The 62,028-nt window shown below is 38.6% G+C and overlaps 5 protein-coding genes across 5 annotated transcripts; 3 read left to right on the forward strand and 2 right to left on the reverse strand.

Annotated features, from left to right (window-relative positions):
• The first annotated feature begins 12,379 nt into the window (after positions 1-12,379).
• LOC111395519 (probable receptor-like protein kinase At2g42960) lies at positions 12,380-16,913 on the forward strand. Its single transcript, XM_023021541.1, has 8 exons — positions 12,380-12,896; positions 13,386-14,113; positions 14,208-14,312; positions 14,473-14,595; positions 14,854-15,024; positions 15,118-15,247; positions 15,334-15,543; positions 16,454-16,913. Exons 2-8 carry the CDS (start codon positions 13,461-13,463, stop codon positions 16,589-16,591), a joined length of 1,530 nt encoding a protein of 509 aa, XP_022877309.1. The 5' UTR covers positions 12,380-12,896; positions 13,386-13,460; the 3' UTR covers positions 16,592-16,913.
• Positions 16,914-38,091: 21,178 nt separating this feature from the next.
• On the forward strand, positions 38,092-40,015 carry LOC111396447 (exopolygalacturonase-like). The gene is made up of 4 exons (XM_023022880.1): positions 38,092-38,250; positions 38,346-38,654; positions 39,049-39,564; positions 39,655-40,015. The coding sequence occupies exons 1-4, from the start codon at positions 38,107-38,109 to the stop codon at positions 39,889-39,891; spliced, it is 1,206 nt and encodes a 401-aa protein (XP_022878648.1). The 5' UTR covers positions 38,092-38,106; the 3' UTR covers positions 39,892-40,015.
• A 162-nt stretch (positions 40,016-40,177) lies between these two features.
• On the reverse strand, positions 40,178-41,367 carry LOC111395011 (non-specific lipid-transfer protein 1-like). Its single transcript, XM_023021037.1, has 3 exons — positions 41,278-41,367; positions 40,448-40,797; positions 40,178-40,302 (listed from the first exon to the last, which is right to left on the reverse strand). The coding sequence occupies exons 1-3, from the start codon at positions 41,365-41,367 to the stop codon at positions 40,293-40,295; spliced, it is 450 nt and encodes a 149-aa protein (XP_022876805.1). The 3' UTR covers positions 40,178-40,292.
• Positions 41,368-41,510: 143 nt separating this feature from the next.
• On the reverse strand, positions 41,511-43,363 carry LOC111395520 (pentatricopeptide repeat-containing protein At2g42920, chloroplastic). The gene has a single exon (XM_023021542.1). It carries the CDS (start codon positions 43,189-43,191, stop codon positions 41,614-41,616), a length of 1,578 nt encoding a protein of 525 aa, XP_022877310.1. The 5' UTR covers positions 43,192-43,363; the 3' UTR covers positions 41,511-41,613.
• A 4,735-nt stretch (positions 43,364-48,098) lies between these two features.
• On the forward strand, positions 48,099-50,407 carry LOC111395521 (glucan endo-1,3-beta-glucosidase 12-like). The gene is made up of 4 exons (XM_023021543.1): positions 48,099-48,367; positions 48,851-49,321; positions 49,607-49,637; positions 49,733-50,407. Exons 1-4 carry the CDS (start codon positions 48,301-48,303, stop codon positions 49,914-49,916), a joined length of 753 nt encoding a protein of 250 aa, XP_022877311.1. The 5' UTR covers positions 48,099-48,300; the 3' UTR covers positions 49,917-50,407.
• The last annotated feature ends 11,621 nt before the right edge of the window (positions 50,408-62,028 follow it).

Raw genomic sequence — 62,028 nt, forward strand, 5'->3', positions numbered from 1 at the left:
CTAAGTTGCTATGGGGTTCGCATCAAAAGTGTTTTAGCCAAAGAAAAAAAAAGTTAGAACCCAACTTAAATGTTGTGACACGTTGGAGCTTCAAAATATTTCCGAGTTGATGTATTTTTCCTTGTCCTTGCTTGTGCAAGTGGAACTGACCCTCTTGCCACTTGTCATTCTTTGCCATAGCAGCCTTCTTTCTGGCATTTCTAGGCATTAACCTCTTGCAAATCTTCAACCATCATTTCAAGTGCCAGAATTTCTTTTTGGATTTGCATAGAAAATGAAGGACCAATCCTTGTGTATTAGCATAGCTGGAGATGGTTGCTCTTTGTTTCTTAGATTCCTCTTTGCTCTCCTAGGCACAAGCTTTGCCTATGAATTTAATATAACAAACAACTTCAGCATTCGCAATCTGTTCAAGCATTTATGAATTGAATAAGAACAAAAAAATTTGGATGCCCTTGAGTTTTCATTCTCATTATGGCCTAACCTATCTTGTATTATAGGATCATCTACACTTGCAAACAAATCTTGAAAATATCGAAACATACCTCATTGGATGCATTGGCCTATCATGATACCTTTTGTTGTGGTCGCTTAATCTATGAACACTAAAAGTCATGAGCAATGTATCCTTCTTTGTTAGGTTGTGACTCAAATTCCATGTGATTTGGAAGTTTGATTCTAGAGGAAGTTTAGATAATTTTGGTTTGAAAGTCCGAATAGATAAGCGATCAAATTTCATCATGGATTAGGAGTTTGATTGGGAAAAGGATTTTGGGACTGATAAAGAAGTGTTTTCGAAATACAAGAACGAAATTGGGGCGCCGCAGCATTGAAAGCTACAAGAAGAGGCACCAGATGTGTAGCGTCGTAGCGCCATTGGATGGGAGAGGAGGTCTCTTAATTGATTTCTACTGTGTTTTTTATGCTCAACTTCATCCATAACTCCAAGATTTGGCTCCTTTATATATTCTACATGGTGTTGGCTCTTCATAGACTCAACATAATAATTAAAATATTGTTATTTATTTTATAAACTTGAGAGAATCATTTAAATTTAGATTGAGAGTATCAAATGTTGTAAACACAACTTTAGTTTCTTGGTATATGAAATTCTCCCCTTCTTCGTGACAAATCTCGTGTTGTTGTGTGATCCAATATTATTCATATTGCTTTTTCTTATTCTTTAATTATTTGACCTGGATTCTCAACCATTGGTATCAGAGCGATTTTGATATCTTTTTTTGTTTTTAACAATTGGTATTAGAGCTAAGGTTTTTTTGCTATTTTCTTGAGAGGTCCAAATTGGTTATTAAAGTGAGGTTTGAACAAGATCGATTGTTTCGATAATGGCAACTATGAATTTTGATATTCTTGCTTTAGATTTTCTTGGTAGCAGATCAAGATGCAAGCAATTCTTGCTCAATTGGACTTGGATGATTCTTTGATAGATAGATAGAATGCCCGCAACAATGAGTGTGGAGGATAAGCAATGCAAGGATCGAAAAACCCTATCTATAAAGTCCCAAATTTTATATTCTTAAGTTGGTTGATGTACCTCATTTAAAAAATGAGTTATGGAGGCTCGACCTATTTAAAATAATAAAAACTCAAGCCATAAATTATTTAAAAGCCCAATATTTAAGACATTAAATTTAAATAAATTTGACTATAAAGATTTAATGAATAATTAGGTTGCCACAATGGTCATCTGTATGGTATTTTACATAAATAACTCAGGTTCGTATCATTATGTAGATGTTTTTATAAAACATTTTTTATACTAATTTCAAATTCCAAGATTTGGGTCGTTACACTATCACAAATAGATCTTTATATTTCTAATCAAAATTTTTAGGATGTAATAAAGGAGAAAAGTGTTGTTGGTTGTGGCTGAAATTGGAGCAGCTTTGTATGACAAAGAGTTTGACTAGTAAGTTACACTTGGAGCAACGCTTGTATTCTCATCGCTTGACAGAAAGTGGATCTTTGGAAGATCATACATTATTATTCAAGAAAATCATCGCTAATTTGGAGATTATAGAGGTTAAATACGATAAAGAAGATTTAATGTTGATATTGTTATGTTCGTTTCCACTTTTATATGTGACTTTTAGATATATTATCCTCTATAGTCAAGATACACTCGCTATTGATGAGGTATAGGTGCACTTTATTCTAAGAAGAAGATGAAGCATCTAGTCGTTGAATTTGAAACTTAGGCAGGGTCTTGTAATTTTTAAGAGGAAGATAGGTGGTCATTGAAGGGACATAGTCAAGGATAGCAATGGTAATAAAGTTTGTTGGTATTGCAAAAACAAGGGCCACATAAAGAATAATTGATATGAGTGGCAGAACAGGAATAAGTTTGCTACAAATTAGAATCGACAAAAAGAAGTTTGGGTGATGCCAGTCTTACAAGAGAAGACTGCAGTGATGGAGATCTTTTGGCACTGAAGGTAACTCCAAACTCGATGACAATTGGATTCTCGATACTACTTGCACTTTCCATATGTGTTCTAACTATGATTGGTTTTCTTCATATGAAGTAGTCACAAGGGATTTTCGAGGTAATGGAAAATAAAGAGCGTTGTAAAACAGCTGGTATTGGTAAGGTCAGAATCAAGATGTTTAATGGAACGATCTTGACACTTGGTTTAGTGAGACATTTTCTAGGTTTAAACAAAAATATTAACTCTTTGAGTACTCTTGATTCAAAAAGTTACAAGTAAACCTGTAGAAATGAAGTTCTGAAAGTTAGCAAGGGTACAAGAATTGCGTTAAAAGGATGGAGAAAGTTTTGGTTATATATTTTGGAAAGTTCAATGATCACGGTGGAAACAGCTACAACTTATGGCTTGATAAGTAGTGACTCAGTTAGAGTTAGTTCTAATCGGGTTGCTCATGGTGATTCGAACAACGATATTGAAGAACTTCCCAATAGCTAAGGTAGAGCTAGTTGTGATTTGTAGATCATGTTGCTCGTGATGATTTGAGCAGGTTTGACAACTCATGTAAAGTTGGGAGTGCTCGTGATGATTCGAGCAGTTTTGGTGACTTGCTTGGAGCTGTAAGTGAATAGGATGATTCAAGCAAGGTTGGCACGTAAAGTAGTTTTGTTGGTAAATATGACTTGAATTTAATTCACAGTTGCTGAGTATGCTCGGCTAGGTAAACGTATGCCTAGAAAGGACATAGTAAAAGAGTTGGAGAATAACTTGAAGAATAAAGACTTAATTTGTTGCTATGGGATTTGTGTCAATGTGGAGATTGTTAGGTTGTGATTCAAAGTTCATGTGATTGGGAAGTTTGATTCATGAAGAAAGTTTAGATAATTTTTGTTTGGAAGTCCAGAGAGATAAAAGATCAAATTTCATCATAGATTGAGAGTTTGATTTGGATTAGGACTTTGAGATTGATGAAGGAGTGTTTTAGAAACACAAGGACGTGCCAAGGTAAAGGCGGTGTCACGGCTCCTAAAACCGTAAGATAGAGATGTCAATTTTGTTTGTCAACATAGGTGACTCTGGAAAAGCAAGAGCTAGCTCGACTCTAGGCTCAATGGGACAAAGCCGATGCTCGGACCGAGCTGCCTGTACAGTTGGCCAAAAATTGCCCGTAACATATGAAACACATTGTGTGCAAGTTGTAGCCTATTTACATGAGTAGCAACGCAACTACCCATGACATTGATGTGACTTCTATAATTTTTTTACATTTTTAAAAGAATTTCCAAATTTCAAAACTTAAAAAAATTGAGTCGGCTTGACTCAAGCATGTCGAGCATTTTTTTTGTCGGGTTTGGCTCATCTTGGCTTGAGCTAAAAAAGTTCGAGACATTTTTTACTCGAACTGTGAGATTCAACTCGCGAGCCAACTCGACTCATTTATATCCCAACCATAAGAACATAGTAAGGTCGGGTGCCCAAGCCGGCCCCTGGGCGTCGCAACACCATCTAGACAAGAGATGAGGTCTCTTGGTTGATTTTTACATCGCGTTTTTGTGCTCTACTTCATCTATAACTTTAATATTTGGCTCCTATATATACTCCGCGTGGAGTCGGCTCTTCATAAACTAACATAACAATTAGATCATTGTTGTATACATTGGAAACTTGAGAGAATTATCTAGATTTAGATTGAGAGTGTCAAATCTTGTAAACATAATTTTAGTTTCTAGGTATATGAAATTCTTCTCTTCTTCCACATAAATCTTGTATTGTGTGTGATCCGATATTCATCATATTGCTCTTCTTCTTGTTCTTTAATTATTTGGCCCGGATTCTCAACATTCTTCTTCTTGATTCTTGAAGTGGAGCTTGATTAAGTGATTACATCTTCTTCTGTCGTCTCCTTCTCTTCTATTTGCTCTCCCCTTTTGGAACCAAACCAAGCTAGGGGGTTTAATAGGAGGGCATCAACTAGAGGTCACAACTGTGTCCTATTGACAGAATTGATAATATTCTCGTAGCAAATGAGATATGACATCACTATATATGTATACTTATCGTTCAAAATGAGTGGATAAAGTTGAACCCTTTATCTTGAAAATTGTAACGTTTTTTATTTGGATTTGCCTAGATTTGAGAAACAAGAACAATTCTTCTTTTTAGAACATATCGAATGGGACCTTGTAGATTACTTATCCATCTCTTTTATGATTAAGATTCTATATGATTATTGAACGAGCGACCTAAATTTTGAGCAGGTAATGCACCCTTAGTTGCTAGCTCAAATTTTTTGAGGTACCAATGGATAAGATCTGGTTTGGAAGATAGATCCAAGTACTTTGGAAATTGGGATGGAAAAATTTTGGATCATATACTCGCAAGATGGAATTTGTTAATCATTTAGTTGAGATGATCGTCACTTCAAGAGATTTATGATAATTGAACCTAAGCTCAATGGTCCAACAATTGGATCGTTGGACTCAACGTTACGATGTGTGCAAAATGAAAAATGGAACTCGGAGACTATGCATATTGGAGGGGCAATTTTTGTCGGCTCTAATATTTTAATAGTCAAACAGGGGTTGACTAATTGTATGATTGTCAAAGGACATTATTATCGAATTCCTTTTTCTTCTTAATAGTCAATTGACACAAGAGTGCAAGTTCGATTCTTTAGTGGAATGAACAAAGATTAATAGATAATTCGTTAGTTTTGAAAAATTTGGAGATGTATATTGAAACTCGAGTCGTGTAAGTGTGATTTGATCCCTCTCTAAGCTCTAATACAGATTATGAATTTACATAACGAAAAGAAGCATTAGTGTAATTGACCCTTTATATTGTTTTTCTTGTTGTGACCTATAAACACGTCACTTGGGGACACATTTTAAGGATATATGGTTTTTACTAAAAATGGAAAGGATGTTAGGTTTCTTGGAAAATATTCCCGAATTTAGAATTTTTCCAAAACTAGTAAGAAATCAAAGAGAAGTTTTGCACCAAGGAGGACACTTCGGCTAAAAGGGAGGAAGGAGGATTACTAAAAAAAAAAAAAAAAGGTTAAACCCTAACTTTAAGGGTCCCCCACCACCCCTACCCTGAAGCATCGTGAGGGAGGTAAATCGCAGGTTATGCCTCCAAGGGTACAGGGTGGAAGGCTACATGTACACTTGCACTTACCCAAGAGCCAAATCCATATTTCAGGATTCGAACCCTTGACGCAACAGCTTCAAGCAAAGTTGGATTACTCCACCCTCCCCTTTTATCACTTGGAGATGTGCCTCCAAGAGTACAGGAAGGAGGATTACTAGCTTGGTGAGGAGGTCACTAAAGTTTGCTACGAGAGTTATTGTTATTATTATTATTATTATTATTATTATAGGAGATTCAAGAATAAAATTCTATTAACTTTAGGGAGTTCAAACATATAATCTTTAAATGGTATTTAGTCTCAGACATTTTTTTTATCTTTTACTTTTTTATTTTAAGCCTAAAACCAACAACAATAACATTTTAACTTGAACTTTTGCAATTTGTATACTGATGCTTTTGTAGCTATTTGCCTCATGGTACTTGACTTTTCACTTATTTTTTCCGTTCAAGATCTCAACCACCGGTCAAGTAATTTATTTTTTCAGTGAAAAATGTATTTGAATGCGGTTGTAATCGAACTCAATTATTTTGTTATTCTCTTGATTCAACTTCAAAAGTGATTTCTATAACTTAGCTTACAATTCCATTAGATATTGATACTAAATTATTTATTAATGTCGAAGAATATGATAATTAAATATTATCAAATAACACGTACTTCTTGATTTAGTCTGAAACACAAAAGTCGAAATATTATTGGTACATTTGGCATTCGGTTCACGTTAATGTTATGATTTGTTTCATGCTTTAATTGTTGGGTTTTGTTTCTCACTACTAAGAACATGTTAATGGCAATCAATTAAGAATAACGAGCGTCTAAAAATTACTTTGATGAAACGATAAACCAAATATAAATTATACTCGAATCCATTATTTTACTCAAAACATAGTCGAGTTTTGGTTCTTTTACTCTTTTGGTGGTTAAATGAGAGATAACAAATACGTTTATTTCATTTTCTTTCTGAAAGAAACATTTCCATGTAATTTTCTATACTCCGTGTGATTAATCCTTGAATCTTGATAATATAATTTAAAATAATTATACTTCCTTTCTTGTGGTAAAAAGTTATAAATAATTCTTAAAGGCCTTGTGCAAGCATCCCTAAAAAGAAGCATCCGATTGGAGCATTGAGAAGACACAAAGAAACCAACAAATTGTGGAATTCCGAAAAATTGTCACGACTCTACACTGAAATTTGAGCAACTAGGAGTGTGATAACTATTAATAAATTGTCAAGTTGAACATTTATAATTATCACACGTAAAAAATTCTCTTAAATAATTGTCATGTACTTTTTATTATTAACTGTAAATATTATACCCTAAGTCCAATCAATTTTAGATATAAATATTTTAAATATATAATTGATGCAATTTTATGGCAGATCTATATTTAATTATTATTCAATTAAATTAAATAATAGAGTTTGTAAATTCAAATCTTGATAATTTGTTAATCACAAAAAGTTGTGATTGTGAGATACAAATTATATATGATTGAATCTTAAATAGTTCGTGGTCATAAGTAATAATGAGATACGGATATCGTTATTACGGATGAAGCATCACGTGTGGCATTTCTTACTTGTGAAGTAAGTAGCTGATCTCACAAGTTAAAGTGTGATGACACTTAAATTAAAACTTGGATGTTTTGTTATAGGACAAAATATTGGAGACCCGTCGAGAGATTTCACATGGATAACTATTTGAGTGTCAGCAGTTAATCTCTAATATTCAATGGTGGGATTGGTCATTTGACTTGATGTCGTCATAGTACCTTATATGAGGACGGTCATGATTTGATGGTATTGGATATTGCTCTACCAAGGGCTGCTAATATAACATCGTTCAGGTATATCAAGAATCGAGTGAAGGTTGTGAATGACCAATAGAGAATTTGTTACTTTTAGATAGTAAGAAATTATTATTCATATTTTATTTAATTAAGTCGATAATGAAATCCCTGGCCAAGGGATGCTCATAAGTAAAAAGGAGTTTTCGACTTACATTGATTTAATAATGGAATGAAAGATATGATTGATAATTGAGATTGACACTTATACATATCTCGTAATTGATCGGATTATATTGACAAAGAGATTATAGTCTTACGGTAAATGAATGAGTTTGATTTTGTCATATTATATGACATTTTCTGTCACATGTATTTTCCTAACACATTGCTAGATGTCAAAATGGGATGACGAGTGTGAATTAATGATAAATTAAAAGGGTGTTTTAATTTATCAATTTTTATTAAATCAAAATAATATTTCACGTCGTTACGTGTCGTGATCGAGAATTTGATGGGTTGTACACAAAAGGAGAATTGGAAGATTGTGATTTGTCAATTAATTAATTTAACAAGTGTTTGATAAATTAATTAATTAAGTTGCTTATTTATAAGCCTGAATTAATTAATTAATTAATTCACGGATCGAATTTAATTAAATGAGTTAATTAAGTATTGGACGGGGTTATGTCGAGCCCGTTTGAGCTTATATAAATAAGTTATTAAGGTTTACAATTTGGTAGAGGATTCATTATTCTTGTTATCACAAGAAAAACTTTAATCCTACAATTTTTTTCTCTATGTGGATCATCGTTGGAGGTTGGACGATTGGACAGCTACAGGTGGCAAATCAAAATCGTTGGAGCAAAGAAAAAGCAAAGGGGTTTGCAGATCTAGAAAAATGTATGATTTTTATCACAATTTCTATCTAAACACAAAGATAAATATTAATGGAAATCAAAATTGTAAGTAGATTCCCACCATTAACATTATATCTTCTATGGAAATACAAATGAAAATTTCTTTGAATTGATTCGGATGTGAAAAAAGTAAGTTATGGTCCGTGATGGTAGCGTCAATCTAAATCATTTACGATTGCACGATCAGCTTTATAAACGATTACGAGCTAAGTATTTTTTATACATCATTAAAAAGGTTACACGAACATAAAAATATTCAAAATAACTTACCTTTTTCGCTTATAAATCAGCTTACTTCAAAGTTGATAATTTAATCTCAAGAGTTTTGCTATTTTTTTATTAAGCCCTTGTTTGAGCCCCATTTTTCCAAAATTGCATATTTTCAAATCTTATTTTTAACCACATATTTTTTCATAAAATAATTATAAACATATTTCAAAATTTTTTCTTACATTTTAACAACACATTCTTAAAAAAAAATCATTATTTCATAATACATTTTACCAAAAAATGGGAATCAAACAGGGGCTAAATTTTTTGACCTTTGGATCAACTCCTGAGTCCTTAATCTTTTACGTTTTCCAACTCGATTGGACCGATCTTAAAATCATAAGATATTTTATTATTACTTAAGTTTTCTTATAACGAATGACTTACTAACTCCTTATAACTCGTTGGACGTGACTTTTGAAAAGTTCAAATTTGCTTCTGAATTTAGAAAATAATTCTAAATATGTTTATATAATTTTTTAAAATTGCTTTGTCTGTCTAGAATTTCTTTTGAAGAAAGAGGATATAAGGTATCTTCCTCATCAAGCTTTTTAACGAAAAGCAAAAAAGTATAGCCTGCCAAACATGCCATTAAATTATGTTTAAATGTTTTATTATGAACCTTTTATTTAGCTCATGTTCTCAAAGTCAACAATAAATTTTAATAACGTATTTCATGAGACTTACAACTTTTCAATTACACATTACACCGACTTTGATCAAAATCTACTAAAAATCTTATTTTAATTCTGACTAAGGGCTTAATATTTTGCAATTTATCGTATTTTAGTAAATAAATTTCTTCTGACATTTGGCCCATGTGTGATGGCCATTATTTTGAAAAAATGAAGTTTTAAATATTGATTTTTTTTTTTTTAGAGAATTTGTGATTAAAATGTAAGAAATTTTTTTGAATTTACGTGCGAAATATTTTATAATATAAGTCCATGTTTAAGCCACATTCTAAAAAAAAATTCATTATTCATGTCAAATCAATTAGAAATGTGTGGTTAAAAATAAAGAAAAATTTTAAGTTTGCATGTAATATTATTTTATTTAAGAATGTATGGTTGAAATAATATCAAATCACTGTTGAATAATATATTTTTTTTGAAAATAATGTGGCTCAAACAAGCCCTAAATATATAGTTAAAAAATAAATATGAGAATTAAAAAAAAATTATTTTACAGGGAGAGAAAGAAAGGCTTAAACCTTGAGGGGTAGTTCAGCGATCAGACTTTGAATTTGCTCCCGAATGGTCACCAGTTTAGGTCCCCTCAAGGCTGTTGAGGCTAGTATCCAATTGTAAATTTCAGGGTCCCGTGGAATTAGTCAAGATGTTTGTAAGTTGGCTCAGACACTCATTGTTAAAAAAAGAATAAAAATAAAAATAAAAATAATTGGGGCTTAAAACCAGATAAAAGCAAAGAGCCCTTCCACATGCCACATATGTGGTGCACCTGTAAGTTTTTGACTGATATAACTCCATAGTAACACTCATAATCCACAAGAGATGTTGACAAGCAAAATGAAATCAACGGCTCTGATTATTCTTTGAGGTCAAAATTCTGTAGATTAGATTACAAATTGTGGGCCCTCACAAGTGGGCCATATTGCTTAGATTTAATTGCCTAATTAATCCTGGCAAAGCACGTAAAGATTTGAAAGGGATTTGTTGGGTCATACTTTTATGAAAAGTTTATGCTTCAAATGAAAGACTTTGTTCCGCCCTTTATTTTTAATAATGACAATTAAGAAAGGCACATTTATTTACAATCATGAATTTACTAAATTGCCCTTGATAACCGTTGGAGAAAAAAATTTAAATTAATTGGCTTTAGTCAAAAAGTCATCAATTGAATCTGCACAAATTTTTTCTGGGAAATACGACAGATCTTGTTTGGAAAATTGAGACTTGTCGACTTAAATATAATACAAGTATAGGAATAGGCATTTTTATTTGTAACCATTCCAAATGAATTGGAATTGGCATAATTTTATTCGATTTTATTCAGTTATTGTTATGAAGATTGAAAACCTAACGATTATGTTCGATTATCATTTATAGTTACATAATCGAATTTTAATTTGCTTAAAATATTATTTACTTAGAATCTTCTGAGTTAAATTAACATTGACCTAATTTATGCGAACTTATATTAATCAATAGATATTCAATAAACAACAACTTTGCTGCTAGAAATAGAAGTACGAAAGTAAAACAAAAAAAAATTTACAATCTTTTATAAAGTAGATATAATAAAAGTTGATAACTGTACATATGAAAATTTTTATAAAGTAGATATAATAAAAAGAATGGAAGACACTTGAGAAAATTGAAAATTGATTCTTTGTAGCAAAGATGACTCAAATTTGAAAATAAGGCCATTTAAGAAGTTCATAGAATTTTGTTTCAAAAAATAAGTTCATAAATTTAGATGCATGGATCACCAATAGACCATTTATTTTCCTAATCAATCAAATTCACTGATTTTTGAAATCATTAATGGCATAGATACTTGCTTTTGACTATTTAAAAGCATATTCAAGGGACTTTCAAACATGCTTTAAGAGAATCTTTAAATTGACATTTTAATTTAGATCCATAAAAAAATAAGAAAATAATTTAGAGAAAAGTTAGTTAAAATAAAATATAGAGAAAAATAATAAATATTTTTTGGGAGTAGTAAAATTAATTGTTAAATATAAAAAGCCTGTTGAAGTGCTTCAAAATTTTTACCGTCTATATTTGTAGATGCTCTCTAAATGATAGAATATGCTCATTAAAAAAAAAAAATAGTCTCTTGAAAATGCTTTTACCTAATTTGTGCACTGATGAATTATGAAATAACCTACTTTATTTATGAGTGTCTAATTAATGCAAAATCTAAGTACAAAAATATTCTCATAATTCTTAATAAACAACATATAAAAATTATAGGCGTATATAGAAATCAAAAGTCCTACCAAATAAAACGGATCAAATTCATAAATAGAATGCACAAATTATTTTCAGCTGTACTATTGACATGGAGATCTAAATGAGCACAATTTGATTCATGTACCAGCATTTATTGAGTCTTCCTTTCCTTTTTTGTTTGTTTGTTTGTGAAAGTCCAGCATTTAGAGATTATTTGATTGAAAAGAAATAAAATTTAATTATGAAATAGGAAAATGGTATATTTCCATATATTTATGATAGTGAGAAAATTACTTGTGGAACAATTTTTATTTACCTTCAACTATAAATTGTAAATATAGAATTTATTATGTAGCGATCAACTCAAAACTAACAATATTGTGTCATTTTTGAACCTTTTTTTCCTGATAATTTACACTGTTGATTTCTTTATCGATAAATTTCAAAATGCGTAACGGTTTTTCCACCGTAAATGCAGGAAAAGATGTAGGTATTTGGTAAGAATACGACATTATTATGAAAATCCATAATTTCACCATCATATTACATAAATTTCTCATCAAAATTTTCGATTACGTTAATACAATAACAAAAATTTTATCAACATGATATCATATTTTGCAATACACGCAATCTTAAAGCAAAACAAACATATTGCTTTGTAATGCACATTCAATGCCAACCACATTGTGTGTCAAACAATGCCTATCTTGAAGGCTCTATTATCAAAATTCATACATTTGCTTTCACAAATACAAATTCTCTATTTTGGATTCCCTCTTGAGACCTATCCCCATAAATATTTTGGGTTTTTCAATTTCTCCATAAATATTTTTTCTCAGACAGCTATAAATTGTGTATCTGTACATCTCATATTTGCCTTCACTCAACTTCTCTCTCTCTAAATTGCAAGCCAAGTCTTCTTTCCTGCTTTTTTGAGGTCCCTCTTTCACATTCACAGAACCCCACAAAAACAATTAACCCACCAAAGCTTTTATGAAGAGAAAAAAAAAAACAGCCTTTCAAAAAAAAATAATAATAATAGTAAAGTGTATTTGTTCTTGTGAAGATTAGATTTTTGTCTGGTTTTGTTGAGTAAATTCTTTAAATATTGGCACTATAATTATTATTAATTTCTTGAGTTCTTTTGGCCCACTGCAGGCCACACCTTCTACTTGTAAACTACTCCTCCTGAGCTGCTTCACTTTTTGTTAGCTATTTTATATTTTATTTTATTTTTTTTCCTGGCTGTTGTGGGATTCTTGTATCTCTTCTCCGCATTGGGACCATATCTATGCTCATTTGGGCTCCGATTACACAGAAGACCCTTTCTTTGCTTTATTGATTACCAAGAAAGAAGATCGAGGGTGTTAAGTTCAGATCATTTGCAAAGGTAAAAGCGTTCTTTTGGATTTTGAATCTAGTTCTTTATCTTTCTTTTGCTTGGATCATAAGTCTTGCATTTCTTGATTTTGTTTCATTTTTCCCTAAAATTTATTTTAGGGATTGGATTTAATGATGTAAATTAATGGGTATGTATTTTTCTATTTGATTTATGATTAAATGCTGTAATACATGTGATGGTTCTTGCATTTCCTGAAATAGGATTTTGCTGATTCGTTAAATGTGTAGAAAAATAGGCGTATGTGGTCACAGATTTTCTCTAAACTATTAACTGAATGTGTTTTAATGTTTTGTTTTAGTACCCTGTGAATTTTTGTCTGTTGAGCGAAGTTTGCTTCAAAATAGTGAAATTTAGTTTTTCTTGGGCAAAATCTATTCGATACAATGGAGAACTCATAATAAGAGTTGGTGAAACTCTTACGGATAGCTTGCCATTTGAATTTTTTAATGGTCATACTCATATGTGTTTGGAATCCAGGAGTATATGGATTGAGCTTGAGTCGGGATCGTAAGGAACAAAGCATAATTGTTTCTACAGTACAATTTAGGGGAGATGTCTTCCGGAAATTTAAATACTGAATTATCGAAGAAGTATGGGAATGTGAAACTATGGGTTTTGATCTGTATATGTATGGGTGCATTTATAGTTTTGATTCTTGGTATCTTATCAATGTGGGTCATTTTTTGGAGAAAATCTCGGAAAACTTTCAACATGTACTCCTTTTGCCAAATCCCTAACGTTTCAAAGGACATCCGAGTTGACAGCATTGGGGAACAAAGTATGCATGATCACCCTGAAAGTTTAATTTTGACTGTCAACGATAAATCAAGTGATAAGAATTCAGAGAAGATGTTAGTTCATTTGGGTAGGAGCAAATCAAGCGATGTTGATAATAGTAGCCAGTGCAGTTCAATGTATCATCATGAAAGGGCGGGTAGTTCTCACTCAGGAGAAGAAGGTAGTTCTGTGGCTGCCCAAAAACAATCTTCAATGTCATATGGGCTCGTGATGGCATCTCCTTTAATTGGTTTGCCTGAAACATCTCATCTTGGGTGGGGTCATTGGTTCACACTTAGAGATCTCGAAATTGCAACAAATCGGTTCTCGGCAGATAACATTCTAGGGGAAGGTGGTTATGGGGTTGTGTACCAGGGCAGACTGGTTAATGGAACAGATGTAGCAGTTAAGAAGCTTCTTAATAATCTGTGAGTACTCTTCCAACTTTACTCAAATGTTTCTTTACCATCTATAGAGCTTGTATGACTGATGTTCATGATCGAATTACGAATTGCCTTGCAGTGGCCAAGCAGAGAAAGAATTTAGTGTTGAAGTAGAGGCCATTGGTCATGTTAGACATAAGAATCTTGTGCGGCTTCTTGGCTATTGCATAGAAGGAGTTCACAGGTTAGTTCAGCATAGATTTGAAGCTGCTTTTCAGGTTCCTATGGTGACTTCTTGTAGTTGAATGCTCCATTTGTTTTTCTTAATTTTCTTGAGCCAGGTTTCTACTTGCATTTCTGTTAGCTGAGATTTTATATATATATATTTTTTTTTTCGTTCAAAGGATGTTGGTATATGAGTATGTCAACAACGGCAACCTGGAGCAGTGGCTTCATGGGGCTATGAGACAGCATGGCACCCTTACATGGGAAGCCCGTATGAAAGTTCTGCTTGGAACAGCGAAAGCGTAAGTACATCCTTTATTACAAAGTATTTGAACATGCATTTGTCTTTCACATCAGCCATTTGATTTAATGCAATCATTTACCAAGGCTTTTAACATTCCGCACCAGCCAAGTCAAGTTTACCATTTTGTATGGTGTACAGCTTTTATTCCGTATATTGAACTAAACTGAAAGTGAACAATTTGACAAAATGTTCAACCACTATTAAGAATTTAACTTCTGTCCTTGGCTTCAATCATTGTCTCATGTTGGGTTTGCAGGCTTGCTTATTTGCACGAAGCTATTGAACCAAAAGTTGTTCACCGAGACATCAAATCAAGTAATATCTTAATTGATGATGAGTTCAATGCTAAAGTTTCTGATTTTGGATTGGCGAAGCTCTTGGGATCTGGGGAGAGCCATATAACAACAAGAGTGATGGGAACATTTGGGTACGGGTTCTTGTCTGAGTCCAATTCTTACTATTCGCTCTGGTTGTTTATCTGATGCTACAGTGATAACAGGCGTCTTCTTTAAAATTTCAGTTATGTGGCTCCCGAATATGCAAATACTGGCTTGTTGAATGAAAAGAGTGACGTTTACAGTTTTGGTGTTCTGCTGCTTGAAGCTGTTACTGGTAGAGATCCGGTGGACTATGGACGTCCAGCTGTTGAGGTAGAAAATCCTCAGTATATAGGGTATATGCTACTGAAGTGAGTGTTTTGCAATTATAGTAATGATCCATACTTTTCTTATGGCAGGTAAATCTTGTTGAGTGGCTCAAAATGATGGTAGGGAACAGAAGAGCAGAGGAAGTTGTGGACCCTAACCTTGAAGTTAGGCCAACGACGCGCGCTTTAAAATGTGCACTTCTGGTTGCACTTAGGTGCGTTGATCCTGATTCGCAGAAACGACCCAAAATGAGTCAGGTTGTTCGAATGCTCGAAGCTGATGAATTCCCCTACCGCGAGGTTGAATTTCCTTTCTATGAAATTCTATTGAGTTGCTAAGTTGCTTTTCCTAAATTAGTTTTTGAATGCCTATCTTTTTTATTACTGCTTTCTGACAATTTAAAACGTTTTAGCAAAACCTCCTCCTAAAGCACACGAAAAGACTAAGAGCAAGTTTGGTAAAGATTTTTCAAGTTCATAATCTTGTCAAACATCATTTTATTCCACACATTTCTAAGGGCCCACAATTTTTATCCACCAATTCCCTAGGACCCACGACTTATAATTTACTAGAAGCTTTCCCAAACACAATATCATGCCACTGCAAGTAAACGCGCAAAGGATTTAATATGCTTGGTTCACCAGTGAATTTCACAATGTAGTAGTGGTAGTCATTTAACGAGAATGATTACAATGTAATTCTCAACTCTACCAATTAGAAACCTTATCCCAAAATCCAAGCATTTTGTCTTAATATTTCATTTAGTCTTGATATTTTTGTATCTACAAAGGAAAATTTCCTGCTTTATTATGTCTCAGTGCTTGTGAATCACCTTGGATGGAACGCTCAAGCTACTAAAAAACATACAGTAAATTTGTTTATGAATATTCCTGTCTATATGTAGTTGAATCGAATGATAATCTACTTCAGTCCGTAGATCAAGGCTGCTATTTTCTGGTCTTTCAAAGATTCTCTCTTGTTGTGCATATGCAAATGTGAAATGCATCAGTTTTGAAAAACAACGGTGTATAATGGACTAGTAGGACACGTAGAGCAAAATGAACCTAGTGTAACTATAGAAGATATGATTTCATAGATCTTTTTTGTCATCTGTAAATTTTATTTAACTCAGGACTTCATCGAACAATTTGAGGTAATAACTAGACTACAAGATTTACGCCCCGAACTTTGAATTTTTCATTGCTGCAGGATCGGAGGACGAGAAAAAGCAGAACAACTAGCATGGAAATCGAATCAATGGAGGGGGGCTGCGGTTCTTCAGCTGACCAAGAAAGCAGCGGGGTAGGACAATCAGAGAGCCATACATCTGAACAAAAGCTTGGATAAGACTGACAGACTAATCCCCCTTGGGTGAATAATTGCTTCTCACCCTTCTAGTGCTATTCAAATTTTCAAAATTTGTTTCCCTATATGAAAGTCGAGTAATTGAGAAAAAAGGGATATAGTCAGTTCTAAATTCTTGAATCATCGGCAGCTCTTTCAGTGTGTTTGCTGTCGTCTAGTTGTAGTAGGATGAGGGACGGTGCTATAGATATAAACTAGGTGAGGAACCAGAGAATGTTTGTCTGCATGTACAGATTTGATTTGTGGATTAATAGCTCGTCTTGAAAACTTATTATGATCATAATTTTTGCTATCTTTTTCGGAAGTCTCACTCTTATGATCATCATTCCATAATACTTGTTGGTTTGTTATGTTTCTTTCATTTTTTGTGACATATCTTGCAACCCCTGACCTGTCTGGACCCCACCCTACCCCTTCTCTTTCTCCCACTTGTTGATAAAGTGGGCAAGCATGAACCAGGGCCGGGGGTGTATTTGTGAAGACAAGGACCTGTGTGCGGAATACATCTCCTGGCAGCTCCTCGAGGCGCGCAGGCAATTTCGGTAAACATGGGATTGAGACACAGAGAACCTAGTAGTCCCCACAGTGTTTAAATTTAGTGTCATTCACCTCTTACTAGTACAATTTTTTTTTGTCGAGTTTTGCAAGGATTCAACGGTCATATGATCATCAATTCTGACAGTAGGATAGGATAAGATTCTTAATTAACTAAAGTACATGAAAAAATGTTAATTTAACATGATATCTGAAGAGATATAGGTCTTGCATTCAATTCTCTCATCGCCTCCTTGCACGCACAACGTGAGAGAAAACTATGACACGTCCCCATATTTTTCGTCCATTTTTTCAAAGATACTCAACTTGGACTTGGGGTGTAGAGTTGGTCGAGCTACTTGATTTCTGCCCAACTGAGTCTTCATTTTGCACGTCTCTTGCTTGGGTAAAAAGTACAGTTGTGCTAGAATAGCTAGTCAAAGATAACAAGATACCTTACAATTTTTTTAGTAGATCTAATTTGATTAAATTTGCAATGATAAAAACATATCGCGAGAAAAAAAATTATTGAAGTGATCGCTAATTTAGGTAAAAATGGTTTTTTTGAAAAAAAGAACTGTCATTTACTATTTTTCATGAAGGTTAAGGATTAAATCCGAGTACTTTGATATGATGTTGAGTCACAATTTCTAAATTTTTAAACTATTAGATGCGGAAACAAAATGACTTACACAAATTATGTTTCGACCGGTTAGGCTTAGAATTTAATCCAGAGTAATCACGTTTTTCTTTGGTCAATATATAGTTAATATATATAATATTCAATAAAAATTAAATAGTTTGTAAAACATCTTTTCAATTAACTTCTTATTACTTGAACTGTGAAGCTTAGGTTAATCTTACTTGAAAATGTAAATAAACAAATATATTGTCTCACTAAAATCATAAAATTTCAAATGAGAGAGTTTAACACTCAGACGAACGGACAAAGGGTGACGACCGCTTCCACAACATTCAAATTTTTTCTAAAGCTATACATATTTGCACCTCAAAATTTTTCGCCCTCAAATGTGAAAAGTCTAGCTCCATCATTGGTTTTACACAATATTGTAGCAAATATATGTCATGTGTGATTAAAAATTAAGTTTAATTATTAATAAATGATTTATAATATAGCCAACAATAAAGTTATTTGTACAACCCTGATTGACAATCATTGTTGATAACCTTGGTGTTATCAAAATTCGAGCCATTGCTTTAAAAAATAGTTTTTAAAACGGATGAATGTCATGCTGCCACTCTTTTGCTTTAAAACGAGAAGTATTAAATAGACATTAAACTAGAGCTAGGAGATAGATCCGCATACTGAATACCCACACTCAAGGAACAGGCCAAGACTTCAAATGTGTGGATTTGCTGATCTATGAGTGATTAAGGTGGTCATCTGGGGAGTTGGGATGGAAAAAAAATGAATTACTTTTGTTTCATAAACTTAATTGGTTACTTTCAATTACGTAAATCAATAGTTTAAACAACACTTACGTAAGACATTTCCCATTTTGAGGAATTTGATTTGACTATTCATTTACATAGGCAAAACTAGCCGGGAACGTAGTACTAAAGAAATATCATTTAGCATAAGCAGTGAGCAACTACTAGGGATGATGCTTGGCTGCGGTAATAAGGTAGCCAGCGCCTCTCAAAACACTTTTCTAGTTAGTGCTTTAATCCATGTTTCTAGTGGGCCAAGTGGGAGCAATCAACAATCTATTCATTAGTTTGAGTTTTTGGAATTCCAAGAGAACGCAATGCTTACTCTCTTCAATCTCCAGTTCAAAAGCCTACCATCCTACCAACGAGCTTGAAATCTCGATGTTGATTTGCAATCTGACTAGCATCGTTATTGTTACAATGAAAAGGCGTTGCAATGGTGAGATGAACTACAAGATCAGATAGAAGCCTGTGTAATCAAACCACTTTACTAGTAGCTACAAGCATAGCCTAGTATTTTGCCTTTGCTTAGATCATAACTAAACTAGTTTATTCTCCTTCGCCTATCGACTAGTTGGCTTGTTGCAACTTTTGCATTTCTTGTTGAGATCCCAAGTATGCCTCCATTCAGTAGAGAAGGAGAACCTACTGAATGAGTCTCCAATCAATCATAGATAGGTGAGAAACTTATAGGATTTGCCTATTTCATGTAGTGTCCATTGTCAAATTGGACGTGATTTTACGAAGCGTCTAAGCATGGTTCACTTACGTTGTTTAATCTATGAAGTTGTCAACGAATGTTACACAAATAGCATGATTCATATAGCCAAATGGAGGATTGATACTTATTAAGCTTTTGATACATATAAATGGATCCACTCTATCACATGTGATGATGAGTTGATATAATAAATTCATTCTTTTTCGAACATCTTAAATTTTTAGACAATTTGATTTCATATATAAATGTGCCACATATGGCTATTGGAGAGGAGACTATAAGCATAAAATATGTGCTTATAGGAATTCAATCGTATGTGTATCAAAGTATGGTGATGGACGTTGAGATATTCGTCAGTAATAATTTCACTCAACGAAAATTTGTGTAGAACCAATCCTTTCAACATATCATCAACTATGAAAAACTTCAATGTGGAATACCCCAGCCATCACCCATCTCTTCTTTTTCTTTTCATTTTTTTTCTTCTTCTTCCTTCATTTTTTATTTGGTGAGTGATGATTATTTGAATTTAGATGCCATCACCTATGGCCTATCAGTTGGTGATGGTCTATTTGTTGATGATAGTCACTGTTACGCCCCCTATCTGAACCACTTCGAAAAATCTTCCACTTTGTTAGACGAGGTGTCCAACACCCATCCGAAGTGGATCCGAAGTGACTCCATCACTCTACGAGGCACGAACAATCATACTGAACCAACCGAAGCATTCCTTGCTCCGACCCCCCTCCCGAAGTACAATGCACTCCGATGACCTCTGTCAGAGGATCCACCGCCAATTTCAGAAAGAGATCTGTGTCAAGATCCTCTCGTCTCCCAAAGTTTAATTGATTTGACGTCTCCATGAGCCTAGTTGATGTGACTTATTAACTTTATGTCAACTCAACTCGGGAAAAGTTATTACCCGCCCACTCTATAGACGTGGCTGATTAACGCCTATGAGCAGACGCCTCACACCGTCAGATGCATGCACGTATCCCACATCTAATGATTCTCCTCAACTATAAATACCCAAGGTTTGACAAGAGGCAAGGGTAATGAAACTCTTACAACTTATCTCTTCAAAACAAGTAAATATATATTCTCATCCCCACCCTTTTTGCACAACCTTGGCACTGTTCCGATCACCAGGAGCTAACTTGACCGTCGGAGTGTATACGACCACCGCCACCCCCGCTGGTTCCCGCCGTGTGCATCTGATCGTGCGTTGACTGTGCACAGGGAGGATTACGTGGAGCAGCTATCGATTGGCCACGTGGAGGGTCCAATTAACGAGGTCAACAAATTGGCGCCGTATGTGGGAAATCACTTCCCATCCAAAGGTCTACATTTTCCACCGGAAAAGCCACCGAAAAACCCTTAACTTACCATGAAAAGGGGACGTTCTTGAAAAAAAAAGTCGAATTACAACCCAGATCCTCATCACCCTTGAAAAAGGAGTAGATAAGATGAGTTCCAGCAATGAGGATGTGAACCCCAGGATGGACGCCTCTAAAGAAGAGGTGCTTCGAAACAATGTCACTCACCAAAGGCCCCATCACCGGCGTCGCTGAGGTGAAAGAACGGCTACGCTCACTGAAGAAATGGCCCAAATAGTTGCGGGCATGAGAGAGATCGCAGCTCAGAATACGGCGATGCATGAATTTTTCATGCGAGCCCAAGGTCACCAGGGCGCCCAACTGCCCCAAGAATCTTACCCAGCTCACGAAGTCTCTGTGTCTCATTCCTGAGGCCATATGAGCCAGCACAGAATAACCCCCCTCGAGAGAGAAGTGGGTACGGAAGTCACATCCTATGTGCAAGGGAGTCAGCCAGCAGAACCGCAATTGGGGGATAACTTCCCACCAGAACATAAAGCACAGAGGTCGGTCAGTATCTTTGACCGGATAGGGCAGGACCCTAGTAATAGGGTTTGCTTAGTGGAAAGATTAGTTCGACAAGGGGAAGAACAAGAACAAGCGCCCCTTCCTCCTAGAAATAGGAAGGAGAGAAGAAATTTAGTTGATTGGGGTAGCAGAAGAAAAGCACTTGCACCCCCCAGAACACGCAAGATGAACAGGACTCTGAAGGGCCATGTCGATCTTACAAGATTGATGATGATGATAATCTCCCTTTCTCAAGGGAGATCCGAGACTCCCTGATGCCTGCAAACTTCTTACCACCTAAAATCTCCAAGTACGAAAGAAAAGGGGACCTGGAGAAGCATCTCACAAAGTACATGACACAAATGAGTCTCAGAGGAGCCTCGCCTGCATTGAAATGCAGAGCCTTCCACCTAACCCTGGCAGGAGCCGCCGAAGTGTGGTACAGCAGGCTGCCTCCTTTGAGCATTAGGAGTTGGCCAGAGCTAGAAAAGGCCTTTTTGAATCAATACCTCTCGCGTAGAGAGGGAGAGGCCCCAGTGCAAGGCCTGCAAAATATGAGACAAGCTCCTAGAGAAACGTTGAAAATCTACCTCGCCAAGTTTACGGATGAGATCACCTACTGGTAGCAGGTCACTGACAGAGAAGCCCTTTCAGCCTTGAAAGACGGCCTCAACATGAACACTTTGTTCTGGAGGGATATACGCAGCAAGAATCCTACTACTTATGACGAACTGGTGGAAATGATAAGAGTTGAGATCGTCAGTGAAGAGATGATTGATCACCGAAATTGCGCCGCATTGGGACTCCCTCCGCCTTAGAGGCAGGTAGGTCGAGGACCCGTAGTACACCTTGTCACTCAGCAATGGACCCAGGCAGGGCATACAATAGCTCCCACGTCCGGGCAGGCACTAGCTTCTGTCACGCTAAACGCAGTGCCAGTATTGGCATACGAGAATGCCCCTACTGAGGCGGGACCATCTAGGAATACTGATAGTAGTCAAAAGAAGAAGAAGAAGCAGTCAAACAGGCCCTTAGAAGGGGCAAGATTCTGCAACTTCCACCAACTCTATGGACATGACACCAGCAAATGTAGAGACACTCAGCGACGCTCAGATCGGAATAACCCACAACCCTCCAGGAGGGATGGACATCCCCGTAGATCCGCCTCCCTGAACAGGGGTGAAAGGAGACAGAGAGATGAATCACCCTGACGAAGAGAATCGAGAGACAGAGGAGAGTTCAAACAGAGAAATGAGGCCCCATTTTTTGGAGGCTAAATCATAAGGGAAATCGACACGATCATCGGGGGACCTCACATCGGCGGCAACACTAGGAATGCCCAAAGGAACTACACAAGGGAAGCAAAGGATTCATCGATGCTCACGTACATCGTCGACCAGTCCCAAGAAGCCAACAGGATGGCCCTAATTACCTTCTCCCAAGAAAATACACAAGGAGTTCACCATCCCTATTGTGACGCACTGGTAGTAAGAGCCGTAGTAGCTAGAAACGGACTCAAACGCATGCTTGTCGACAATGGCAGCTCGGTGAACATACTGTTTGGCTCTACCTTCGACAAAATGTAGATTGAACACTGACCGACCCCCATGACCAACCCACTATTTGGATTTACTGGATATAGTATCATCCCATGAGGACGGATTATTTTGCCCGTCGAGATAGGTTCAGCTCCTCTAGTGGCCCAACATTTCATGGATTTTTTGGTAGTAAACCACAAGTCAACCTACCACGGAGTATTGGGCAGACCCGCCTTGAAAGATCTTTCGGCTGTCACCTCCATACGTTACTTGTGTATGAAGTTCCCAACTAAGCATGGAATTGCTAAGGTTCGAGGCGACCAGATGGGCTTCAGAGCATGTTATCTAAACTTTCTGCGAAAATCAGAGCCCCGCATTGTTAATGTAATCATAACGGAAGTTGCAAGAGAACCAGACCTGGATGTGGAAATGCTCGACGCCCCTGAAATAGGGCATACCTCCAAACAGAAGGAAGACGTTGACATGAAAGAGGCCCTTGAAGAAGGGCACCCTTTTGATGAATTAGACCCCCGAATAACTAGCTCATAAGCGAACGCAACCCCAATGGAAGAACTTGAAAATTTCTCCGTCAACCCAGAGGACTCCAGTCAGGTCCTGCAGATAGGAAAGTCATTGTCCCCCGATGCGAAAGAACAAATGATTAGCTTCCTGAAAAGGAATATGGATGTCTTCGCTTGGAAGCATGAAGACATGGTAGGGATAGATCCAAGGATCAGTTACCATCGCCTAAAAATCAATGCATCATGTGCCCCACATCGACAGAAAAGACGGGCCCTCAACCCGGAGAGGTACGAGGTGCTTAAAGATGAGGCCAACAAGCTTAGCCGAAGTGGCTTCATCAGAGAAGTCATCTATCCGAAGTGGATATCTAACCCGATTCTGGTGAGGAAGCCTAGCGAGAAATGGAGGGTGTGCGTAGACTTCACGAACTTACACAAAGCATGCCCTAAGGATAGCTTCCCACTGTCGAGGATAGACCAACTTGTGGATTCCACTGCCGGACATAAACTCTTGAACTTCATGGATGCGTACTCAGGATACAACCAGATACCCATGTTTCGACCTGATAAGGAGGCCACGTCGTTCATCACAGACAGAGGACTGTACTGTTACAAAGTCATGCTCTTCGGATTAAAAATTGTTGGAGCTACATATTAGAGGCTGGTAAACATGATGTTGTCGAACTCATTGGCAAAATCATGGAAGTCTACGTGGATGACATGCTAGTCAAAAGCCTCCAGGCTAGTGAACACGTAAGTCACCTTGACCAGACATTTCAAACTCTTAGGAAATACAAAATGAAATCGAACCCTCTCAAATGCACCTTCGGCATGGCTTCGGGTCAGTTTTTGGGGTATATTGTTAACCAAAGGAGAATTGAAGCAAATCCGTTAAAGATCAGGGCCTTACTGGAAATGAAGTCACCTCAGAAGCCGAAGGAGGTCAGAGCCTCAATGGTCGGATAGCTGCACTCAGTCGCTTCATCTCCAGAGCCACTGATAAGAGCCTATCCTTCTTCAAAGTGTTGAAGTAAGGGAAGAAGTTTCAATGGACTAATGAGTGCGAAGAAGCCTTTCAAGCGTTGAAGAAGCACTTAGGAGAGACGCCTCTGTTATCCAAACCTAAACCACAGGAATTACTACTGCTATACTTGGCGGTCTTACGCGAGGCGGTTAGCGCAGTCATAGTTAGAGAAGAAGACAACCGTTAATTGCTGGTATACTATGTCAGCAAAGCACTATTCCCAACAGGATCCCGCTACCCGGACATGGAAAAATTGGCACTCGCCCTTATCACGACATCAATGAAACTGAGGCCATACTTCCAAGCCCACTCAATCGAAGTTCTCACCAACTTCCCATTAAAGTAGGTACTGCAGAGAACGGAACCTTCGGGCCGCCTGCTAAAATGCGCAATTGAGCTTAGTGAGTTCGACCTACTGTTCCGACCCAGACATGCCATCAAGGGACAAGCCCTTGCAGATTTTGTGGCTGAACTTGCCATAGCGCCAGAAATGGAGGTGGCAATGGAACCAGCCGAGCCCCCAACATGGCACTTGCTCATGGATGAATCCTCAGGAGAAATAGGCTCCGGAGCTAGGATCGTCTTGGAAAGCCCGAAAGGCCACGAGCTAAATTGCACAGTAATATTCGTCTTTAGAGCCTTGAACAACGCTGTCGAATATGAGGCCCTTCTAGCAGGCCTTAGGCTCCAAAAGAAATGCAGGTCAGAAGGCACCTAGTAAACAGCGACTCTCAACTTGTGGTGAGTCAGGTCAATGGGAACTTTGCTGCCAAAGACAGTAGCATGGTTGCATATTTAAAATTGGTCCTAGACCTAATCCCACATTTTGAGAGGTTTGAATTGATCCAAGTCCCACCCCTCGAGAACACTCATGTAGATGCCCTGTTAAAATTGGCCAGCAGCAAAGACTCAGAGCTGCTAAAGATAGTCCCCATTGAATGCTTGTCGAAGCCCTCCATCTCCGGAGGTGAAGAGTTGTTATGGATAGAAAGTACCCCAGTATGGATGCAACCCATCATGGCCTATCTTAAGGATCAATCATTACCAACTTCAAGAAGCGAGGCGAGGAAGTTAAGAAGGAGAGCCACACACTTCGTCCTACATGAGGATGTCATCTACAAAAGAGGCTTTGCCTCACCATTTCTCTGATGTGTAGGAGGGAAAGAAGCTACGTATATACTCAGGGAGATTCACGAGGGAATCTATGAAAATCACTCCGGAAGAATGGCTCTGGCACATAAAGTGCTCCAACAAGGCTACTTCTGGCCAACCCCGAAAAAGGAATGCTTGCCAATTTGTTCAGAAATGTGATAAGTGCCAACGCTTCTCAAATATTCAAAGACAGCATTCTCAAACCTCTCCGTAGTCACCAGTCCTTGGCCATTTGCCAAATGGAGCATCCACTTTATTGGTCCACTCCCAAAAGGAAGAGGAAGCATGATTTTTGCCATTGTCGCCATTGACTACTTCACCAAGTGGGTCGAGGCTGAACCTCTTGCCAAGATCACCGAGGTGAATACTACAAAGTTCAGTTGGAAAAATATCATTTGTAGGTTCGACATTCCCCACTCCTTGGTGTCTGACAACGGGAGACAGTTCGACAACAAGAAGATGCGAGACTTATGCAAGGAACTGGGGATAAAAAAGGATTTCTCGATGCCTCATCACCTCCAAGCAAATGGGCAAGTTGAGGCAGTGAACAAAACCATCAAGCATACCCTGAAAATGAAGCTTGACGCCTCGAAGGGGGGCGTGGATCGATGAGCTTCCCCACGTCTTTTGGGCCATCTGCATAACTAGCCGAACCAGTATAGGAGAGACACCCTTCTCGATGACCTATAGAGTCAAAGCCATGAGCCCTGTCGAGGTAGGGGTCCTGATGTGATTCGGCTTGGGCACCAAACAACCAAGGATTTGATGTATGTTGGAGGGAAACTAAGGACAAGATTCAAGCCTTGTTCGGGCCAACAAACCCGTATAAATGCATGGTCGAGTTATGGATTTCGATAAGGTAGAGTCAACGAGCCAAAGTCCAGGATTTGTATTGAGGTTGAAGGCCGAAAACCAATTGAATCAAGTTGTTGGAAGAAAATCGAGTTTGGAGCAAAAACTAAGTAACCATGCGGCTGCATGGTTAAAACCACTGTGCGGCCGCATGAGAGGGTGCAGGTATTTCATGGGTAGCAGTCCATATGCCATGTGACCGCAGCCAAATACATGCCGCGGTCGCATATGTGTTTTTCGGCTAGGAAATTTCCTTTTCGCGCGAGAAGATTTGTTTTGAGTCAATTTCTTATTTTTGGTAACTTTAATATTATTAGGACTCTAATTTCATGTTTTACAATATTTTAGGAGCTTATTCCTTTTTAAAGTAGGTATTATATGCTTTAGCATAAATAGGAGTTTTATTATTCATTGGAAGAAGACTTTTCGCAGATTGAAATTGAGAGGCAAGTTTGCTTTCTTGTTTGTTCTTCATGACCAATTTATCGAACTTATCGGGATGATTTCTTGTGGCGTTCACCAATCAAAGTAAGATTCTTAAATTGTGTAATCACGGGGTCAAAGTATTCATGTAATTGCTTTGGTTTCTTGAATCATTTAATTTTCGAATTGATCTTCAACTTATTCGGATTTTTGATTTATTAATTTTGTGATTAAAAGGTCTACATGTCATAGTGGCTGTGTGGGTTGTTTAATCCATTATTTTGAGTCAAATTCCACAAACCTTTGTTGTTTGGAACTTTCCTGGGTTCGATTCAATATTTTGTGGGTTCAATTGCAACCTTGCTGATTGGGTTTGCATCATTTGGTATTAGAGCTTGGGCTCCAACAAATTAAGGTTATATCCTTTGAATTTTGTTTGAGTCTTTATGTTTAATTTTCCGCGTTTTTGTTGTTGAGTTTGGAGTAAAAAAATTACTGTTTCGAGTTACTGTTCACTTTTTAAATTTATTTTTTTTTACTGTTCATCCGTATTTTAAAAAAATAAAAATTATTTATCCCTAAATTATCTTGAGTCTTTAAGGTCAAAAAAATCTCACTTGGTTTGAATTCTGCAATAATAACTCCTTGTTGAGTATTGATTGTTCTTGAAACACTTTGGAGGAAGTTTGAGTGGTAAAAGGCAGAGTTGTGAGCTTATTAGAGGGTAAAAGCCTAAAATTTGTGTGATTCCGAGTGAAATTTGTGAGGCAGAAAATAAATTGAGAGTTAAAATGTCGGAGAAATTGTTGAGGCGATTTGATGTGATGATTGAGAAGATTGATAGGATTGAATCAAAATAAAAAAAGTTGCATAGGGATCAATGTGATGAGGTGCAAAATGTGAGGAGACTGGAGCATAGAATTAAAATGTGTGATGCCTATGGATATGGTTTTGGTATTGATGAGATACAGGGATTAAGGAATAAATATGATCGATCCGAAGAGAAGGATAGAAATTATTTTGGAGGTGTTGGTAGGAATGTGGAAAATGGCAAAATATCACTTCCACAATTTAAGGGTAGGGACGATCTCGAGGCATACTTGGCATGGGAAGAACGGGTAGAATTAGTGTTTGATTGCCATGACTACTCCGATGAGAGAAAATTAAAGTTAGTTATGTACACTTTTGTGGGTTATGCAACTACTTAGTACGATCAGTTGACAAAATCTAGGCGGAAGAATGGAGATAGGCGTATTGAAACTTAGGATGAATTGTGAACTATAATGAGGAAGTGATATGCGCCTAATTATTTTTATAAACCGGATCAGTGTGAGCGAGAATTTAGGGAGAATCCTAGTAGATATTATGGAGATGGGTATCTAATGGAAAAGGACGAGACAAATTTTCCACAAAAAGAGAGCTCTAGAGAAAATAGTGAGGTGGTCAGTTGTGAGGAAAAAGTAGATGAGCCACAAGAAAATAAAAAGGAGATCGAGAGTAAAAATGAGAATAAAGAAGTGGTTAAGTTAGAAGTGGAAAATGGAGTAGGGTCTTCGGAGGTAAATGAAGTGATGGAAGCGAGCTTGGATGAAAATGAAAGAGGAGTTGAGGAGGCTTTACCAGAAACTAATAATTCCCTCTCTATTTTGGACATTCCATTTTTGCAGGTTATCGGAGATTTAGTCCATGACGACGAGCCAATTGAGATTCCTTACAACCCAGGCATTGATAATCAATTGGTGGATAACGCTCAACAACAACATCTTGGTTTGGAATTCTCTTCAAAACTGAACATTGAATTTGTGATCCCTGAGGAAGTGACGGAGTATCAAAGGCCATGGAAGCAATTTATTTGCAAGGAGCTGAAATACCAAAGTGATATGCCATTAAAAATGCATCCCATTAGAATGACAATGCTACAATTGCCTAGGCTAAGTATGAGTAACGCAAGAAAAAGGATTGGGGATTTATCAGCTGAATTTATTTTTGGAACATCACAAGCTTGCAAAAAGAAACCATCCAAGCGTAAGCACTTCAATCTTTGTGAAGGAGATTGGATTTTTATATGCAAGAGGAGGATTCTGATTCAAAAGAGGTCTAAGTATCATCCAAGAGGTGGTGGACCATTTCACGTGATTGCAATGATCGGAAGCAAAGGCTACAATTTGGTTGATCAATGTTTGGATTCGAGGTCGAATCCTTTCGAAGAGAGAGGGGATGATATGATCCGGGTTGCGCTTCGAATTATGAAATATTTGACGAATGTTGACGAGGAAACGAGACCAATCTTTGAGCGTAATTGAAATTAATAAATCTGGCCAAATTTATTTGTTTGAATTAAAGGAAGCAAGCTGCAGAATTTAATTAACCATGGTCACATGCATGCAACGGGGAGCTGAAGATATATATAAATATAACCACAGAAAGGAAATAGCTTTGGAGGGGATCAGTTTATGTGCTAGGACTAGGAGACAAAATCAGGCTAGATCAGTTTTTATGTCAACCGAGGGGAGTGGCAATTAACCTTAGCAAGCTGGAACATTATTGGACAGCAAAAGGAGCCAGCCGGATTTTCGTGCGGTCACACCGTGCGATCACACCAATTGAAGTAGGAAATTCCAGGCCGTTGATGAAACTTCCATGTGGCTACAGTCACTACTACCATGCAGCTGCACCACAGAAAATCGGACAGAAAGTTTCCAGCTTTGAGCAAGTCTCCTAATTTTGGCTAAATTATATTCTTGCTTGGCTCCTGTGATTTTCTAATAGTAGTTTACTATTTAAAATAGTTTTATTTTATTTTATTCCTTTTAAATTATATTTTAGGAGTTTAATTCCAATTTTAATTAGTCTTTAGGGTTTCACTATAAATAGGGATTTTATTTCATATTGTAATTTTTAAGTTTGATTATGAATTAATGAGAGATTTTCCTCTTCGAAGTGTTGCTTCAAAACTTTGTCTATGATGGGCAATTTTATCGAACTTATCAGGATTTTAAACATCTTGTGGCGTTCAAAATATCGGGTTGAATAATTGAATTGTGTAATCAAGGGGTCTTTCACGTCAACGTTACCGTTGGATTTTTGTTTCATCTTTTATTGGTTCAAATCCACAATCCGGGTGTGATTCCTTCAATCGTGTGATTAAGAGGTCGTTCACAGCGTCGTTCTTGTTGGGTTACTTGGTTCACCATTTTGGGGTTAGGTCCATAAACCTTGGTCATTTTGGCGTTCTTGGGATCCGATTCAATATCCTGTGGGTTCGATTGCAATCTTGCTGATCCATCGTATCATCAGATACACTTCAATGAGATCGGTAACGATGAAGCTAGAATGAGCGAACTCCACCTCCTCGAAGAAAGGAAGGATAACTCCCAAGTGAAACTGGCCAAGTATCAAAGGAAGATGACCCACTATTACAACTCTGAAGTCAAAAATCGAACTCTTTGGTTGGGGGACCTCGTCCTTAGAAGGGTCTTCCAATCGTCAAAGCCACCTAGGGCCGAAGTGTTTGGACCAAATTGGAAGGGTCCTTATTGCATCTACAAGGAGTCTCGACCTAGTACTTTTGCAATTGAAGATATGACAGGGAGGGTATTGCCTCATCATTGGAACATCGAACACTTGAGAAAGTATTATCAATGATGAACGTATGTTCCGATCTGATCTCGATGCTGTCTAATATGTGTTTCCGATCTCATTTATAACTTCACTATCTTACTAAGTGCTAAAATTGCCTTAGTGATGGATGATGAAACCTTTAAGTAATAATACTTCAGTTCTTTATGAGTAATCAGTTAATGAGTTGTTGCCTCGGTTATTTAATATGTTATTGATCCGATCTCTTTTATTCAACTGGTTATCGGTAAGTGGTACTTATTGTTTGCTTAAGGGCTTGTTATTCATATACTCAAGTATAAACAGCTCAACACAATGAAAAGTCAGAAGCAACAATACTTATACAAAAATTTTCATTTCAATCATTTGAAATTAAATTACAAAAGAGACTGAAGCCATTAAAGGAATGCCCTATTTTACTGGGGCATCATCAGCACCAGCCTCCACCTCGCCCCTCTCCGGGACCTCCTGAGCCTCCTCGGCAAACTTGTTAGGCCGGCCTCCAGTAGGCCCATCGAACTCTGCGTCCAAAGAGGATATGTCCAGAGTAGGGTGGACCTCTTTTAGCTGACCCAACAATCCTTGAGCACTTCAAGAGGCCCATTAATTGGCAAAGTCGTTGTACAGGGGGTGTTCCTCGAAGTGGTCAATAAAGTTCTGCACCACCACCTCTCCTGCTGACTTCATCTCCCCCTTCAGGGAGGCAATCTCCTCAGCCTGGGCCTCCTCCCTCTGCGTCAGCTCAGCTTTTTCTTTATTGGAGGCCTCCAGAGCCTCCGTGGCGAGCCGATGGTGCTCATTGGCATGATCCACCCTTCTAGTCATTACAGCAACCTGGCACTCCACTTCATAGAGCTCTTTCTTCAGCCGCTCAATGTCCTCCTTAGCAGCCGCCAGCTGGGCCTCGGCTTCTTTTCTTGCTTTCTCCTCCTTCGAGGCCTTGGCTCGGGCCTCCTGCACCGCATCCCCATAATACATCGCCTTCTCAAGGCACTTGGCGAGGTCATCCCTCTTGGCATTGAGGTCTTTCACCAAACCCTCAAGTTGGATGCTTGTGCTTAGAGCCCGGGCCACACAGGCACTGTTGGGAGCAATGAGGTCTTTAGCGGTGCAGGCGATAGTGTGGTCTCTCCATTCCTCCGTCCAGTACTTCTTGTGGACCATCGCCACTACCGCCGTCTCCGGAGGAAGAGCCTCCAACACCTCTTTCACTGGCTCCTCTGGATTTGTGCCCAAGAAGTCCTTCTTCGTCGAAGGACGGGCTCTCTTCCTCTTCGGCTGTCCCCGCACTTGGAAAATTGGAACGGCAGCAACTGGAGCTATAGCCGGGGCAGGAGAGGCCTCGGAGGGCGCAGTTGTCTTCTTTGGTATGGCTACCCCAGTAGGTATGGTGGTCTGCTTTAGGACCAGGGACGACCTCGCCACTGTTAGGCGCTTCGAAGGGCCAACGGACTTCTTGCCCTTCCGCAGCAAGTTGGCCTTCGGATATTCCACCACCTCCTCCTCTGTCAGAGGCTGGAGCCTCTTGCTGACATCTGCCAGATCCTCCATTTGTTTCTTGTATGTAGAGAAGGAGGTCTTCAAGGCTCTCGCTTCGGCCATCATCTTCTTGATGGTCTTGAAGTCAGGCCTCAGAGGCATCTTCTTGTTAAAGTTATCTGCAAAGCAAAATGCATCTTCTTGTTAAAGTGTAGAGGGTCTGAAAAATTATTAGAGTATTCACTTCGGGAATTTTACCTTGAGAAGCCATCAGATCATGCGTCACGAAGTGAATGTTCTTCCTAATCAGCTGGTGTTATGACCTTTTCTTCATAGGCAGCTGATAGATGATGCAGATGATATCAAAGTCGTCGGTGGATATCTCACACTGAGGAAGAGTACCTTCAAAAGCAAACAAATATCAGTTAGGATCTGAACCGAAGAAGAATAAACATAAATGCAAAGTAGCCAATACTCACCAAGCGTAGAATACTTCGTGGGGACCGTAAGAGGCGCTAGGGGGTCCCCCTCCATTGTGTTCCATCTCCCTGCAGCCCAGCACCACAAGTTCTTCCACTCCTTAATGGAGTTCGACAAATTGAGCACGAATGGAGTGTGAGAACCCCATGAGGTTAGGTAATACTAGCCCCTGGTCTTATCCCCCCAGCTGCTACCTTAGGGATGTAGAGGGTCTGGAAAACAAAAAAAGGCATCTCGACCCCAAGCGACGCCTCCTTCCATAACATCCAGGAGCCCATCATTTGGCTCTAGGAATTTGAGTTCAACTGGGTCGGAGCTAAACCATAAGACCTAAGGACTAGGTGGAAGAAAGGATGGATCGGAAGCCTAAGGCCAGCCCTAAGAATCGCTTCGTTAATTGCCACGCACCCTGGCCTAGGGTAGCAGGCTCTCTCATCGGGTTTGGGTAGGATCAGATCTACACTGTCTGGAATCCTATACTCCGTCCTAAGTTTATCGAGGTTGGTACTTTTTAACTTAGAGGGGTAATCCTAAGCCCCCCAATGCACAGATGTGTCTACTGGGCTATCAGGCCTCCTTCAGATAGTCTCTCCCCCCATTATGGCTTCGAAAATTTCGGAGGAGGTCGCCAAAATGGGCTCGTCCATTCGTACTAATTCCAGCCCCTCCTCGAGCTACCACTACCCTCAGAAGTCATTTTCTCAGAAATAAAAACGTCAAATACTTATTGAAACTAACAGAATGGAGGTTCCACAACCGGAAATGGCCAGGACACGCTGTAGAGTCGCCGAAAAATGCTTGAATAACGCCGAAAAATGCTTGAATAATAACGAAAAATGCAAGGGTTTTTGAGTGCAAATGGAGTTTCTGATTTCGTAAAAGTGAAAAACTCCCCAAACGCTCAAGTCCGCCTTTTATAGGGCATCCCATCTGATCTCCACCGTTGAATTCAAATGCAGTCAATCTGGGCTGTCACTCGTATCATCAATCTAAGCTGTTGAAATGAAACGCCATATTTGATCTATGCCCAGGATCTAGCTATGGCTTTCACGATCATGTAGAATGCGTCACCTCGATCACCATCAGCCGTCTACAATAAATAGCCACAACAGCCTTTTCTGGGAATGGGCATTGCACGCAACTGTCGCCTTGGAAATATGTGACAGCTTTCAAATCATTTAACATCAGAAATGTTTGCCTAAGATTAAGCAGCTGGCTCCCCTTACTCAGCTTTACAAAGCTTATGCGCACCTGACGCGAAGTCCCCTGTAGGTCATCGCATCGGTAGATGCATTCCCTCTTCAGCTTTACAAAGCCCTAGCCATCTCCTAATGTGTCGTCCCCTGTGGGTCAGCGCACCGGTGAGGATGGGCTCCATACAACTTTACAAAACTTATGCGCACCTAACGCAAAGTCCCCTGTGGGTCATCGCCTTGGTAGCTGCATTTCCTCTTAAGCTTTACAAAGCTTTACCCATCTTCCAACGCGTCGTCCCTATGGGTCAGCGCACCAGTGGCAGATGAGCCCCTCAGCTTTACAAAGCTCAAGCGCACCTGATGCAAAGTCTCCTGTGGGTCATTGCCTCGGTAGCTGCGTTCCCTTTTAAGCTTTACAAAGCCTTACACATCTCCCAACGCGTCATCCCCGTGGGTCAGCGCACCGGTGGTAGATGAGCCCCTCAGTTTTACAAAGTTTAGACGCAGCTGATGCGATGTCCCCTGTGGATTATCTCCTTGGTAGCTTCATCCCCTCTTAAGCTTTACAAACCTTTACCTATCTCCCAACGCATCGTCCCTGTGGGTTAGCGCACCGATGGTAGATGAACCCCTTAGCTTTACAAAGCTCAGACGCAGTTGACGCAATGTCCCCTATGGATCATCGCCTCGCTAGCTTCATCCCCTCTTAATCTTTACCAAGCTTTAACCGTCTCCCAACGCACCATTCTGTTGGCCAGCACATCGGTTGCGCATAAGCTCCTTCCTTAGGTAGTAATGAAGTTTTGTCCGCCAAAGATATGTCCCGACCTTCTTCTCTTCGGTGAACACAAAAAACCATCCTACAGAGTCTCACAAACCGCGGATCCTATCCCGAGGCAAACATACCCGATCGGAAAAACAAGTCCACTCATGATATAAATATTCATTCCTGAACTTGGGGGGACCACTGTTATGCCCCCTATCTGAACCACTTCGGAAAGTCTTCCACTGTGTCAGACGAGGTGTCCAACACCCATTCGAAGTGGATCTGAAGTGACTCCATCATTCTGTGAGGCACGAACAATCATGACCCCCCCTAAAGTACAATGCACTCCGACAACCTCTGTTAGAGGATCCGTCGCCAATTTCAGAAAGATATCTGTGTCAAGATCCTCTCTTCCCCCAAAGTTTAATTAATTTGACATCTCCATGGGCCTAGTTGATGTGATGTATTAACTTTATGTCAACTTAACTCGGGAGAAGTTATTACCCGTCCACTCTATAGACGCGGCTGATTGACGCCTATAAGCAGATATCTCACACCCTCAGATGCATATACGTGTCCCACATCTAACGATTCTCCTCAACTATAAATACCCAAGGTTTGACAAGAGGCAAAGGTAATGAAATTCTTACAACTTAGCTCTTCATAACAAGTAAATATATATTCTCCTCCTCACCATTTTTGCACAACCTTGGTACTGTTCCGATCACAGGAGCTAACTTGACCGTCGGAGTGTATGCGATCGCCGCCACCCCCGCTAGTTCCGACCGTGTGCATCTGACCGTGCGTTGACTGTGCGCGGGGAGGATTACGTGGAGCAGCTATCGGTTGGCCACGTGAAGGGTCTAATTAACGAGGTCAATAGTCACTGATCGCGTTTGGAAACTAAAGCCTACAAATTATCATTCAGTATAGGCTAATATGTTTTTCTTTATTATAAAGATGAATGGGTGTCCTCAATTAATTTTTTTTTTGTTTCTTTTTCTAATAAAGGTTTTGGATCAAAGTAATTCTTCCTTTAAAATATAAGAAAAATTCTAAATGGACAGGGCCTGTTGACAGGGGCTGAGGTGGCTCCTCCTCGGCTCCTGAATTTAAATTCAGATCAGGGGCTCACCCCTGTCAACAGTGTTGTCACCAGGCAATGTTTGCGTAGAATCTCTCAAAATATAGCCATGGTTTGAGCCATATTATTTTTCTTAGAATGGATTTTTGAATAGTATATTGATGGGAAATGTGTGGTTAAAAAATAAAGAAAAATTTTAAATTTGCGTGTAATATTATTTTATTGAAGAATGCGTCGTTGAAATGATGTTAAATTACTATTTAAGAATGTATTTTTTTTGAAAAAATGTGGCTCAAACATGCGCATAATTCTTTATTAAGTTATTACTTCAAAATTTTAAATAGAAAATATTATTAATCTCAATAAAGTTGGTCCAAATCGGTTGTAGTCCAGAGTGAAATATGGGTCAAAAGTTTTTTGTTCTATTAGATGAAGTTGGTCCAAAATCTTGATTTGCTCTCGATATATTTAACCCAATGGACTAGTCCAGTCCAAAAGTCTACGTCCAACCTTAGTCTATGTAATCCTCAAGTTTAGTTGATCTTCGATTCTGTCTGAGCCCCATTTCATATTAAAATAAGTTTTATAATAATGATTTTTTGAAGAATGTGTGATTAAAAGGTAAGGAAAAATTTATGTTTAGGTGTAAAATTATTTTATTTGAAAAATGTGTAATTGAAAATGAGTTTGAAAAAAGAAAAGAAAAAAAAAAGAGTTTTAGAAAATGAGGCTCAAACATGGACAAAATGTGAGATAGAAAGGTTGATAAAACTTGTGAGTTCAACAATTGAATGGTTAAAATTAATTGTTTATTTTAATTTAAATTTGCTTTTGTGTAATAAATAACCTATATTTTAAGTTTTCCTACTCAATCACTCTCTTGCTACAATAAAAATTAAAAATTAAACTGAATGTAATAATGCTGTTATAATGCACATTTTTGGAATTAATTTATTACTTTTTGCATACTAATATGAATCATATTTTGAGGTTGTGTTGTGGTGGTTTTAGATGTTATCCGGCGAGGATTATGAGTTCCAGTGGAGATTTTTTAGACAATTAAACTCCTTTGGATGATTATTGCTCCCCTAAATCTATTTCCTAAAATGGAGAGAGTGACCATATTTATGAACGTTAGGTTAATGCTGCTGACTTGGCAACCAAGGTTGATACTACATCAATTGTCTTATAATAAATGCTTTTCTTGTTCGTCGATCGCGACGCACTTTTTTTAGATCGACCGTCAAATTTTCGAGATCTTTCCACATGATTACAAGTGATCAAGATCGTTACCATTCTAGGAGTTTAGGACAATCGATAGCATCAACATCATTAGTCCGCCTACTCATAAGTGATTGACAATTACTTATGAGTAGCACACGTGTAAGCTCGCCATGAGGCAAGTCAAACTGTATGTAGGATATGTGTTTCTAACGTGAAAGGTTACGTCTTTTTGCTTGTCCCAAACCCTTTTAAATTCGAACAAAGTTTGCTTCCCTTCGTTCTTATAAACCCCCATTTTTTCTTTACAAAAGAACTCTTCTTCGTTTTGCCTTCATCCCCTACATAGTATTGGTCAACCTCTATTTTTACATTGTGTGATTGTTTCATCAATCTTTCGATTTAGTAGATAGTCAATTGCAAAGGTAGCAGTTGATTCATCATTTGAGAAGCACCAATGGTGGTCGTGCATTTGCTAGTGAAGGTAAATAGTAGTTGTTGGTCCTAGAAAAAGTCACTTCTCTATCAACAAAATTTAAAGATAGTTTATCGTCATCAAAATTTATAATATAAAATAGAATCTTTAATTTTATGCAAGTGTCGAGATTCAAATACATTTCATTATAGTCTAGCACCATATTAAGACGAAATCGTCAATTTTACTTGAACTTATCGAGTCTTGACCATTTTATCTGCAAACTTGTCAAATAAACTCAATCATGCCACACACTTTATAAATGAGACTAGTTGGATGTTATTTGACGTACAATAATTTCCAAATACCTATTATGAATTTGCACCCCCTTTGGATCGATAAAGCTTTTGGATTCGGGCTAGGTTTTCCTTTGAAAGTTCTATTATATTCGACTATCTATGTTTAAGTAAATTTTGGTGCTTTTTTGGGAAAGCATAAAAAGTTGAACCCAAAGTCAATAATTAATTTTATCCTTATATTCTAATAGAACAATTTTTCAATCACATGGCTAATTTTTTTTATGAAAACATTTGTTAATGATATCCTACAAAATAGTTTTAAAAATTAAAGGCATTTAAAATGATTTTGAATATAATTTTGCGCCAATCTTGCCTATCCATTTATGAGTGATTCCAGCCAAGACTATCGATGGCCGTTCTAGAAGGAAAATGAATCAGCCTGTTATTTAGTTCTAAATTCCTAGACGTATCTATATAATATATATAGATTTATATCATAAAGGATTTTATATTTAATTAATTAACAATAATTAATATTTAATTTTTTGTCAATCAAATGAAGGTAACAGAGCAATTTCCACCTAACAAATCGTTCTACAATTAATTTACATTTGAATTAGCATTCAATTTGGTAAGTGAACCAGCAGCGATTTAACAGTGGAAATTAAAGAAAAGTCTAAATTTTATATTAAGGAAGAATTGATTGTGGGAGAAAGAATTAATTTGGGGAATATATTTCTCAAATTAGGCTTATCACATTAAACCCCCCACTTCATATATAGTTAATGTACACTCTATACACATTGCCTAGCACAAAAACTAAAGAATCAAGAGCAGAAATGGGATTGAATTCTTCTTTTGGAATCATTCTTGTTCCATTCTTCTTCTTGTTTTTTATTGATGCCACCCATGTTTTACCACCAAAATTATTCGACGTGAGAAATTATGGTGCAATAGCAGATGGAAAAACTTATAACACTGAAGTAAGTTCGAGCACAAAAATTATTGTAATTTTTGTCAATGCATTTTCTATATACATATGCAGATTTTCTTGTTTTTTCTCCTTTGGCAATTTTAGGCATTTCTTAAGGCATGGAAAGATGCATGTGCATATCATGGAAGGAGTAGGTTTTATATCGCACCAGGAACATTTCTGCTGGGGTCTGTGACCTTTGAAGGACAGTGCAAGGGCTCAATGGCATTTATTCTTAAAGGCACTCTAAAGGCTCCAACTGAACACAGCAAGTTCTCCACCGCTACCTGGATCAGTTTTCGGTATCTCGATGATTTCACAGTGAAAGGTGGTGGATATTTGGATGGCCAGGGTAAATTTGCGTGGCCCTATAATGACTGCTCCAAGAATTCAAACTGCGGGCCTCTTCCAGTTGTAAGTTCATGAATTCTAGTATTTTCTGAGTTGTTTAGTTAATCAGATAGGAGAAAAATGTTTATGATTCAGGCTTATTGTAGGTGAAAATGACGAAAATAATGGCCTAAGTTCATAAAATTATGTTTTTGATCTTGAAAATAATTTCTTTCCATGAATTATTGAAGATTAAAAGGAAACTGGTAGAAATGAATTTTGGATAATATTCTTTAGTTTCTTTGCTTTTAATTTGTAAGGTAAGTTTTTCTCATTATTTTGTGATTCTCCATTAATACGTATTACAAAAATCTTAAAATGATAGCACTAAATCTAGTGAATGGTTTAATTTTAGTTCTGTTAATTTTTCAGTCAGCCAAAAACTCATTTCATTTAATGTTGATTTTAATTTTTTCAGTCAATGAGTTTCGACTTTGTGAACAATTCAAGAATCCATCATTTGAAATCGATCGACAGCAAAAACACTCATTTTAGCATCTTTGCTTGCTACAACCTGGATATCAACAAGGTTAGAATTACAGCCCCCGAAGATAGTCCCAACACCGATGGTATACGCATTGGCCACTCAAGAAAAATTAAGATTTCTAGTACTGTTATTGGGACCGGTGATGATTGTATATCTATGCTTTACGGTAGTGAAGATATTGAGATAAGCGACGTTGCTTGTGGCCCCGGTCATGGAATAAGTGTTGGAAGTCTTGGAAGAAGTCATGAGGAGGAGTATGTCTCCAGAATAAGTGTAACAAACAGCACCTTTATAGGAACACAGAATGGTTTGAGGATCAAAACATGGTCACCTTCCTTATACAGTTTGGCTTCAGATATGAATTTTGAGGACATATCTATGAACAATGTTAGAAACCCTATTGTTATTGATCAACAATATTGCCCATTCCCACCTTGCGGCATCTGGGTAAGAAAAATTTGCTAGTTTTCAAGTAAATTTGGTCTTTTTGATCAACAATTTTGTGTTTGTTAATCACAATACGTTTCTTGATATTAGGGTCATTCATCGAGTTCGGCTGTTCAGATAAAAAATGTCAAGTTCAGAAACATTTGGGGCACTTCAAATTCAAAAGTTGCCATTGTTTTAAAATGCAGTGGATTGATGCCTTGTCAAGATATCGAGCTTAGAGATATTAACTTGGTGTACAATGGTCCCGGAGGCCGAGCCACTTCTCTATGTTTTAATGTCAAAGGTTCTGCGTATGGCAAACAACTACCTCCTCCTTGTTTCTAGGTGTTTGTTCTTGATAACATTAGTGGATTAGTACTTCTCTTTTCATTAGATATTATGTCTATGATTTCAGACGTAGCATGATGTAACTATTTTGGTAATCATTTTTTTGGTAATAACGGATTGATTTGCATGGAGCTCATGATGTTGTGAGTTTTAAAGATGTTATTCATGGATTCATGGTATTAAATTTATCTTGAGAGTAAGTGTTGATTACTGTGGTTACTAAATGTATTATAAAAATGCCCTTTTATTAATTCACCATTCAAAAACTCAAAACACAGCACTGTTTTATATCAACAAAGATTTATTAATATTTACAAAACATCAGGTCATCTAGTTAATCAAGGTTTCACTTACAAAAGGGCCACGAAACTTGATTGTTTTCCACATGGATTCATCTTTTATGTGACTCTACAAATTTGACAGAAAAATAGAGTTACAACTAATGTATTAAAGTAAAATTTTGTCAAAAATTTAGGTACGACTAGTGCAAATATATATTGAGAATGTCCGGTTGAAGATGAGTTGGAGAAAAAAAATTGGGCTAATATTGTACCTGTTGCAGTCTGTATTTCTAGTGATACTGAAGGACAGTGTCACTCCAAATTTCTGAGGGAGGGCAAGAAGCAAAGAGTCCTTTACACCTGGATATTGAGGAGCAATTTGCTTCAAGCAGTTGCATGCTGGTCGCCTGTCTGCAGTTGTTCTGGTCATTCCTGGAAGGCGGTTCAGCTCATTACAGCAGCCACCAGATGGCCGAGCCACCCGGCCGGTGGCAAAAGAGGCACACTGTTCCACAGCTGGCATGATATTGGCACAGCTAAATGCCTCTGCTGGTTCCACTGGGAAAGAGCTGCACTGAGTGCTAAAAGAACTAAGAACAATGAAACCTTCAACATTTTTTGTCTTTTAGGACAAGATATGGAATTAAACAAAATGACAAACATATATATGGACTCACAAAGATATATTAAAAGATGAATCCATATCGATTGTCTATAATGAAGTGTGTGGTTATCGTTGACTAGTATTCTAGATTTTTTTCCACTTCATTTATGTCTATTTGAATGAAGCCAAGGATCATTTGAGTAGCTAAAATTTGTAGCTTCTCTAACACATTGCGTTATCGTTGCATTAATGAGGCTGATGATTTGGTTAGCAGTTAAAATTTGTCATCTATCGACTGATTTGGAAGTGGATTACTCTTGCACAGAATAGGAGACATTGGTGTCATTATCTTGTTTCGTACTGATATTTTACTCTTCTTCTTATACCACCAGGATCACAAAGGGGAAATCTTCACTTAGATCAACCTGTTAAGAGTGAGTTGAAGTGAATTACTAGTTGCTATAGTGACCTTTTTGGTACTTATAAGTAGAGGGAAACCTGAAACTTCATCCTATCACTGAGAAAATCTTCTTGCAGGCATAAATCAAACACTCTGAAACAGATAGAGAAGTCCATGTACCGAGTCATTTAGAGCATGTTTGAGCATACACAAACATGCTTTTAATAGTTACATGGTTCCCATTTTGTATCGGCCATTTACGAAATTTGTATAGTGTATCGTCTTTCAAAAAAGTACATATAGACTACTTTTAAATGGATGACACATGAAGGATATTGAAGACTAAATTTATATAAATAATTTTACCTAATGTTAAATAACTCGTACAATTTATTTTCAAACTCTTATTTAAATCTTAACCATAATGGGCTCGTTTAATGAGAAGTACATTCTTGGAATTGAGAATGTAGCATCCCACCAGCTGAAAACTCATGAACTTCACCATTCACTTCAATCAAACTACATCCTGGTTGTTTCTCTATCTGCTTATTCTTCATTTCAATTCTTGGCTGCATTGCTTTTTCAAAAACTCCCGAGGCTGCATAAACATTAGACATCAAGACATGGCCGCTTGTCTCATTTTCATCTAACTCGATCAAGTTTTCTGCTGCCCATTTGGCTATACCAATGTTTCGGTGATTCCTACAAGCTGCCAATAGTGAACCCCATATTATAGCATCAGGGCTCATTGGCATACTTCTTATAAGCTCGGCTGCTTCTTCCATGCGTCCTGCTCGGCCTAATACATCAACCATACAACCATATTGTTCAACTGATGGCTGAATTTTATACGTTTCTTTCATCGATGAGAAGTACTTTCTTGCTTTATCAACCTGTCCTGAGTGATTGCAGGCTGTTAGAACGCCGATAAAACTCACGGAATCTGGTTTAAGGTGAGAAGATTCGAGCCTGGAGAAAAGTTCAATCGCTTCATCTTCAAAGCCATTTAGTGCTAATCCCAACATCATTGAATTCCAACACGATATTCCTTTCCTTGGGACAGCCTCAAAAACTTGGCGCGCCAATTGAATGTCTCCGCACTTGCAATACATGTCTACGAGTGCTGCGATTATAATCACATTCAAGTCAACTTTATGCTTCGTTATATAATCATGAATCCATTCCCCTTGTTCAAGAGCTCCTAATTTCGCACAAGCATTCAACAAACTCACCAGTGTAAACTCACTTGGCATAATTTTCTCCTCTTGCATTTTACCAAAAAGATCCAATGCCTCCATCCATTTCCCATTTCTAACATAACCACTCATCATACTATTCCAAGAAACCTCGTTTCTCATTGGCATTTTACCAAATAACCTACTAGATTCATCGACTTCTCCACATCTAGCAAGTCCCATAATAATAGAATTCCATGCAACAACATCTAAATCCTTATCTTCATCAAACAATTTCCTCGCATCCCCCAAAAGCCCACAATTTGCATACATATGTATAACAGAGTTTCGTATGAATGGATCAAATTCCAGGTCTAGTTTAACGATTCTTCCATGAAGCTGAGCTCCATCTCTTGCCAGTCCCAGTTGAGTATAAGCCTTAAAAACCGAAGGATAAGTAAGCCTCTTGGGGCTAATACTCGAATTCACCAACATGTCAATAAACAAAGAAATTGCCTTTTCCGGGGCTGAGCTTTGAGAGAAACCTCTTATTATAGTGTTCCAAGTGAAAAGATTTGGTTTCTCAATATTAGCAAACACTAAGTATGCATAGTTGATGTCACCACCACCGCCCCGGCTGGTGGCGCAAAAGGCCAATACACGGCTAGCTACTATTATGTCTTTGGCTAGGCCGGTTTTGATGAGATGGGCATGAATTGTTTTGAGGTCTTTCATTGTTTTGCATTTGGTTTCTAGCATTGAGAGTATTGGCTGGTCTGAGATAAACTTTGTAATAGAGGTTGATGGTGGATTGCAAAAGCAAAAACATGGTGGCATTAAATTTAACAAGAATGTAGCTAAAATTATGTAGCAAAACTATCAAAATTTAGCTAGAATTCTTACCAAAGCATGGTATTGTGTGGACAAATTGGGCAATTTGTAGAAATAGTAATGGAGGTAGAGTGAGAGCAATCAGCAGCCTCATCTGCTATAATGGATAAGGTGATTCGAGCCACTGATTGAAATAATAAGTCATGACAAAACTACAATAGAGTCTCATTCTTAAAAATCCATTTTTCTTCAAATTTATTTTCAATTACACATTCTCTCGATAAAATAGTTTTGCATGTACACACTCTCCAAAAAAATTATTTTTTACAAAATTTATTCTCGAAAAATGGGACTCTAACAGGGATTGAGTAAGAGAAACAGACGACAAAGTTGATTAATTGGCCCACGTATTACCACCACCCATCCACCCCCTCATTCTAGCTAGCAGCTATGGCCTTCTCTCGACCCGTCTTTGCATCCTCACATTAGCTTGCAAATCTCAATATAATTAGATTTTTCTTCTTCTTCTTCTCTCTTTTCATTAAATCGAGAATATAAGTATAATCATCTTTATTCAAAAATATTATGGAGATAGATACCACGTCAATATTAATAATCATCAGCCACTATTAACTTGAACAAGTCATGGTCTCTTTCGCCCCATATGGGATGTCCGAGTTGGTAGAGTAGGTGAGCACGAAGGCATTTGATCACGAATTCGATTACCCCTACTAACACTTTTTCAGTCAAGTCTGTCGCACAGAACTTGCCTAGTGCGGTTTACTTGACTGGTGTGGTTTGCAAGCTATTGCGTCAGTCCGAGAGTTTACCCAGTGTGTAGTGATTGCGATTTTCCCGTATAAAAAAACAAAAAAAAGAAAAAAGAAAAAAAAAGTCATGGTCTCTTTCAAATACATTCTCTATTTAATTAGTTTAACAATAATCGAATGGGAGCAACAATAGAGAAGAAACTTCATATTATCCCAAAAAGAATCTTAAAACCATATAATATATTATAGCATGTAGAATTTTCTACATCTATTGGTCAAAAGTTCCTATTTAGGCGAAGATTTTGGAAGATTATCTGTCACTTTACAGATATTTTAGCTTCACAGTACTTACTATAGGGTCCCTTGATGAGCAAAAATCAACCCTAAATGGGACAAAAGGTAGCCGTGCGCAATTATTGTGAAATGTTTTGTGGGCATCCATTATACATAAATCTCTCTCAGACAAAGCACAGTTACTTTTGAAATTGGATTACATGATTAGCGGTTTGATTCACAAGAATATTTTTTACAATTTATCGTTCACTTCGAGTTTTCAGTGGGATTGAAAATTTGAACTATGCTTCATTTACAAAAGATAGTGTCTTGCACTAAACATTTATTTTTCTTCACCATGAGTGTCAATGCACAAGAACTAGTAGCACTTAGGCATGGGACTTATCAACTGATATATATTACATATACTAATGGAAGAAATCAATTATATATACAGTTAGAGTATCTTTTCACGAGACTTGTCGTCACATGTGAAATATATTTAGGATAACCAAACTTTTTTGTATCATAAAATATGTTATATGAAGAGTGAAATCTGATATCCTTATTAGATACTAGACCTCATAAGAAAGAAAATAGATTTACGAATGGATAATATTCTAATATCAAATCAAAATCAATCAGGATCAAACATAATATTGTGTTGAACTTTTTGTTTGGCAAGGTATTAATTATCAATAGTCATAGCTTTCGTAAAATAGAGAGGATATACGAGACGCCTATTAAGATTTGAATTTCCATATTAAAAGATCAATTCTGTTAAGAGGAGTAACTTCAAACCTTATAAGTTGGTTTATGTACCTCTAGAGTGAATTCTCCAAATGGTCACTGAACTTTACAAAAAGTTTTTAAACGATCGCTGAACTTTAAAAATCACCTAAATGGTCACTAAATTTTGCAAAAAGTTTCTATAGGGTCATTGAACTTTAAAAGTCACCTAAATGATTACTGAACTTTGCAAAAGGTTTCCACGTGATCATTGAACTTTGTAAAATTTTTTCCAATGGTCATTGAATTCAGTGACTCCTAGGAAATCTTTTGCAAAATTCAGTGACCATTTAGGTGATTTTTAAAGTTCAGTGATCCTGTAGAAACCTTTTGCAAAGTTCAGTGACCATTTAAGTGAATTTTAAAGTTCAATAACCTCTTAGAAATCTTTTGCAAAGTTCAATGACCATTTGGACAATTCACTCGAACCTCTACAAAACTTTTGATTTTAGGAAGAGTCAATGTGGGAGTTTTGCTTGACAAAGTCATGAATTGATCTCTCTTGAGAGTTTTTTTAATGCATCTAGAGGAGTCTTCATTAGATGACCTACTGCTCACAATAAGCCTTTTAGTCTACCAGTCATTGCAAGATAATCAAGAATAAGTATTGCTTGGTATGCATGAAATAAGTGCTTCTTAAAATAAAATTTTATCAATTTTTTAACCTATCAAACTTCAATTTAACCACATATTTTTGGAGTCCTACTTTTATCAACTTTTTAACTACATATTTCATAAACTTTTATTAAAATCTGCTAAAATGTTGTCCAAAGTCTTGTCCTAAAAATGATAATGCTTCCTCACTCTAAGTAACATTCACCAGGAAGCATACTACCACTACCTTGTCCAGTCTTAAAGGAAGAAAAAACTTGACAATATAGTTTCAACCAAAAAAGAGAAGAAAAAAAAAATAAGAAGGTGAAGAAATATGTTGCCAAGAACCATTATTTAGTCGATGGTGAAGGTTGCCCTACTAAAATAGAAAAAAGAAACAAATATATGAATATGATCTAAAAAAACCATTTCATTGATAGATAGTTTTTGTCCCTATTTTTGATAACATATGTCTTCCTAATACTATTCTAATTAGTAAAAATTGTGCATTGGAATAAGAATCACAAAATGATAATAGATAGTGATATACACATGGGGTAAAAAATTTGAGGGAACTTGTGCACTATAAGTGAACAACTTTTTGAATGAAATTCGACTCTACTACCCAAGTAATATAAAATCCCTTTGTTTTAAGATTAGGATTTCATTGTCACGTCATTTCTTTTTTCTTTCATTTAGATTGGAACCCTTGAATTCACTGAATCTTGAGATTTAGAAAACATTTGTAGCCTTGGTTAGTTGCCTATTTAACTATGGTAGCAAGTTGTCTTAGTTTGTCAATAGTAGTCATTCGCCAAACAAAATGAAGCATAGTAAGCTAGTGTGTGATAAATTGGTCACACGTCACTTTCTTAAAAACGAGGATCACTACAACATTTAACCAAGTACATACACAAGTCCAAGGACCTCCATTACTTTTTCCTCCTAACTCACTCGTACTGTAATTTAATAACTTGATGCAGTCAGAACCCAAATGAATAGAATCGATGACATGTTGAAATTTGAACGAGACCAAAGGGTCATCAAGTGCAAGATGAAGTCTTTCTATTAAATTTATCCTAATTCTATATAATGGTACAAGATAACTACCTATAGTGTTTATTCAGTTTCCTCCACTTTGGGTGGCTTCTGGTTCTGGGTACTAGATTGAGTCCTATAAATAAAAAATAAAAAATAAATTGGTTTTAAAACACAAAAAGTTGAAAAAGAAAAATTGCTCGTATCATCACCATCATTACTATCATCACCAATTCAGCCCCACAGGTCCACTCTTAAATTCCAAACTACTCCTTCCTCTTTCACCGTCTTCTCGGTAGATTATGAAAAAGGTCCACACACTTTAGTTTCTTTTGCACTTTCAGCCCCAACGTTTTTTTCTAGTTACTTCGTTCCCAAGCTCTAGAAAATAAGATCCATTCAATTCATCCAAATGGATAATTTCCAGCCATTTGACCAACATATCCAAACTTAAAAAGGACAAAATTGTTATTCATTATATATAATTAGATTACTAAAAGAAAAACTCAGAAAAAGCAAAAATAAAAGGGTAGAAAAGAATTTAAAAAACACAAATTTTTTTTAAAAAAAAATTAATAATATCTTCCTCTCACCCCATCGCCATCACCACAGCCACCTCCACTACACCACTCCTCTCAGTAAAGCCAAAATTAGGGTGAAATTATCTCTTTGTTTGTTGCCAATTCAACTCTTATAGCATTGTGTCACCCCCTCCCCGGGCGGCGGCAGCATGATGACGATGTAATGGTAATGGTGTGGTCGTGTTGGTAGGTGTTGATGATGTCTAAAGGTAAGGCTCGGGGGGTGGAGAATGACAATATTTTAATTATTTTTTTTCATTTTTTTAATTATGAAAATTTTGGCTCGTCTTATTGGTTACATGAAGATGTGATCAAAAGAAGCAATAGATGTCCCTCAAGGACACTAAGTGCCTATTTGAGTCCATTTTTTTGGTTTAAAATGCATTTTGAAATAGTATTTTGTAGAAAATTTATGATTAAAATAAAAAATTGCATGTAATATTATTTTATTGAGGATGTGTGATTGAAAATAAAAGAAAAAAAATGTATTCTAAATATAATGGGTACCAAACAAGGTAAATATTTTTCAAGAGAATTGTGTCATTTAATTTTTGAATATGCAGGTTCAATGAAAAATGGCTGAAAATCATCTATTGGACAATTGACGCCTATTTTCCAAAGGTTGAGAACAAAGTAACTAAATAAAAATGTTGGAGATAAAATTGTAAGCAAAATTGAAGGTTCGAGTCCTTTGCCTTAATTTTAACCCTTCTCCTCCAACTTTTTCCACCATCTTTCTTCTTTCAATGTCTTAAGTTCCCATTCACTCTCTCTCAGACACACGCACACGCACACGACTCGACACAAAGATTTTTTCATAGTCATCAAGATATGTATTTTATACATATATATCATATGATNACACACGCACACGCACACGACTCGACACAAAGATTTTTTCATAGTCATCAAGATATGTATTTTATACATATATATCATATGATGATAGACACAAAATCCTTCCCTTTGCAAAGAATGCTCATGTTTTGACTTGGTTTAGTTTGTCCCTTTTTTTCTGTTTCAACCTAAGCTCGAGCTCACTGGAAAAAGAGCTGAAGAAGAAAGAAAGCATGCATAGAAGAGTATTTATTAGTTGTCTGAAATTCTTGAATCTGTCTGTTCTTATAATTTGTTCAGGTAAATAAATCTTTCCTGGATTTTTTCATTAAATGTTTACAGTTCTACATCTGTATGGATTCTTGATTGTTGGCTTTAACATAGGAATCTTATTCTCCGATTTACAAGCTAAGAATCCCTTTTTCCTTGATTCTTTCTCTCTTCAATCGATTGTTTGGGAGTGGAGTATATAGATTCTATGAACTGCATTTTAAATCAAACATATAGATTCTGTCTATTTTCTTCCATGAATTCCAAACTTAGGAAATTTAAATTTAAATTCTTAAGAATTGAATGGCTTCTAAAGATGAAATCAGTGTTTAGATCATCAAAATTCTATTGGTAATTTATTTTTATTTTTATTTTATTTTATTTTGCTTTTTGGAGTCTCATCATTGTATAGGACAGTGATTCTTATTCATGATTACAATTGTCAAGCACAATTGACATTCTTGTACATGATAATAGACTAAATTTTAACATTTTCCTTTTAATTCTGTTCAGTATTGTCCGAGAGTGTGTTAGGGACAAAAAAATTGGACACCTCTACCTCGATTTCTGCAAGAAAGATGGACATTACTACTCCACTAACTACAGTTCCAACTGCCAATCCCAATACTCCGACCACCACCAATCCAGTACTGAATCCGACAGTTTTTGGCCCCAACTCGCCTAGTGTCATCAATCCAGCCAATCCCATAATGCCACCGGCCGCCGCCACAACCACCACGGCCAGTGGAAGCTGGTGTGTTGCTAGCCAATCCGTGTCACAAACTGCATTACAAGTTTCATTAGACTATGCTTGTGGCTATGGTGGCGCTGATTGTTCGGCAATTCAGCCTGGTGGCAGCTGCTACAATCCGATCACATTGCGTGATCATGCCTCGTACGCTTTCAATAGCTATTATCAGAAGAATCCAATCCCTGCTAGCTGCAATTTTGGTGGCACTGCTGTAACCACCAGCACTGACCCAAGTAAGCTATTTTGTTTTAAGCAAAAAATAAGCAATTTTTATAATGCTAGTTAGATCTTATTAGCGAGATGATCATTTGTCTCGATTGTTATAAAATGAAGTTTAGTGATCGAGTTGATTGAAAATGTAACAAATTTAATGACCTTTAGAATCTTTTACCCATTAGCTCGTAATTCGATGCAATTTTGAATAATTTCTTACAAAGAATTTGAAAAAAGAAAAGTTAGCACTTCATTTTCTTTATGTAATCTTTTTTCTTTATTAAATGTACTTTATTCTTATGCAGGTTATGATACATGTCAATATCCATCGACTAGGTGAACTTTAACTACTAATATTTCTATTAGTCCATCTTCTGTTATTTTCTTTATCTATCAAGAAAACATAACCTCATCAGCATTTAAATTTGCAGCACGAGTTCATCAGTACTGAACGCCACCAATTCAATTGGATCACGAGTTTTTGGCGCGGGACCAATCAACCCCTTTAGCTCAGCACCTGCAATTCCAAGAAACTTCCATGATTTTCACTACATCTTGATATTAATCATTCATTTTCTGGTTCTAAAATCAGATGCAACTACTAATTTAGGTTGATCCAACAGTGCTTTATGACTTCTATCTGCGAAAAAAAAAAGAATATCCGTATCAAGGACAGATTTTTAGTTTGGTCACAAGAATATAGAAAAATTCACATTTGTTTGCAGGCAAGTGACATACCTAGAGGCCATGATGTCAAATTGGTGCTGTTTTTAATCACTTGCCAAAGTGACATCTTTGTGGTGAAAATCACACGAAAGAATATGTAGAGAGGAAGAATTTTGCTGGTTTTGTAGTGCTGAACAACTTTCTTGTTCTTAGTTTTACAATTTTTTTATTTTTTTCTGAGAATTGAATATGAAAATCTTGATTGGGAACAGTGTAAAAGGCAGTGTTCTACGGATGAACTTTGGAAGGGTCCCCATGCCTTTAGATTTTCTCAGACTTTGGAACAAAAATGGTGAATCATTGGGTCATTGTGTCTTTCTTTTACCAGTTTTGTTAGTTTTATGTTGTACTAAAGTGTGTTTATCTCTCTTTTTCTTGCATCAACAACTCTAGTACATGTTCAGATTTTACCTTAGGCAACCATGGAAAAGATGCGAATAGAGGTGTAAAGTGTTAGCCACTTAGCCTAGCTCTCATTTCATTCGGGGCATGACATGGTTGTGTCAAGTCAAGCATCTTCGACATGTGACTATCGAAAGCTTTTTTATCATTAAAATGGTGAACCATAGCAAATGTTTTGATTGTTTAGAAGGGCATGAGCTGCTTACGAAAATTTATTGGTCAACATAAGTCTGCTCTTCAAACACGAGTTGAGGGCTATGAGTATGATTGTCCGCTAAAATTTGATTTCACTACGATCAAATTAGCCTCTCCAAACAGGTACTCTACAATGATGTGCCATTTTCGGATCACACAATCTGATGTGACAATAAAAATTATAATTGACAAGTGACTAAAGCTACGATTAATCGAGCTAATACAACAAGCATGCATTAAGCTCATGGTTTAGGCGATGACTGAGTTTAGAAGACCAAGCTCATAAGAAGTGTGTGAGACAAACAAGAAATTTATAAATTGGAGTCTAGATAACACCATAGAGTATTCTATTTTATTTTTCGCTGGATCTAGACACCTCTTCTTATTATACAGTATAAAGCAACTAAAAATTTTGCACGATTAATTTTTGTGTAAGATAAATCGTCTCATGCAAAAGAAAAAAATAAAAAGACATCATGAAATGAGATCCTACTCCCCATCGAACTCGAAGATTTCTATTGTCATTAATTTCTTTTCTGAAAATTGGTCGACTAAAGTATTGGAGTCTTTTTAACAAAGAGTCATCACATTGATTCCAATGTCAAACATATTCTCTTACGCCCCTATCTGAACCACCTCGGAACGCCCACTACCATATATTCCGACCTCATAAAGACATGTGCGAAGTGTTTTCGAAGTGATATCACCAATGACCACAACCTAGTAGCACGCTGCGAAAGTACAGGCGATCCCTACTACTGACCTGACCGAAGCGCCTCGACCTTGGGGATCCCTGTTAGAAGATCCGCCGTCAATTTCAGAAAGAGATTTGTGCCAAAATCGTCCCTGCACCTAAAGTTTAAATTGATTTGACGTCTCCATGAGGCTAGTTGATGTGACTTATCAACTTTATGTCAATTCAACTCAGGAGAAACAAGCTGTCCGCCCACTCTACAAACGCGACTGATTGACGCCTATGAGCAGACGCCTCATACCGTCAGATGTATACACGTATCCCACATCCAACGATTCATCCCACCTATAAATACCCAAGGTTTGACAAGAGGCAAAGATAATGAAACTCTTACTACATAACACTCCATAGCAAGCTTATATATTTTTTCCTCCCCCTTATCGTTATTTTGCACAACTCTTGGGTACTGTTCCGACCACCTAAACCTGACTTGACCGTCGAAGTGTATACGGCCGCCACCACCCCCGCTGGTCCTGGTCGTGTGCGTCTGACCGTTCGCTGATTGTGCGTAGGGAGAAATATGTAGAGTAGCTCTCAATTCGCCACGTGAAAGGTCCAATGTTCGAGGTCAACAGATTGATGCCGTCTGTGCGAACACTTCTCGTTTGAAGTTCTGCATTCTCCACCGGAGAAGTTATCGGAAAACTAGTGACTAACCCTGAAAATGGGACGTTCTTGAGAAAGAACAAAGTCGAGTTACAATCCAAGTTCTCACCACCCTTGAAAGAGAAGATAGGATGAGCTATAGCCATGAAGACGACAACCCCATGAGAGAGGCCTCTGAGGAAGAGGTACTCCATAACAATGTTACTCATCAGAGACCACATCACCTGCGTCGCCGAGGTCGAAGAACAGCCATACTCACTGAAGAAATGGCTCAGATAGCTACGGGTATGAGAGATATCGCAGCTCAGAATATGGCAATGCATGAACTCCTCATGGAAGCCCAGGGTCATTAGGGCTATCAAATGCCCCAAGGATCTTATCCGGTGCGGGAAGCCCCTGTATCTCACTCCTGAGGCCACATGAGCCGGCATACAGAACATTCCCTCGAAAGAGAGATGATCGTCGAAGCCACATCTTATGTGCAAGGGAGCCAACCATCAGAACCACACTTGGGGGACAATTTTCCTCAAGAATACAAGGAACAAAGATCGGCAAACGTCTTTGACCGGATAGGGGAGGACCCTAGCACTAGGGTCCGTCCGATGAGAAGATCGGTTCGTCCAGATCAGGAACAAGAGCAGGCTCCTCCTCTTCCTCCTAGAAATAGGAGGGACATGAGGAACCTAGTCGATTGGGGAAGTCGAGGAGAAGCGCCTCCACCTCCCCAGAACATTCAAGATGATGAAGGGTCAAATGGGCCCTTTCGATCTTATGAGATTGAAGATGATGATGATAACCTCCCTTTCTCAAGGGAGATCCGAAGCTTTCTAATGCCAGTAAATTTCATGCCCCCTAAGATCCCCAAGTATGAAGGAAAGGGAGACTCGGAGAAGCACCTCACCAAGTACATGACACAGATGAGCCTAAGGGGAGTCTTCCATTTAACACTAAGCGGGGCCGCCAAAATATGGTACAGCAGGTTTTCTCCCCTAAGCATCAGAAGTTGGCTAGATTTGAAGAAATCATTTTTGAACTAGTACCTCTCACGCAGGGAAGGAGAGGCACTAGTGCAACGCCTACAAGATATGAGGCAGGCCGCTGGGGAGATGCTGAAAAGCTATCTCGCCAGGTTTATAGACGAAATCACCTACTGCGAACAGGTCACTGACAGAGAAGCCCTTCCAGCCTTGAAAGGTGGGCACAACATGAACACTTTGTTCTGGAGGGACGTGCACAGCAAGAATCCCTCCACATATGACGAGCTGGTGGAANCAATGATCACTTACATTGTCAACGAGTCACAATCAGCAGATAGGATGGCCCCAATTACCTTCTCCCAGGAAGACTCAAAGGGGATTCACCACCCCCATTGTGATGCATTGGTTGTAAGAGCCGTAGTGGCAAGGAACGAATTAAAACGCATGCTCAGCTCCGTGAACATATTGTTCAGCTCCACTTTTGACAAAATACAAATTGAACATGGGTTGATCCCCATGACCGACCTACTATTCGGATTCACTAGGGACAGCATCATCCCACGAGGGCGGATCACTCTGCCCGTCGGGATGGGTTCAGCACCCCTAGTGGCCCAGCACTTCATGAAATTTTTGGTGGTAGATCATAGATCGGCTTATCATGGAGTATTGGGCAGACCCGCTTTGAAAGATCTTTGGGCTGTCACGTCCATCCACTACTTGTGCATGAAATTTCCAACCGAACATGGGATTGCTACGGTTCGAGGCGATCAGATGGGCTCCAGGGCATGCTACTTAAACTCGTTACGAAAGTTCGAGCCCCGAACTATTAATGTAATCCTAACTGAGGTTCCCGCTGAAGTTAGTACGAACGTGGAAATGCTCGATGCCCATGAACAAGGGCATACCTCTGAACAAGAGGGAGACGTCGACATGGAAGAGGCCCCTGAACAACGACACTCCCTTGATGAGTTAGATCCCTGAATAATTGACTCTGAACCAAATGCGACCCCAATGGAAGAATTGGAGACTTTTCCCTCCAATCCAGAAGACCCCAGTCAGGTCTTGTGTATAGGAAAGTCATTGTCCCCTAAAGCAAAAGTAGAGATGATAAGCTTCCTGAAAGGGAACTTGGATGTCTTCGCATGGAAACATGAAGATGGTGGGAATAGATCCTAGGATCAGTTGCCATCACCTTAACATCAACCCCTCCTATGCCCCCCATAGACAGAAGAGGCGTGCTCTCAATCCGGAAAGGTATGAGGCACTGAAGGACGAAGTGAACAAACTTAGCCGCAGTAGTTTTATAAGAGAGGCCCTCTACCCAAGGTGGATATCCAACACGGTCCTGGTGAAAAAGCCCAGTGGAAAGTGGAGGGTACGCGTAGACTTCACGAACTTAAATAAGGTGTGCCCGAAAGATAGCTTCCCACTTTCAAGAATAGATCAACTTGTGGATTCTACTGCTGGACATGAGCTACTGAGCTTCATGGATGCATATTCAGGGTATAACCAGATACTCATGTTCCGACCTAATGAGGAAGCTACGTCGTTTATTACGGACAGGGGTCTGTATTGCTACAAAGTCATGCCCTCCGGATTGAAGAATGCTGGAGCTACATATCAGAGGTTGGTCAAAATGATGTTTGCCGAACTCATTGGCAAAACCATGGAGATCTACGTTGACGACATGCTGGTCAAAAACCTCCAGGCAGCCGAACACGTAAGTTACCTCGACCAAACTTTTCAGATACTTAGAAAGTATAATATGAAATTGAATCCCCTCAAGTGCACTTTTAGAGTGGCATCGGGTCAGTTCTTGGGGTATATTGTCAATCAAAAAGGAATTGAGGCAAATCCAGTGAAAGTAATGGCCTTGCTAGAGATGAGGTCACCCCAGAAATCAAAAGAGGTCCAGAGTCTCAACGGTCGGATAGCCGCACTCAGTCGCTTCATCTCCAGGGCCACAGATAAAAGCTTACCTTTCTTCAATGTACTGAAACAAGGAAAGAAATTTCAATGGACTTCGAAGTGTGAAGAAGCCTTTGAGGCTCTGAAAAAGCACCTTGGAGAGGCGCCCCTCTTGTCGAAACCTCAACCGGATGAGTTTCTACTGCTGTACTTAACGGTTTCGGACGTAGCAGTCAGTGTCGTCCTAGTCAGAGAAGAAAATGAACGCCAATTGCCAGTGTACTACATCAGCAAAACACTTCTCCAGCTGAAACACGCTACCCAAACATGGAGAAACTGGCACTCGCCCTTATCACAGCCTCAAGAAAACTGAGGCCATACTTCCATGCCCATTCAATACAAGTTCTCACCAACTTCCCACTAAAGCAGCTGATGTAGAAAACAAATGTATCAGGACGCCTGCTAAAATGGACAATCGAGCTCAGTGAGTTCGATCTAACGTTCCGACCTCGACACGCCATCAAGGGTCAGGCCCTTGCTGATTTTGTGGTTGAGTTTGCCAAAACCCCAGAAATGGAAGCGATAATGGAACCAGCCGAGTCCCCCACATGGAAACTGTTTGTAGATGGGTCCTCAGGAGAGACTGGCGTTGGGGCAGGGATTGTATTGGAAAGCCTGGAAGGCCACAAGTTAAATTGTGCAGTGAGGTTCGGATTCAAAGCCTCAAACAATGCTGTTAAATACGAGGCCCTTCTGGCAGGCCTTAGACTTGCCAAGGAGATGCGGGTCAGAAGGCCCCTAGCGAGCAGTGATTCTCAATTTATAGTAAATCAGGTCAATGGAAACTTCACAGCCAAAGATGGTAGCATGATTGCGTACTTGAAGTTGGTTCTGGACATAGTTCCTCATTTTGAAAGATTCGAACTGACTCAAATCCCCCGTCTAGAGAATGCACATGCAGACGCCCTTTCAAAGTTGGCCAGCAGTATGGATTCAGAGCTGCTAAAGGTCGTCCCTATTGAGCACTTATCAAAGCCCTCCACTTTCGAAGGTGAAGAGATACTATGGATACAAGGCATCCCATTATGGATGCAGCTTATCATCGCCTACCTGAAGGATCAAACACTGCCTGCTTCTAGGGGCGAGGTGAGGAAGTTAAGAAGAATGGCTGCACACTTCGTCCTACAAGAAGATACCCTTTACAAGAGAGGCTTCGCCTCGCCGCTTCTTCGATGCGTAGGAGGCGAAGAGGCCACGTACATACTCAGGGAAATCCATGAGGAAATTTGTGGAAATCACTCCAGAGGAATGACTGTGGCACACAAGGTTCTCCGTCAAGGCTACTTCTGGCCGACCCTGAAAAGGGATACTTGCCAGTTTGTCCAGAAATGTGATAAGTGCCAGCGCTTCTCGAACATACAAAGACAGCCTGCTCAGAGCCTATCCGTAGTAACCAGCCCTTGGCCGTTCGCCAAGTAAGGCATTGACTTCATTGGTCCACTCCCAAAAGGAAGAAGAAGTGCAACTTTCGCCATTGTCGCCATTGACTACTTTACTAAGTGGGTCGAGGCTGAATCCCTTGCCAGGATTACCGAGGCGAATACTACCAAATTCGTCTGGAAGAACATCATTTGTAGATTCGGCATTCTCCACTCCTTAGTGTCTGATAATGGAAGGCAGTTCGACAACAAGAAGATGCGAGACTTATGCGACGAACTGAGCATAAAGAAGAACTTCTCGACACCTCATCACCCCCAACCAAATGAGCAAATTGAAGCAGTGAACAAGACTATCAAGCACACTCTGAAAAGGAAGCTTGATACCTCAAATGGGGCCTGGATTGACGAACCCCCCCACGTCCTTTGGGCTATCAAAACTTCTTGCCGGACTGTGACAGGTGAAACACCATTTTCCATGACCTGCGGAGCTAAGGCCATGAGTTCGGTTGAAGTTGGGGTCCCATCACATCGACGGATACACTTCAATGAGATCAGCAACGATGAGGCTCGAATAATCGAACTACACCTCCTTGAGGAAAGGAGGGATGCCTCCCAAGTGAACTTGGCAAAGTATCATCGAAAAATGACCCACTATTACAACTCCAAAGTCAGAAACAAAACTCTTCGCCTGAGCGACCTCGTCCTCAGAAGAGTCTTCCAATCTTCAAAACCAATCGAGTCAGGAGTGTTTGACCCGAACTGGGAAGGCCCTTACTGCATCCGCAGGGAATCCCGACCTGGTACCTTCGAAATTGAAGACATGGCAGGAAAGGCGCTGCCTCATCAGTGGAACATCGAACACTTGAGGAAGTACTATCAATGATGGGCCTTTGTTTCGATCCGATCTCGATGTGGTATAATGAATCGATTGTTCTGATTTGATCTCAGTTATAAATTCCCTAACATACTAAGTACTGGAATTGCCTTGGTAAAGGGTGCTGCAATTTATCTCAAGTAATGAAACTTCGGTTCTGAGCCACATCGATTAGTAAATTGTTTCATCAGTCCTTCAATAGGTTCACTTAAGTGATCCGATCTTCAATTATTAACTGATTAATGTTAAAGGGCTCTTCATGTTTGCTTAAGTGGTCCGCTTCATATTAACTTAAGTAGTCCGATCTCAAATTGTTAACAAGTTAGCATTAAGAGTTGCTTCATATTCACTTAAGTGATTTAACTTTTATTAACTTGAGTAGTCCGATCAGCAATCATTAACTGGTTATTGTTACGAAGCGATTAGTTTGACGCTTGTCATTCATACAAGTATGAACAGATCGAAAAAATAAAAAAAGTAGAAGCACAAATACTTAGCAAAAATTTCATTTCATTGAATAAATTTAAGTAGAAGGAGGCCGAAGCCATTACAAAAGATAGCCCTATTCTGCTGGAGGGACTTCTACATCGGCTGCCTCCGGAGCCTCCTCAGCAAGCCTATCAGGCCGACCTCCAGTTGGCCCCCCGAACTCTGCCTCCAATGAGGAGATGTTCAAAGTGGGGTACACCTTTTTCAGTCGATCCAATAAGCTTTGGGCACTCCAAGAGGCCCAAAATTGGCGAAGTCGTCATACAGGGGATGGTCTTCAAAGTGGTCGATGAAGTTCTGAACTGCCACCTCCCCTACAGACTTCAACTCCTCCTTCAAAGAGACAATCTCCTCTGACTGAGCATCTGCCTTCAGCCTCAGCTCCGCCTTCTCTTTGTTTGAGGCCTCCAGTGCCTCGGTGGTGAGCTTGTGGTGCTCATTGGCATGATCAAGCGTGCCTCTGTCATCATTTTCTGGATGGTCTTAAATTCGTGGCACACAGGCATCTTCTTATTAAAGCTGTTTACAAAGAGCGAATGATGAATTAGTACAAGTGTTGAGAGTTCAGAATAAAGGGTAAAGACTTCGGTCCAATTACCTTGGGATGCCATCAGATCGTGAGTAATGAAATGGATGTTCTTTCGGATCAGCCTATAGTAAGACGTCTTCTTTTGAGGCAACTGATAAATGATACAAATGGTTTTGAAGTCCTCGGATGACAGCTCGCACCGAGGAAGAGCACCTACAAAGGAAGTGTAAATGTTAGGCACAATTCGAACCGAAGAGAAATATAAGGAAAAATAACTACTATACTCATTAAGTGTTGAGTACTTCGTCAGGACCGTAAGAGACGCCGGGGGGTCACCCTCCCTTGTGTCCTATCGCCCTGTGGCCCAGCACCACGAGCTCTTCCGTTCTTTGATGGAGCTCAGCAGATCGAGCACGAATGGAGTATGGGTCCCCATGAAGTAAGGTAATACCACCCCCCGAGTCTTATCCCACCCTCCCCCGGCAGTTATCTTAAGTATATAAAAGGTCTGGAAGACGGAGAGGGGCATCTCCACCCATAATGACGCCTTTTTGCACAACATCCAGGAGCCTACCATTTGGCTCCAGGAGTTCGGATTGAGTTACGTTGGGACTAACCCATAGGATCTAAACACCATCCTAAAGAATGGGTGAACTAGCAGCCTAAGTCCGGCCCTAAGGATCGCCTCGCTAATGGCCACATAGCCCGGTCTAGGGTAGCAGGCTCTTTCTTCCGGCCCGGGGAGGATCAAATCTTTACTACCAGGGATCCCATACTCTGTCCTAAGTCTCCCCAGGTCGGCCTATCTTAATTTGGATGGGTAGTTCGATGCCCCCTAATGCATAGAAGTATCTGCTAGGCTATCCGGTCGCTTCCATATATTTCTCCCCTATTATTTTCTCGGCTATTTTTGAGAAGGTCGCCACAGTGGGCTCATCCAACCTCACTAGTTCTAACCCCCTCCCTGAACTAGAACTCCCCTCCGAGGCCATTTTTTCAGGATTTAAAAGTCCTAAAAGGTACTGAAACTTACGAGTTTGAAGGTTTTCCTAGCCGGAAATGGTGTAAGGTAGCCGAAAGTTCAAATCTCTCGCCGAAATAGCTTAGAAAACGCCGAAAATCGCCAATGACTTGAAAGCAAAATATATTGTTTGTTTCGCAAGGGTAGAAAACTTAAGAAAACCTCAGAGTCCTCATTTTATAGAAAGACAAATCCGATCTCCACCGTCAAATTCAAATGCGATCAATCTAAGCCGTTCGTCGCATCTTCAATCTAGGCCGTTGAAATGAAACGCCAGATTGATCTACGCCCAAGATGTCGCTGTGACCTTTACGCTCGCTTAAAACGCATCACCTCGGTTACAACTAGCCATCAATAATAATAAATAGCCACAGCATGCATTTAGAAGAATGGGCATGACACCAAACTGTCACCTTGGAAACACGCAACAGTTGTCAAATCATTTGACGTTTGAATCGCCGCAGATGAGCTCCTCACTCAACTTTACAAAGGTTGGACACACCTGACGCGAAGTCCCCTATGGGTCATCGCCTCGGACGCTGCGTTCCCTCCCAAGCTTTACAAAGTTTTAGCCATCTCCCAATACGTCAGTCCTGTGGGTCAGCGCACCGGTGGTAGATGAGCTCCTCACTCAACTTTACAAAGCTTGGACGCACCTGGCGCGATGTTCCCTGTGGGTCTTTGCCTCAGACGCTGCGTTCCCTCCCAAACTTTACAAAGTTTTAACCATCTCCCAACACGTTGGTCCTGTGGGTCAGCGGACCGATGGCAGATGAGCTCCTCACTCAACTTTACAAAGCTTAGACCCACCTGACGCGAAGTCCCCTGTGGGTCATCGCCTCGGACGTTGCATTCCCTCCCAAGCTTTACAAAGTTTTGGCCATCTTCCAACGTGTCGGTCCTGTAGGTCAGCGCACCGGTGGCAGATGAACTCCTCACTCAGCTTTACAAAGCTTGGACGCACCTGACGCGAAGTCCCCTGTGAGTCATCGCTTCGGACGCTGCGTTGCCTCCCAAGCTTTACAAAGTTTTACCAATCTCCCAATGCGCCGACCCTATGGGCCAGTGCACCTATGGCAGATTAGTCCTCGTCCAGCTTCGTATAGCCTACACGCGCCTAGCACGAGCCTGGTCATCGACTCAGTCGTCACGTTAACCTCTTTTCCTACTAATCGTCCCGTCTTGCAGCGCTTCGACCTCACATCGGTTATTGTTTTTCCTACACAGTAACGAAACTTTGGCACATCTGTCTGGGATCATGGCCTCGATTACTGCAAAAGATCAACTCCTAAGCTCTCGCGAGTTGCTGTCCTCAGTACAGAGGCATATACATCCGATCAGGAAAGCAATTCCATCCATGATATAAATATTCATACTTGGACTTGGGGGACCACTGTTACGCCCCTATCTGAACCACCTCGGAACGCCCACCACCATATATTCCAACCTCATAAAGACCTATGCGAAGTGTTTCCGAAGTGATATCACCAATAACCACAACCTAGTAGCACACTGCGAAAGTACAGGCGATCCCTACTACTGACCTGACTGAAGCGCCTCACCCCCAAGGCCGAGCCGAAGTGGACCTCTGTTAGAAGATCCGTCGCCAATTTCAAAAAGAGATTTGTGCCAAGATCCTCCCTGCACCTAAGGTTTAAATTGATTTGACGTCTCGATGAGGGTAGTTGATGTGACTTATCAACTTTATGTCAATTCAACTCAGGAGAAATAAGCTATCAGCCCACTCTACAGACGCGGCTGATTCACACCTATGAGCGGACGTCTCATACCGTCAGATGTATACCCATGTCCCACATCCAACGGCTCATCCCACCTATAAATACCCAAGGTTTGACAAGAGGCAAAGGTAATGAAACTCTTACTACATAGCACGCAAGCTTATATATTTTCTCCTCCCCCTTATCATTATTTTGCACAACCCCTGGGTACTGTTCTGACCACCTAAACCTAACTTGACCGTCGGAGTGTATATGGCCGACGCCACCCCCGCTGGTCCCGATCGTGTGCGTTTGACCGTTCGCTGATTATGCGCAGAGAGGAATACGTGGAGTAGCTCTCAGTTGGCCACGTGGAAGGTCCAATTTTCGAGGTTAACATATTCTATCATATTGCTTAAGTTACATGTACCAAGGTTATAATTAAAATGCTGTCACTAAACCACATGTTAATACGGGCTTTATCCTTGTTTGGGAATACTTGCTTGCTAATTGAGCATCAAGGGAAAAACATGTTTTTCTTTCCTATAAATGACAACTTTGTGTTGAATTACATATTCACAAAAGGCTCGTTTGGTAAAAAATTTTATTTTTATTTATTTATTTATTATTTTTTTTTTTAAGAAGGGTTTTTGAAGAAAATCATTTTAAACTAACTTCTTCTGAAAACTCTTTATCTGACTAAATATTTTTAAAAAATTATGGAAACGGGTCTAAGTTTAAACGATATTTGTAGTCTACATAATTTGGAAAGGAATTGTTTTATGGTTAAAAAAAATAAAATAAAAAAGTGAACTATAAAACCATGATTTACTAGAATTAGTTAAAATTTTCATGAAATAATTTAAAATTGGCCTGTTTGGGATTCCAGTCTGAATTGCAAACTTGAAATTCGAGAAAAATTAATTAATGATTAAAGGAAGCATATAATTTTCGACATGAACGTGGCCTGTGAAGTGTCACTTCCAATTTTATATATAAAGGTTGAACCTCAATCTTGAGAGCCCCCACCGCCTCGTTCCTAGAGCTTTGTGAGGGAGGTAAATCGCGGGATGTGTCCCAACAGGTCAG

This window comes from Olea europaea, chromosome 6, assembly GCF_002742605.1.
Source record: "Olea europaea var. sylvestris chromosome 6, O_europaea_v1, whole genome shotgun sequence".
NCBI lineage: Eukaryota > Viridiplantae > Streptophyta > Magnoliopsida > Lamiales > Oleaceae > Olea > Olea europaea.

Excerpts from the sequence above, each read along its gene's own strand:
- LOC111396447 (XM_023022880.1), top strand. The coding sequence starts at position 38,107 with ATGGGATTGAATTCTTCTTTTGGAATCATTCTTGTTCCATTCTTCTTC. Across the intron at positions 38,251-38,345 it reads GAAAAACTTATAACACTGAA|GCATTTCTTAAGGCATGGAA; the intron begins GTAAGTTCGAGC and ends TGGCAATTTTAG. Across the intron at positions 38,655-39,048 it reads ACTGCGGGCCTCTTCCAGTT|TCAATGAGTTTCGACTTTGT; the intron begins GTAAGTTCATGA and ends TAATTTTTTCAG.
- LOC111395521 (XM_023021543.1), top strand. The coding sequence starts at position 48,301 with ATGCATAGAAGAGTATTTATTAGTTGTCTGAAATTCTTGAATCTGTCT. Across the intron at positions 49,322-49,606 it reads AACCACCAGCACTGACCCAA|GTTATGATACATGTCAATAT; the intron begins GTAAGCTATTTT and ends ATTCTTATGCAG. Across the intron at positions 49,638-49,732 it reads TGTCAATATCCATCGACTAG|CACGAGTTCATCAGTACTGA; the intron begins GTGAACTTTAAC and ends TTAAATTTGCAG.
- LOC111395519 (XM_023021541.1), top strand. The coding sequence starts at position 13,461 with ATGTCTTCCGGAAATTTAAATACTGAATTATCGAAGAAGTATGGGAAT. Across the intron at positions 15,025-15,117 it reads AGAGTGATGGGAACATTTGG|TTATGTGGCTCCCGAATATG; the intron begins GTACGGGTTCTT and ends TTAAAATTTCAG. Across the intron at positions 15,544-16,453 it reads ATGAATTCCCCTACCGCGAG|GATCGGAGGACGAGAAAAAG; the intron begins GTTGAATTTCCT and ends TCATTGCTGCAG.
- LOC111395520 (XM_023021542.1), bottom strand. The coding sequence starts at position 43,191 with ATGCCACCATGTTTTTGCTTTTGCAATCCACCATCAACCTCTATTACA.
- LOC111395011 (XM_023021037.1), bottom strand. The coding sequence starts at position 41,367 with ATGACTCGGTACATGGACTTCTCTATCTGTTTCAGAGTGTTTGATTTA. Across the intron at positions 40,798-41,277 it reads GTGATAGGATGAAGTTTCAG|ACAAAAAATGTTGAAGGTTT; the intron begins GTTTCCCTCTAC and ends TTGTCCTAAAAG.